Source organism: Astatotilapia calliptera, chromosome 15 (assembly GCF_964374335.1).
Source record: "Astatotilapia calliptera chromosome 15, fAstCal68.1, whole genome shotgun sequence".
Lineage (NCBI taxonomy): Eukaryota > Metazoa > Chordata > Actinopteri > Cichliformes > Cichlidae > Astatotilapia > Astatotilapia calliptera.
Window position 1 is genome coordinate 17,252,698 of NC_137436.1, and position 53,513 is coordinate 17,306,210.

The 53,513-nt window shown below is 42.7% G+C and overlaps 2 protein-coding genes across 10 annotated transcripts; one reads left to right on the forward strand and one right to left on the reverse strand.

The window, feature by feature from the left end:
- Nucleotides 1-2,090: 2,090 nt before the first annotated feature.
- Nucleotides 2,091-19,046, reverse strand: max (myc associated factor X). Of its 8 annotated transcripts, none has more exons than XM_026194916.2 (5): nt 18,845-19,040; nt 18,525-18,551; nt 10,911-11,018; nt 5,524-5,647; nt 2,091-3,702 (listed from the first exon to the last, which is right to left on the reverse strand). In XM_026194916.2, exons 1-5 carry the CDS (start codon nt 18,878-18,880, stop codon nt 3,515-3,517), a joined length of 483 nt encoding a protein of 160 aa, XP_026050701.1. In that variant the 5' UTR covers nt 18,881-19,040; the 3' UTR covers nt 2,091-3,514. The 8 variants fall into 8 exon arrangements, with proteins under 8 accessions (XP_026050701.1, XP_026050698.1, XP_026050696.1 ...); XM_026194913.2 differs by having other exon boundaries at nt 10,893-11,018; nt 18,845-19,030; XM_026194911.2 differs by having other exon boundaries at nt 5,524-5,662; nt 10,893-11,018; nt 18,845-19,030.
- A 10,089-nt stretch (nt 19,047-29,135) lies between these two features.
- On the forward strand, nt 29,136-37,180 carry slc10a1 (solute carrier family 10 member 1). Of its 2 annotated transcripts, none has more exons than XM_026194748.2 (8): nt 29,136-29,249; nt 31,472-31,678; nt 31,767-31,853; nt 32,237-32,349; nt 34,608-34,812; nt 35,517-35,695; nt 35,816-36,015; nt 36,900-37,180. In XM_026194748.2, the coding sequence occupies exons 2-8, from the start codon at nt 31,490-31,492 to the stop codon at nt 36,959-36,961; spliced, it is 1,035 nt and encodes a 344-aa protein (XP_026050533.1). In that variant the 5' UTR covers nt 29,136-29,249; nt 31,472-31,489; the 3' UTR covers nt 36,962-37,180. The 2 variants fall into 2 exon arrangements, with proteins under 2 accessions (XP_026050533.1, XP_080146148.1); XM_080290022.1 differs by lacking the exon at nt 29,136-29,249 and adding an exon at nt 29,540-29,647.
- The last annotated feature ends 16,333 nt before the right edge of the window (nt 37,181-53,513 follow it).

A 53,513-nucleotide genomic window follows, 5' to 3' on the forward strand; every position in this document is an offset into this window, starting at 1 on the left:
TCACACATCCGAAATCATCCCGAACTGGTTTCGTGAATGTAACGGGTTCACTGTACTCAAATGGCGTCCGCAGAGCTCAATCCAGCAGAGCACCTTTGGGATGTGTTTGAACAAGCGATTTGCATCGTAGATGTGCGGCCAACCAATGTGCAGCACCTGTTTGATGCTATCATGTCAATATGGGCAAGAGTCACATGTTAGATGTTTCCACCAACTTGTTAGAGGAAGATCTAACTTGGTACTAGTGTACTTAACAAAGTGGCTGGCGAGTGTATAATCGCACTCTGTGTAATTTCCCTTTAACTTGAAGCTCAGCAAAACAGGATGCAGTAGATCCTCACCAGGTGTTTGTGTTGCTAAATTAAAAGGTAGCAAACTGTGTCGAGTCCATGATTACAGGACAAATGGGGACAAAGTACTAAGACAGCTACTTAACTCTTTCCCCCATAAAGATCACATTTTATGACCTCCTTTGTACCCTTAATGATGACTTGACACCTCAGTGTGTAACAATAAAGATGCGGTTTGATGACCATTAGGATATTTTCCAGGTTTTCAGATGACAGCTAGATGATGCAGACCCAGTCATTTTGTCCTATAAGCAGGCCTGAAGTATGAAAGACGCTCAGTTCAGGGAAGAGCATCAAGGGTTACTGCTAGTAGGCTTTCAAAAGGGTAAAGCGTTATTGTAGATCTTAAAAGGTTTACGTTTGAGGTCATTTTAGACTTTACAAAAGACAGAATAAATCTATACAAAATCCGATTTAGTTTTTCTCATCTCAGTAGTTGCACCCTCCTATTTTAGAAACTGGAGCTTTTGGACATTTGCCAAATGATTTATTGCATCAGCTTCATAAAGGCAGCGTGTCTAGGCTCATTCCATGCAAACATGTTATTTACAGTAATGGGAATGGCAGTTACAGGTGGATACTGGGGAAGGGAGACTCGGCGCTTGAATAGGTCATCAAATTGGTACATGTGTGCAACTCAGGGCAAAGAACATGACATATTAAAGCAATTAAAATATTTCCGATGCTTGTAGACTTTTCTAAAATCCAGAGAGTGGTTAAACCGGAGAGCAGGAAACACACACAAAAGTATCCTCTAAATAAGAAGGGAATGACCGTGAACAGACAAGAGTCGGCTGGGGTTGGCCGCTGCTCAGCCACCTGGTTAAAAAACGACTCTCGTGTAAAAATGGGAAATTATAACACATCAGGTAGACAAACAAAACCAGAAAAACCTGACTTCACTACACCTGCACAATAAATCAGTTAAATTCAGTTTGAGTCTTTAATGTTCCCACGTACAGCTTCGTTAAGCCGCCGCCACACATTTTTTCGATCACGCCATGTGGCTGCATTGTTCAGTTCGATTGCACATTTTCAGACTTCTAGAAACTGTTAACGGTGAAATGCATTTTAAAATTTGAAAAACAAAACATGGAAACCATAAGGATGATGACACAGGTCATTAATGACCAAATAAGATTTCATCTATGATGGGTATTTCCATTTCCAGTTTGGTCTTAAATTTGATTTAGAGGCATAGCTTTGGGCCAACAAGTGAATCCCAAAGAGCTGGAAATGTGCCGTATATGTGCGCAGTGAGTCCTTAAAAAATTGAGGAAATTCAACAGGTGGAGGAGGAAAGAAGTTCCAAGGCTCTTTCTTTTCAGTTGAAAATTTCAAATGTTTTTATTCTTATGGCACTGTCATGTTTAACTTAAAAAACAAAAACCTTCCAACATATTTTGGCACACAAGCCTTCATCAGGGGAGTCAGTAGATCAATTCTGGGTCCCCGTGTATGATTTATTGTAGATTTCTTTAACATTTTGTGCACATTTTTTTGAAAAGAAAAGCCTTTGAGTTTTTCGATGTTTAGTGCCTCAAATAGCAGCTAAACAGTTGACATTTAGCATTTCAGTTGATCAGGTTTGATAAGGTCTCGTCCTAAATGGTCTCATTGGAAAGGCAGCTGTCAAGAAGCCATTCTTAAAAAAAAGAAAAAAGAAATTGAGCAGAGTCCAATATTTTAGCACTTTCACACACCGAAGGAAATGCTGATCAGTGACCACAGACAGACAGCTAAAGGATAAAATAGTTTATTTTATAGTCTCATAGTAAAGGTAGGCCTCAACTTGCAAGACAATTGTTGGCAGTATGTACAACATACTTGTAATTTCCATGGAATGGAACTGGACAAAGACCTACTACACTAATAATATCCTTCTAAATAGAAATTAAATGGAAACAATATACATACACACACATTTCCTAGACACGAAAATGCTTCCTTTTTTTTTTTTTCCTTGGAGGGGGGGGGGGATTCAGCAACATTGATTTTTACTGTGTAAAGCACAACACACTGACATGGACTTCTTTTGCTTCCCTGTACTGCAGGAGACGGGGGCTACTTTTTCAGATTCAAAACCTAGTTCATAACCTTGAAGAAAACTACATGTGACAAAATCAGCATCATCTCATGACTTGTGTGATCACTAAAGAAATGCATAACATACTGTTTGAACTTGAAAACATCCAATTAATGCTTTTTTGAAATATATAAAACGAGATGCCTAATGTATTCAGCCACCTAAAGTCATCCACTACTTCAAGCTAAAGGACAAAATACGATATAAGTTCAGGAATATTCTCCTTCAAAACATCAATTTCAACAGAACAGGTTTCTCTCTCTCTTTTCTTTTTTTAATCATCTTGTGTTGACAAGTGTGTGCTGCAGGAAACGTCTGCAATCCAGTGGGGCTGAGGTGGGTTATCACTTTTAACATTTGCTCCGAGCATCTTCACATTCTTTACTGGAAAAAAAAAGAAAGCTACAAATGTTTTATTCATTTTTAAAAAGGTAAATCTTTCCAAAACTTTTTTTTTTTATCTAGGTGTGTGTGTAAATTCTAAACAAAAACAAAAAAAATACATAACATAGCAGTGCTTGAAAGAGTACACCTGGCTCATCCTTCCTCCCAAAGGAAAAAAAGATAACTTGGGGGAGGAGGAGGAGCTTTACTGAGGGTACACACACACACAAGAAAGCCTCGAGTCCTTACATAGCCAAGCTGCCTCTTTTTAGGATTTGGATTGATGTTGCTAAAGAAGGGGAGGATACCAATGATGGAGAACAAAAATCAACAGAGAAAGAGGGGTGGAGGAGGAGGGGAACCTGAAGCTCTCTAGGTGGATTGAAGCAGTTGTCTTTCACCCTGCTTACAACCTCTCTCCCGTGGGTGGAGACTGGCTGGAGAGAGACGATTGTGGCGGCTGTTGTGAGGAGATTTGATGGCGACGAGTCTCCAGTGCGAGCCCATCCAGAGATGGAGGAGAGAGGATGACGAGGGAGGCCGAGGTGGTCGTTGGCATGAAGGTAGGAGAGGTCGGTGAGCCTCGAGAGCTTTGAAGGCCGTCTCCCCTCTCGCCCTCCGCTGTGCTCTGCTGCCTCGACCGCACCTATTTTTTTTCCTTTTTTTATTTTTTCGTTTTAAGACGCTCGGCTCTCTAGCTTGCCTCCACGCGCACCTTCTTCCTGGTGGGTGGCTCTTCTGCCTCCGACTCCGAGCTGGAGTCGGAGCCGCCGTCGAAAGCCGACACGGCGCTGCCTTTGGGGTTGGTGTACAGGCTGCTGTCAGACGAGGAATAGTTGGCCTGGAGCTGAGCTGAGCCCTTCACTTTCTCCAGAGCGCGGACTGCGTGGACACAAAGGAACAGAGAACTCAAATTTACTGAAGAAACGATTGGTCTGAGGAAACACTGCTGATCATAATTCTCTGCTTTTATAAGCTGGACAGAAACCTGATTAGGATGCATTCAAAGCACTAACAGATTACTTTCAGCGCGAGATCTTGAAGTAATTAAACAGATTTCAAACAGTCAAACTTAAGAGTGAATCTGAATCCTGGGGCCAGAATCGCCCCAGCAAAGATACCAATCTGGATGGCATTAGAAATTGTGAAGGAGGGCATTTACTTTGGACTCTTACCTGCAGTTTCATGAGTTTAACAACTTCTCTTATTGGCAAATAGCTCTCCCGTGGCTATTCATACTACACCAAAGTAAAAAAGTAGTAAATCAACTATTAAATGACAAAAAAGTTACAGCACCAATTTCTGTAGTTAAACTTCTTTAGACCGACAGAAAGGGCAGCTTCTTTGGGCCGGCCCACTCAACATTAAATTGGGTTGTTTGTCGCCCACAATGTCACATGAGCTCAATCAAACTGCTTCAAAGCCTGAAACTGGACTGTTTATTGAGCCTTCTAACAAACAAACAAACAAACAAACAAACAAAACCCTTAATTTTACATATATTATCTTATTTCTATCAGTTTTGCTACAGCTGGCATTTTTGTGCAATCTAATGCTTAAAAGGGGGGAAGGGAAAAAATCAGAGTGATGACGCAGGGGTCTCACAAAATTTTAGCCTCCTGAGACCATGCATCCTTATGTGGGAACACTGCACTCAGGATTTTCTGTATCCTACACTTAACTCTGCTCAATGAAGCGTATTATACTTTGTTAAAAGATGGTGACTTATTGTATTATAGTGTAAAATAAAGCAAATGCAACCATTTTCGGCTCAGTTATCAGGAGGGTTTAAGACTTTAAGAAACAAACGTGATTCATATACATATGGAAAACATCCTCATTTTGCACAAGAGTATATTAATGCACCATGTCTAAGCTACACCTTTCATTGAGTTTTGGAGGATTTTAGGTACATCAGAGAGCAGAACATGATGGTCCAAATTTGCTCAAGGTCTAAACAATGACAATATTTAGACCTTTGTCTCTCCAAAGTCTCTGAGAAAGCTTCCTGTGCTCAACAGTTAAAACCATTTTTGTCTCTTGGATTCTCCAGTAATGCTTGGTACGAAATGCACATTTATAGGTCCTTTTGCTTTTTATGTCGAAAATCAATCTTGTTTCCATCATTCTGAGCTTTGCCAGGTTTGTCTAATCCTTCACTCTGGTTTTAGTAACCACCATCTTCGTTTACATGACTGTTATGAGCTTACTGAAGAAAGCCGATTGTAACCTGGTTACTGAGAAGCGTGGAAATATTAGCCTTAGAGCAACCTCGGCCCTGGACGTAAAAATAGACAAGCACATCTCATACATAAACTTTAGAAACATGAGGGAGAGACGTTAGAGGGGCCATTCTCTTTTAGGTGATTACATGGAGGTACAAGGAGGCATGTTATTAAACGCTCAAACATAATGATAAAATGTTGTATTTCCCCCATGTAGTTGCAGATGATCCTATAGTAAATTTAGAACAGAAAAGGGGGCAGACTTGTTCTTTTTCTAAAAAAAACTAAATAAATCTGTTTATGCGTAAAGAGCAGTGTGTTCTGAAACTATTCACACACACACACTCCTTTATCGCCAAAACATTCAAACAAACATTTATTGTTCGGCCGTCCACGCTTGCACCTATCGGGTGGAAAACCTCACAGCCGACCCAAACCAGCATTAATCAGCCCGCCTCTCCCCGATAAGAAGTGTTACCTTGTTGCTCAAGCAGTGCGTTCTGCCTCTTCAGGTCGTCGATGTCCTGCTGGTGTGTGTGGTTTTTCCGCCTCATGTACTGAATGTACTCTGTGGCTTTGTCTAGGATTTGAGCTCGAGACGCCTGTTTGGTAGACTGCTGTTAGTGACACATGCAAAAATTGAAGCAATGACGCAAGTATACAGAGTCTTTATCACATTTCTAACACAGTAACGCTAACCCCTGCCATGATGCTACGCAGACTGGCCCCAGAGAGCAGCACACTGCAGACTCAAACCACTGCAGGACACTACAGGGTATCTGAGACAGCAGTGCATTTCTCTACCTAGCTTGCCTTCTTTTAACCCCCTGAAATCTGCTAGCACTTCAGTCTGACATGCATAAGCTTTGTCATACCCCTGACAAGTTACGGTCAGAGGCCTCTCCTCGATTACAGCAGACAACAAACACTGCAGCAGCAACCAGCTCAGATTACAGCTTTGCCATCATGCCTACCTGGTGTCTGTCAGCTACTTGACCTGTACAAATTATGGCTGGGTATCACTGATTTTAAAAAAAATCATTTAAAGGCTCCAACTTACCTTCTGTTTAAGAAAAACAAGTCTAATTTAAATTAAAGTGACAGTGACAGCAAGAGGTGTCCACCATAGAGAATGTGATACAATCCCCCGTTTCTAGGGAAAAGTGAAAAGTGCCAGATGTGTATGAGTGTCAAAGAAGGTGCCGAACCAAAGTTGCCTGCAGGTTTTTCTTGTGCAAACACTCGCTAACCAGTAGCTCAGGACAACTGGAGAAAGTGCTACACTCACTGGAAATGAGAACGCTTCCCTTAGAAGTAAAAGCTGTGCTGCAGAGCTGAAGCAAACATGAGTTTCATTGAATGCCAATGATCTGTTTCCTGCTTGTGACGCAACAGCTCGGAGAGTAGCTGGACCATATTTGTAGACAACTCCACCACTTCCATTCAAACAACTGCAGCAATATGCTAGCGATCAAAGCAATCACAAGGCCAAATGGTCAGGGAACAACCTAGCAACAGGTGAGTCACTGGCCGGTCTGTAGGCCTGCGTGCCTGTGTCTTTAGCAATTATTTTCCTAGCAACTGCAATCAAACCTCCAGCAACCAGTTGGGGATTATGTATCCTTCACAACAGGCAGTTACCAGGTGGTCACTAACCACTCTAAGCCCAAGGCCTTATTCAGTTGATCTTTTATTGCCACACATCCAAAATTGGCAATAAGTTAATTTCACATGGCTAGCAATGGCACGTTTACAAAACTTCAATTAAGGTCATGCGTTGCAAAGAACACGCCACTGGAAATAAATTTAAGTATATTTGGGATTTAAGCTTTATTTAACTGTCTATACTGAGGCCACTATGTAGTTTATTCGAGTTGGCATATCTGCACTGCAATTTTGCTACTCGAATAGCACTTGTGAGTGGAACTTATCTCTTCAAGTTGAGCTGCTCTCTTCCCGTCAGTTTGGCAGATAGAGGCACAAGAAGTGCTCGTCAGAAATGCACAGATGGAAACGGCACCAATCGCAGTCATTGCAATGAAATGCAGTTACCTTTGTAGGGCGATGCATGTCTGGTCACGAGGTTTCATAGGATTTTGCAGTTACAACGTACCCACAGCATAAATTTAATGCAAACATTTAAACTCTACATCACTCTTATTGATAAAGGTAAGCCAAGTAGTATGGATAAATATATGTGGACATTTTCCTCTGCCTCAGAAGGTTAACACTGCTAACTGGACCTTCACCCCATCCACAGATGTGTTGCTGCCAGAGGAGGCAAAAAATGTCCATCAGATATATCCTACAGATGATATGGATGTCCCCAACTACTAATTTCATAACCGCTTTAATGCCTTTGCAGGTTAAACACTGCGTTAAAGGGGATACGAGTTGATTTCAGCTCCTTACCCTGCAACAAAACACATTTGGGCAGAAACACAACCCAAATATCTCCAAGTCTGATGGCAGTAAAGCTGCTCTTGGGTAGCGCTTTAGCAGCTCTACTGCTGAATTACAGCTCACCCCAAGAAACTCAGAAGGCTTTAAACCTTACTTCAACTCAAAGGCAGAAGCGGACTGACATTTAAGGAACAGACGTGTTTCTTCTTTCCCAAAAAGCAGTTAATCAATGGAAAATTAGAATTTAGACTGAGGATCAAGTCTAACAGTCAGGAAACAATAAGTGTGGCACCACCAGCCTTCCTTCCTTCTAGATTATAGGCTCAACATGCTTGCACTGAATGCACTTTCCAACGCTCAACTATTTAACACGTCCACATATTCTAAAGCAGCCAACATACTAGTGTTCATTATCTTGATCAAAACACTGCTTGAAAGAATTTTCCAAGATGCAATCTATCACATTTTTTTACTCTGCTTGTTTACGACATACATTACGGCCATTAGTGCAGGGGAAGGGGAGCTGTTGGGTAAGAAAAAACCAAACACTACTCAAGCCAAAATACCAACAAAAAACAGAAAAAAGATCAGAATTACAGTCAAACCACTGCAATCTTCTGTTTAACACTAGAAGGCCAGAACCACTAGGAACGTGAAAAAGATGCTCAATCATTAAAAAGGTTTGTTTATTTTGTAATTCGTCCTATATTTAAAGAGTTAAGCCTTCTGGTTAATCTGCCTGTTTATGATCAGCACATTGGTGCAAGTGATATGCCATAAACCAGCGGTCCCCGACTTTTGCGCCACGGACCAGCCTTTAAGGTGTCGCGTATAAATACAACAAAATAAAACTAGTACCGGTACCAAAAAAAAAAAAGATTTATTCATAACACACGTGAAAAGACTCAGGAAAACCGAGTTAACGATAAAAACGATAAAAACGATAACAAAATAACGCTGAAAACCGATAAAAACCTTGAAAACCATACATTTCACACCTGAGCCTCAACTCTCGCGGCCCGGTACCAAATGACACACGGACCGGTACCGGTCCGAGGCCCGGGGACCGCTGCCATAAACAGCCTCATAACCATTTATGCTAGTGTGGCTCGATCAGCCACACTCATCTCAAAGAAGGTTCACAACTCCCAATCCGTAACTGAACAGGGGAAGTCCATATTCCTATTTTTTACGTTAATGCAAGTTTAAGGTCTAAAAATTGGCAAAATGTTTATTATTGGGAACTGTGACCAAAGACTGTGAACCTGCCCAAACCACAACAGACTGCCACTTGGTAATCTTTGAAACACATACTCAGAAGCACAAAAGTACACTGATTTGATACCCAGCCATAACTTGTTTTGTTGTTTTACAGTGGGGCAAAAAAGTATTTAGTCAGCCACCGATTGTGCAAGTTCCCCCACCTAAAATGATGACAGAGGTCAGTAATTTGCACCAGAGGTACACTTCAACTGTGAGAGACAGAATGTGAAAAAAAAAATCCATGAATCCACATGGTAGGATTTGTAAAGAATTTATTCGTAAATTAGGGTGGAAAATAAGTATTTGGTCATCTCAAACAAGGAAAATCTCTGGCTCTCACAGACCTGTAACGTCTTCTGTAAGAAGCTTTTCTGTCCCCCACTCGTTACCTGTATGAATGGCACCTGTTTGAACTCATCATCTGTATAAAAGACACCTGTCCACAGCCTCAAACCGTCAGACTCCAAACTCCGCCATGGCCAAGACCAAAGAGCTTTCGAAGGACACCAGGAAAAGTATTGTAGACCTGCACCAGACTGGGAAGAGTGAATCTACAATAGACAAGCAGCTTGGTGTGAAAAAATCAACTGTGGGAGCAATCATCAGAAAATGGAAGACGTACAAGACCACTGATAATCTCCCTCGATCTGGGGCTCCACGCAAGATCTCATCCCGTGGGGTCAAAATGATCATGAGAACGGTGAGCAAAGATCCCAGAACCACACGGGGGGACCTGGTGAATGACCTGCAGAGAGCTGGGACCAAAGTAACAAAGGTCCCCATCAGTAACACACTACAACGGCAGGGAATCAAATCCCGCAGTGCCAGACGTGTTCCGCTGCTGAAGCCAGTGCATGTCCAGGCCTGTCTGAAGTTTGCCAGAGAGCACATGGATGATACAGCAGAGGATTGGGAGAATGTCATGTGGTCAGATGAAACCAAAGTAGAACTTTTTGGTAAACTCAACTCGTCGTGTTTGGAGGAAGACGAATACTGAGTTGCATCCCAAGAACACCATACCTACTGTGAAGCATGGGGGTGGAAACATCATGCTATGGGGCTGTTTTTCTGCCAAGGGGACAGGACGACTGATCCGTGTTAACGATAGAATGAATGGGGCCATGTATCGTGAGATTTTGAGCCAAAACCTCCTTCCATCAGTGAGAACTTTGAAGATGAAACGAGGCTGGGTCTTCCAACATGACAATGATCCAAAACACACCACCCGGGCAACAAAGGAGTGGCTCCGTAAGAAGCATTTGAAAGTCCTGGAGTGGCCTAGCCAGTCTCCAGACCTCAACCCCATAGAAAATCTGTGGCGGGAGTTGAAAGTCCGTGTTGCTCGGCGACAGCCCCAAAACATCACTGCTCTCGAGAAGATCTGCATGGAGGAATGGGCCAAAATACCAGCTACTGTGTGTGCAAACCTGGTAAAGACCTATAGTAAACGTTTGACCTCTGTTATTGCCAACAAAGGTTATGTTACAAAGTATTGAGTTGTATTTTTGTTATTGACCAAATACTTATTTTCCACCCTGATTTACGAATAAATTCTTTACAAATCCTACCATGTGGATTCATGGATGTTTTTTTCACATTCTGTCTCTCACAGTTGAAGTGTACCTCTGGTGCAAATTACTGACCTCTGTCATCATTTTAGGTGGGGGAACTTGCACAATCGGTGGCTGACTAAATACTTTTTTGCCCCACTGTAATCGATAGCTAAACAGCGATGTCCATGTGGTGATTCGGACTGAGATAAATCAAGCCATTTTGCACTGTGTGTTTCCTGAACTGAAATAAAACCCTTGTGCAGCCAGTTGCTGAACCCACTCTAAAAATTCTCTACGTCAATGATGTCAAAACAGGAAGAGAGCAACAAAATGTCCTCATAATAACTTCCCAATGCTGCTCCAAGTACTTAGACTGCATCACTGCCTTCCTGTTGCCAGTCTGCACCCTTCTACCATTTACCCTCCACTAATCAGCTGCCCAATCAATGCCCTCCACATGAAGCAACAAGACATCTGCATCTCTGAACATCTACATGCTGTTTTCTAAACATCATAAACAGTAAAATTCACATTTTAGCATAGACATGACACAATAACAATTCATTCAAATTCAAATATTTTTCATACATGAGTGTGTAGTTGGCATTTGTGTGGTAGGCAGACTTACAGGCTGAGTGTTACCAACCTTTTCTCCCTGCAGGGCGGGTACCGAGTCTCGGAGGCTGTGAAAGCTGTCTTTGATGTGGTCCCTACGCTTGCGCTCCAGCGCATTGTGGTGTGCCCGTTTGTCTGCCTGCAATGACAAGAGTCACAGGGCCTTAAGCCAGGCAGCAGAGCAGCGTGGGTAGAGGGACAGCGGGTGTCCAGCCGTCCCAGTCAAACGTTCACAAGCCGCTCTGCTGCCAAGTCGCACTCTGAAGTAAAACACTGCTTTGTGCTTTTAATTCAGTGCAGCCATCATTATTATTAACCAACCATTACAGAGGAGGAGGACTCATTTAAGATGTAGTTAATATCCCCAGTAAGGCATCAAAATTAGTTTGTCTTCAATCTATAATAAAACACTGAGAATGATAGTCACACATTTTTAAGGCCATCTTTAAACTGCTCAACAGCCTCAACCTGTAAAAATTCATTTTACTATTAAAGATGTAAATCCTTTCCTTTTCACCAACTTCAAAATTTGTGAAACATAACCCTCCTTTCTTCTTTTTTAATATCAACACACTTATCTTGTCATTTTAAAGAAATTCATATTAAAACAGGGACTGCAGTTCACTGAAACTCATGCAAATATTATTGCTCTGTAATCCACAAGATAAAAGGTTTAACCTCACAGTCCTCAACGGATTTCAATATCAGCAGCCGATATGACAGATTCTACATAGAAGGCCAGATCTTAGTGTAGACCGTCATTACTCTGATATTTTACCCAAATTTAAATATGACCAAAGGTGAGAAAACTTTTCTTTTTAACTAAACATAAGGAAGATATAACATATTTAAACACAAAATGCTTAAATTTATTAGACCAATAGTCATAAAAACAATCAAGCTAATATTTTAGAAATAGTCCAAAACTTGTTTAAATCTAAAAAATTATATTGGTATTTATTAGACAAACTGCATTTGTGTTTTTTAATACCTGCATTTATGCCGGCACACTGTACTCATCTGAGAAGTCCGAATTTAAGAACATCAGTCAACCATAGAAATCTAAATAAATAACTTTAAATTTTGCAAATTAAAGAGCATAAAGTGCATATTGGTGGATTAACAATCACAGAAACGTGAAAAATTATTTTGGTAATCACCAATAGTGTTAATCTAGTGTGACATAAACCTTACATTGGATAGTGGTCTAATAAATTTGCCAAGCACTGTAGATGCATTATTACATCTTAACATGCTAACAATGAAATGCTACTTCCAGCTCCCTCTTCATTTGCTGCAAAACTCTATTGTCTAAAATAGACCAAAATACGGAGAAATCTCTAAATTTGAACATGAAAACTAGTCACTGCAAACATGATGACAAATAATAGTGTCAGCTAACTCCCTGATGAGAAAGTAAACAGTTCAGCAGTCATGAACAGAGGTTGTTTTGCTCTCCAACCTTTATGGGGTTCGGCTTTTCACCGTAAATTTGAGGTTAATTTTAGGCTGTTGTATGAACTAAAATACAACATTTTTCATGTCTTTTGTCAAATCAAATAACTAGCTTAACTATAACAACCCAACACTATTAACAAACACCAACTAAAAACAGGCACATAACTAGCTGTTAATTCAAAACCACACATCTGAACTCCAATTATTAAACTCGAGGCATAAAACAGCTGCCATTAGCACATGACCAGAGCACTGATCAGCATGTAGTTCGGCCTGTTTTTAGGCCAAACAATTACAGCCTTCAATCAAATCTGACTCCTGACTAATCCATGCTGTCACCAGGCTGAGCCCAACTCCCAATAAGAGCCTCCAAAATCATCTGTACATCCACCATCACACAGCTTCAGCAAAGCACGAGATGTGACTAAAATATTAGCAATGAAAACAGAACAATATTTGTGGTCACGCCACAGTTTCAGGCAAAGAGAAGAGGAGACAGAAGTCAGGTGACCTTGTGTCATCTGACTCATTTTGTCCATGGATTACAACAAAAGCCAAAGTGGCCACGAGTGAGATGAAGAGCAGGTTAAGACAAGCCTTTCGCTGTGATCTCGGTGGGCGTAAAGCGTGACTCAAGTAATACTTTAAGCAAGTAAACATCCTGCTGAAGGTCTTAGCAAGAAGATAAATGCTGCAGAGCATGAACACATCCTAGACACCCTGAGTGTCACTGAAACTGAAACTTTAATTAAAAAAAAAAAAAAAAAACCCCACATATATACCCTTAAAGCTACCCACAATGCATATCATGTGACTCAGTGGCAGCTGCTCCTACAGTGTGTTGCATAAAACAGAGACCAACCAGAAGGGAGAAAAAACCACCAGGACCATGTGCCTCATTGTGCCAAGCACTCCCTCCATTAATCCTTGCATGAACAAACATGACTGCTATTGATGGCATGTGCAATTACCAGTCTGGTGGCTGTATCTATGGATGCTTCAGCGACGAGACAATAGATACAGAAAGTGCACGTGGTTGACTTTCTTGTTCAACGGCAATGAGGGGAAGACTATTATGTTCAGTATATTAACAGGAGTAAAGCCCAGAGTATGTTAGCATTCATTTATTATAGAATTCCTGCTTGTTAAAAGCAAGTGGTGACTTACAGACAAGCTATTTAAAACACTGGAACTGCTTTAAATACAGTTACCAATCAACGCTGGCCATTAGGTTTACTTTCCCTTTTGTAAATGTACAGTTTATTTGGCTAAACTCAGAGCTGGACGATAAAAATGACAAAAGAAATGCCCATGAATAAAGTTTTGCTCAATATAAATATAAGATATGGTCACCATAAAGCTGACAAACCTTATTCCAGCATGTTTTGACAGATAAGACAAAAGACCAATGATAATGAGAACACAGAGCCACGTCAGCATAGGCTGATATAGGAGGTGTAGCCAGTAGCACCACATATGCTAGTGTTTGGGCTGCAGCAGTACAAGTGAGTGTGATTGAGATAAAACAAAATAAAAAGTTTAACGACGACTCGCGGCACAAGACTCAAGCTACGAGAACTTTGCTGAATGGAACTGTCCGATAACAAGACACGATGCCAGTAAGCACAGTCGATAATGTTGAATTAAAGGAACTGACCATTAACATTTCTCGTACTTTCAAAGCTGTACATGGACTGTAGAGCGACGGCTGGACAGCTGTGTCATTCTTCGCCACCACACTGGCTTTGTGGTCAAGTTGCACATCTGATCCATATGAGCGTCACTGCCCACTTTGTTGAGACGGCACTTTGCTTCTTATTCGAAAAAGAAAGTGTACTTTACTGATCCCCGTGGGGAAATTCCTCTCTGCATTTAACCCATTCACTCAGTGAAGCAGTGGGCAGCCATTGGGCGCCCGGGGAGCAGTGTGTAGGGACGGTACCTTGCTCAGGGGTACCTCAGGGTAGCTGTTCAGGGGAATACAACCCGTTCCTCTGCTTCAGGGAACAGACGTTATAGACATAACTGTTCGCTTGTGCCTTGGAGCACAAGTGGCCCTAAACTATCTGAATGTTCTCCTTTGCCTGCATTTGAAAGGTTCTTGAATTTGTACAGACAGTCTGAATCTATATTAAAAAAAAATATATATCATTTTTTTTAATATCGGATTAATATCTAGGTTATACTTATTTGGAACAGACCAAAGATTTCAGTTTTCCATTTGTGTTTGTGTTCTTGATTGTATATCTTGGTATGAAAAAGAACCTCTAAGCTTGACCGAAATTGTGAGTCCATTTACAGCACGATTTATATTTCAGACTGATAAGAAAGAAATTATTGTTTTATGACTTTCTTTCCCATATCAGCCAGCCCTAGTTAAACCTCACAATAAACTCCAATCCAATAATTCCATAAAGCTGCTTTTGTTTCCTCATTTCTTTCCATTTGTTTAAAATTAGCAAAAATAAGCTTCACAGGCGGATTTTGACAGGCCTTTCACGCTTCTTCAAAGTCTTCGTTCACTATTAAGTGCTGATTTGAACAAAGTTCCACCACAGATATATATTTTAGTGCCTTTAAGTTACTCTTTGGCAATGTAAGTCGCACTCTCAAGAGGATGTTGAATATTTACAAAAACCATCAGAATTTGAATTTATAATAAATGTTTTAAAAGCATATAAATGTTAAATGTTCATGCAAAGTTTCATTGCACCAGTTAAAGAGGAGACAGGGTACATAAAGACATTTAAAACCACTGCAGTTTAAAACAGTTTCAAGGTCTGCAGTAGTGACTTATAAGTATAAAATGTAAGTACTTTTTTTTAAGGGGAAAAGTGGTTCTGTTCGGACAGTAAATATCACATTAGTAAAGATAAGGTTAGTCATTTCATGAAAAATTTGATTTATTTAATACCACCCACCTCATGACCTCAGAGGTAAATCATTTTTAGTGGTACACCAACTTCAGTCTGTTTAATTGAGGCAAGATTTTACCTTCAGCCTATGAATATTTTATATAATTTAATATTTTTACAAGCCCGAAAGCAAAAAAACAAAACAACTGTATCTGAGAAGGTCTAGAGGAAACGCAATTATTTAGATTTATATGAAATGACCCAGCTGTCTGCACTATACATGCTCTAACCTACATAATTATAATTTATATTGAACACTAATCTAATAACGATTAGCGGTTAATATGAAACTGCTTTTTTACATTACAAAATTTTATTAATCTGAGTACCAGTGAGGGTACTTTTTACTACTGTTAAATGTGTCTTTGGGAAAAGAAAACATCTCAAATTCTGTTTGTTCTTGTTGTTTCTTTTGAAGGCAAAAAAAAGAGTGAAAATAAGCTGACAGAAAACCTTGTTTTGGGAAAATTAAACAATATAATTGCCCCCAAATATCAAGATGTGACCCCATAGTACCGACAGAAAAATAAGGAATCATGCCTCTTTCTGAGAGCAGATTAAAGGACAGACACCACACCCTTTACATAAAATAGCCACAAGATCTCCACGTATGTACTGTCACGTAACCTGACATACCTTTCAACAAGTCTGTTCCTTCAGAGAGCCAGGACTGCAGCAATGTTTTCTTTATTTCTGACTTGTGTAGGAAATTTTAATTCCAAGTGAATCCACTTTAAAGGTTACATCATGCACATAATTACATTTAACTAGGTCGCCAACACTAAACAGCTGCTATAAACACAGCAGTATCTGCATCGTCAAGCTACCTTGTTGAGCACATCAGGCTCCACAAAAAGCAGGTGTCCTATTACCTGCTTGCAACCATTATCACTTCACTGTAAAGCTGATACGTTCTGCTGGCGGCCTACGCCAGCTGAGCTTCTCCTCCGTTCTATTCATACCTGATCATGAGACATTACATAACACCACCAGGTGCCTAGCTGCTGCTTCCTGGCCATTCCTTGACCAACTCACCTTCCCCGCACGAAAGCCTACGCTGCTGTCAAAACTTTTTCCACCAGTAACCATGGAAACGCCACTAAAACAGATTCGCCAGCAAGTGAAGCAAAGTTGACGATTTTAAAAAAATGTCCTCATTAGGACATATTTAAGATCTTACAATGACTGGTTTCACTGTTCATTAGTTTATACATTTCTGTTCTTGGAGCTACAAAACAAATCATATTTTGCCCCTTGTACATTTTCTAACCATTACACACTGCATACCATACATACATTAAGTGCTTAGCAGCCCCTTTGCTCCATGACTAGACAGCGTTCAGTCTCTTATCTCACCTTCCAAGACATATCTACAGACAACAGGCCCACTTTCCACATCACTATTCAAGTTTTGAGAACTATTCAATGTCTGCCACACCAAAACCATCATTACATTTTATTCCTATCTCTGTTTGCACAGCTAAAGTGGTGAATTTAGCTTTTTGGAAACAGAAATTGCAATCTGGGAAGTGCAATCCTGAGAAAATACGAGCCACAATCTAATTAAAAAATAAATAAATAACTGAGAGCATCTGAACAAGCTGACAAAAGTATTCTTGGTGGTAAATTTACTTGTCTGTAGATAATTAAACCACGAAGAGACACCATTCTGTTCTATTACTGCTGTTTGGCAAAACAAGAAGAAGGAAACTTCTTTTTATCCTTTATAAAATAATGATATTTCTCCACGCATCTGTGAGCACATCTGCCAATGTTGCAACATTTTTTTATACACTTGAGACCACTTTTTTTTTAAGCCATCTGACAAACATCCAAAATTATGACTAAGGTAACACTTCAATAATTGTGCAAAGCACTGGTGATTTTTTTCTAAAAGCAACTTGCCAGGTTTTGCTCTAAAGCTAGCTTTTCTCTAACTGTCTGAAGCAGTAAGTCGGGGTTTTCCTGCAAATAAAATTAACTGTGTTAAATATATTTACTCTTTTTTTTTTAATGGGGTTTAATCTAGTTTAAATTCACCCCCCAGAAACAGAAAAATGCATAAACTTCTTGTAAGTAAGGCAACCATAAGCAGACCAATGGGACTTGCTTGCATAATCAACCCCGAAAGGCCCATTTTAAGCAAGAAGAAAAATGCTCCTACTGTTCAGCAGAAAACGAAATATTTTCGGTATGCATGTATAAACTAGACAACACAAGCAGAACATTAAAGTCAGTATTGATCAAAAAATAAAGAGAGAATTGCCTCAGGTCTGTTGGGGGGGAACCAGCAAAAAGGCTATTTTCTAATCTTTATATCACTTCATGTTAACATGTTAACACTAATATTTCCTAAACAGCTCTTCCGCATTTTAATTCTAGTTATTTGACAGGCGGGGAAACATGGTGTTTTTGTGTGCACCAACCAAATCGTGCAGGGTGTTTTTTTTCCCCCTAGCTTGTATGCATGCAGCTATACGTCATTCATTTAGGCTGCCAGCCTTTTCGCTGCCTGTAGAGAGAAGATGGCTCTAATCACCGTCTGCAATACAGGAAAACATCCCGCTGCACCCTTTCCTGACACCAAGCCCTGTCCGAGGAGATGCAGCAGCCTCTCTACCCGTTACGCCCCCCTCTGCATCTGCATCATGGATGCAGAACAAAATGTAAACGCGCTCTCTTTACTAAGATGACCTACATGTATGATATGCAAACCTGATTGTGAGCGGAATCCCCGCGGAGGGGAGCAAAAAAGCCTGGGGTGGAAGAGGGGGGGAGACGACTCAGGCCACTAACCTGCTGCTACGGAGCACAGAAGGCTTTGTGTTAACCGGAAAAAAACAACAAACACGCGCACACACACAAAAAAAGCCTCTGTAGGGATAAAGCTTTGGTCTAAATATAGATTTCGTGTTACAGTCTCCCTATGGTCGGGTATACACAGGATGGGGGATACCCTGCAATACACTGAAGCCGAGGATTATCGCTTCACTTGCAGAGATGCATGAACAACTACACGCAAAGCAAAAAATACCGTCCACACACACATATATAAATAAATTTAAAACATACACGTGTTATCATCGAGATAACCGCACTATCACATTCTCTCTCATGACTAGCCCCCACCACCCAAATAGTGCAATCTGACTAATACACCATAATAAATAAATAAAAATTAAATAAGCAAAGTGGTGATGAATAAGTTAACTTAGCAATAATCAGAGACACATTTTTTTGTGTCGACAGTGGACAAATCCAGCATTACGCACCACAGAGTGATATCTCGGTGATTCTTCCTGCAAAGAAACAGAACAAAAAGTACAATTGTAGCCACAATTCTTCGTAAAGCTCCACAATCTCACTGTTTTCGCTGAAGAAAAGTAAGATAATTAATCAGGTCAACAATGAGCTGATGCAAGAAAGCCTACTGTTTCTTATCATTTAGCTGGAATCCCGATAAAATTACTCAGAAGATCAGAGCTAGCCAGCTTACTGCCAGCTAGCGCTTAGCCGACGAGCTAGTTGAGCTAAAACAAATTTCCAGCTGGCGGAATAACATCCTTAAAAAGCAAAAAGCAGCCATACTTACGTCACTATCGACTTCGATGTCATCGTTATCACTCATTCTTCGATTAAATAGGCTAGTTTAAACGGACGGGTGGCTAAAAAAACAACATGAATCAGCTTAGCACCGAGCGGCGCTCCTATACACGGACAGCTAACAGCTCACGTTCTGTTTGGACGGAGCCGAGGTGGACTCTACGGGCTCCACGTGACTGCACTCCACACACGCAGCTGCCACACCGCTGTACACATGCGCAGAAGCAAGAGGGCTTTTGGGAAGTGTAGTCGATAGGATTGTTTTTCTTAATTTCTCATATGCAAATTAATATTTGTGGAGCATTTTACTACAGGTAGTATTTATAAAATATATAATTTCCCCTGGATGAGTAAAGAAAGCATTATACAGAAAGTCTGAATACCGTTGTAAATGTAAGCAGTTGTTATTTCTAAACTACAATATCCAGGAGGGATTTCGCTTGTATACTACGTCACAGCGTCTTTATTTTTCTGATTTGCATTCTGGGAATTGTGGTTGGAGTCGTATTTGTATGCCAGAAGAGCTAAACGGGCCATGGCTGAGACACGTGGATTTTAAGAACATACTGAAGAAACATAAACTCTCACATGCTCAGGCCCAGCTACAGCAGCCTACAAATATACACCAATCAGGCGATTCATTCCTAGTATGCCTCTCCTTCTTTTCTGTTTTTCTTTTTATTTCTTTTCATCTTGTTTGTGTTTTATGTGATTCGTTTTCTTTTTAGGGATCAAGAGTATGAAATTAAGATTGACTGAGTCCTGTCCAAAAACTATAACTTGTGTTGTTTTCTTAGTTTTTTTAAAAAAAAAATGATAAAAACAATAAAATATCCTTGGGTTATTATTTGGGATACACAAAATAATGTTAATGATTCAATTGATAAACTAAAATTTAAGAAAACAAACAAACAGACCTTTCTGTAATGCCAGTGGAATAAATGCAAATAGGAGCTGGTCTCTGCACAAATAATAGCAAGAGTAAGAGCAATAATCTGCTCTGGGGCTTCCTTTTTTCACTAAATTGTGCTGTAGATAAGGAGCTTACACTGTGGATTATTCTGCACTGCAACAGTGAATCAGTAATTGTTTTTTTTTATGGCTGGGAGAAGCCTCCTCCATTCCCCCACCAGCAGGTCAAGAGACCACATCAGCTGCAGGCAACATCCTGTTTGCTTTCCCTGCTGCTTTACACCTGCACTGACCTTCATCCTTCTGTCAAGCCAGTCTAGATCATCTGCCTCTTCTATTTCTTGTATACTCCGCCAGTTTTGGGCCCCATCTACAATTTTCTTGAATCTTATTGTATGTCCTGCAGCAGGATGGCCCAACAGGGTCACCTAGAAATATGGTCAGTAACAGCATACCTGTTTTTAATAGAAGACAACACAATAAGGCCAGGCTTTAATAATGCATCTGCTGCAGTGAAGCCTCTCCGTCTTCATGCATGACAGCAAGAAGCCATCAAGCTGTGTATGTGCACCAAAATTGAATTTAAATTACCTCGAGGGATGGGTTATGTTATAGAATAATAAGATGATGAAGTAGATATAGCAAAAGTCAAAATTTTCTGCTGTCTCACCACACCCTTAATACTGTTTCTCACAGGCCTGAGCTGAGTTATGAAGTGTGGAGCACCATTACAGTTCACAGTGTTCAGGCTGCAGGAAGGTAGAGACACTGATTAACTATAGAAGAAGAAAAAACTATTAAAATCCAGGTATAAAGAAGACTTGGCTGTAATTACAGCTAGAAAAGATGATCTGTCCAGACTGAACCACCTTCCCCTCCCCCCCGTGTCCTTACAAGATTGGCCTGCTAAACCATTAAAATGCCCTCCTTTTGTCCCCTTGCAGCGTACTGGCATACTGGAAGAGCCCCAGTATGCAGACACCATTAGAGATTTTTTTTGTCCTTCTTGCCATTGTTGTTGGTGCATCACTTATGAAAAGGAGGAAGGGGGGGGGCGGGGGGGGAAGCACTGCAGTGCCAGATAAATGCTAGAAAAGTTTCACTACATCCTTAAACTGTCTTAGATGATATTACTGTAGATTATTCTTGTAAACTTTTATCAATAAATCAGTTAACTATACATTATCAGTGTTAATCTAAATGGAGCAAATGAAATACAGTATACTAATGTAATATGAAGCGTGACTGTACTTAAAAATAATCCAAACTCATTTCCTGAACCCCCCCCCCCCTCAAAAGAAAAAAGATAAAAGTAAATAAATAAGAGTAAGTAATGTCATCCACAGAGAGATAAGCATGTTTATCTCAACTGCGCAGCACTAATTAGTATATCAAAGTGCGTGGGTTATCAATTTTTATGATAAATACAAACTGGAAGAGAGTGCTGTCAATTGCAATGCCCAGCACTGTTGGATGAGCACATGGAAGGAAAAAGTAGGATTGTAATTAAATCATCAACAGCTGCAGCAATAAAGTGTGAAATAATAATTATGATCCAATGATTCAGTTACGAGCCCCTTAGTACTTCTCTGACCTGCTGCACCCATATACACAGTCTCACATGCTATGGTCCTCAGCTATGGGGCTGTTTCTGTCCCTCCAGCCCTATTTTCTTTATGTATTTTTGTTTATTTGAACTATTTTTCAATAGATATACAAATATAAGTTATTATTACAATAATATGATGTTAAGATTAAATATATTGTGTGCTATTGAAATAATTGAGATACTCAGGACTGCACAAGAGCATTCATCTCATGTTCAATGTTTTCTCCATGTTTTCTACCTAAATGTTATTTATGATTGCATATTCTGATTTTCTGTTTCCAATTCCAATTTCATAGGCATTAATGTACCCCCATACCATCAGAGATACGGGCTCTTGAACTGAGCACTGATAACAAATTAGATGGTCTTTCTTCTCTTTAGTTGAGAGGACATGGTGTCCACGTTTTTTTATTTGGAAAACATTTTTGCATCATATTCACACATTCATAGCCGTTAGTCTTGTACTTTTTTGGGTAAACATTGGCAATGTTGTTTTTGGATTCTTGTAGTACACATCCAAACATTTTTGAGATGCTTTGCTGCCATCAAATTTAAAATGTGGTAGTATTTTTCATGAAATAATAAAATGTCTCAGTTTAAATGTGATATATTTTCCATGTCGTGTTGTGAATAAAATATCGGTTTATGGGTTTTTGCAGATTATTGTATTCTGGGTTTCTTTGCATTTTATACAGCGTCCCAACTCTTTTTGGAATTCAGGCTGTAGTACCACCAGTGTAAATTTAATAGGAACATTGTGTTCGCCATTTCGAAAAAGGACAGTTATTTCACATTATCACAGTTTCCCTCATTATGTAGAAAGCCTTTGATCAATAATTAGCATTGCAATTATTTATAAGAATTTGCTGTTTTTGCGGTCCTCATTATTGGATAACAACATGCTTTGGAAATGTGGCAAATGATTAAAATTACATGATATTAAAAAAAGTTTGTACCATGTTAGGCTCTAGTGCCACAATTTATTATATATTTTTATTTGGCTGGATGTCGACATACTTTTCAAATATTCAAATTACAATTAAATTTAATGCTGTGCATCATGTTATAGTAGCGAGATAGGACTTGTGTGCTGCAAAAAACAGAATAAAGATAATTATTCTGTTTTTTGCAACAGTAACCAAAACAGAGGCCGTTTCTTCAGTGATACTAATTAGCATTTTTATCTTTCAAGCAGGTACGTTATGACTCACTGTGCCTGTCTCACAACAGAATGCAGTCTGTGCTGTATGTCAGCTGTAGATCCCTTCAAGTGATTTACAGTAAATGGTGTTGACTTTTTTGGAAATGCCAATCTCTGCTCTTTCTGCGTCATACTGGGACATCTTGCCAATTTGCTTCAATGGAGTATTACTGTTCTCCAGACTTTCTTTTTTATTTGCACGACATCCAGTACCTTGGATTACTGTGTCTAAAGAAGCACCTGTATATACAGTATCTCACGGGGTCCACGTGTTTTACTTAAACATCATTATATATATGAAATTTGTTCTATATACATATTTGAAAAATTTTATTAGTGTCTTGACTCAGATTGAATGTATCTCTATTCTATCTACATTTTAAATGCTTTTGTTATGATTTTTCTGTTTTCTTCATAAACAACTGGTCATGCAGGGTTAAGGGAAGGACGTGATTCTCACAGCGTAAAAGCTGACACAATTGACACAATAGGCCTGTAGTGTTTGGCCTGTTGATCTGTTGTAGTTGTTGCTGTTTAGAAGTTATTTTGATAATAAATGCAAATGCCATCCACCCATTCTCTTCCGCTTATCCGGTTCAAGGTCATGGGGAGTGGGAGTCTATTCTAGCTTCCATAAAGCAGGAGGCCGGATACACCCGAATGTATCCCGCCAGACACAGGGCTAATGCTATATAAAAATACACTAAATGAACTAAATAAGCTAAATGTTAATGTATTATACCAAAATCTCAGCCCACACCACTTTATAAGCTACTTTTGTGTTTATGTGTGTATCTTCTTCTTTTCAAATAAATAGAGCTACTCCACATGCTTCCCACAAGTCCATCGGCAACAGTGGAAACTCATCTTTTTTTTATTTTATTTATTTTATTTTTTTATTTTTTTGTGGTTGTCACAGTTACTCCTAGTAGTGTTTTATTTATTTTAAATCAGAGGAGACATTAATGGTTTCTGTAAATTTATGTTCAATTTATGACTCCAAAGGGACACAAGTGTGTTTGAAAGAGTTCTACTAGATGAAAAAATTTTCAGGGTCATATATCTGGTATTGTCTTTTTTTTTTTTTTTTTTTTTTTTTGGCCTGTCCCGTTTGGCTCCCCCGCCCTCAGAACTGCCGTCCAAAGGCAAAGAAAGATGCCCAACGGATCCACCCCACCAAACCGACCATCCCAGCCTTGCCGCAATGGTCCACCCGATTCACCCTTTATCGTTCACTCTATTTTCACTTACTGAATACGGGACAGACTTGACTGGGGGAAAGAAGGGGAGAAAGAAAGAGGGAAAGAGAAACAGCTGAGAAGAGGGACGGGGGAGAAGGGCAAAAGACAAAAACCAACAGAACGGGCAGAGAAAAAAAAATGCATATATCAATCACCTGGGTCACCTGCTGAGAAAGAAAAAAGAAAGCAAGCAGAAGAGAACAAGAGTAATAGAATAAACAACATCACAATGATATATGGGAATATGACAGTAAATACTAAATGTTAAACATTATTGTGCAGCACATAAGATCAACAGAACACAGTGTGCTTTGAGGTAGGAGCCAAAAAGGGTGTAGTTTGTGGGTGTGATCACCCGTGTGTACACCTGTGAGCATGGACGCGCTTGTTTTTTGTTTTTTAAAAGGTTCCTTCATGTAATAATCTGCTAGAGGGTGTGGGGGGGCCACAGCCCCGTCCTCCAGGGCATGAAGCAGGTGTGGAGGAGCTCAAAACTCCAGACATCCAGAGGCCCCCAGAACACAAGAGACCAAGGAAGACCAACAGAGGGGCAGCTGCGCCACTGTCCCGGAAAGAGCTGAGGAGAGTCCCAGATGAGGGCTCACTCAGCAGCCGCGGAGCAGAAGCCAGGGGGAGTTGCAGTGACGCGCCCGTGAGCTCCGCCGGCAGCCAGCTGCGCCTGAGTGACCGAGCCCCAGGCCGAGAGGCCGGGGGCATCCCACCTCCGAAGTGCCCCGAGCGAGCCCCAGGCTCCAGGCCCCGATAAGCGGCCGCCAAGGAGTGAGCCGGTGTGTACCTGGACGCCCATCCCCGGACACAAAGAAGCACCAACGCACCGATGTCTGAGGGGGTCCGCCACTGGCAGGGGAAGTGGTGGTAGGGGGAGATAGGCCTCCAAACCTTGGAGGGCCTAAGATGTCCCCAGAGAGGTGGCGCCTGACACCCAACCTGACATATAGACACAGACATACAGGCACACACAGATACAAACATCCATTCCCACCCTCATGCTCTCATATGCACTTACTCCACACTCAACCAACGTGGAGACAGACATAAAGAGACGTTGTACACACGATCACACTCCCCAAGCGTACTCTACAAACCGGGTCTAGGTGCCCCCGCCCCTGGAGGGGGGAACTGCACCCAGACCCAGGTGGTGTTTCCCTTTTCCCTGCGGTGGGGGGAGGCAGACCGCCCCGACTCCGCAGCAGCAGGAAGGCTCCACACTCCAGACCGCAGTCGGACGGCCAACTCCTCCTCCTAGTCCTAGCCCCCCTGCTCCAGCAGGTCGCAGAGAACGGGGGTGAGAGAAGACTCCGAACCTCCCTCCACCCGCTCATTGTAATGTTGATGCATGTGTGTTCTAAGGTGCATTTAAAACCCAGGAGGGCTTGGAGCTACCTGCCAAGGAGCAGCAGGTAAGCGCATGGTCCCTCCTGCTAGCCCTCAATGTCTACGTGTATTTAAAATTGAGAGGTGGGCAACGACGCCAGGGGTGGGGTGTACACCCTGATGGTACTTTGGACTCCGTGTATCGTGCCCACCCCCAAGATCCTATATGTATGTGTAATGAGAGTGTGAGTAATGTGAATGTCTAAGTTGTGGGATAAAATTGAGGCAGAGGCAGCCAGAAGGGGACAGAGGGGGGGGTAGCCTCCTCTGCACCCTGGTGACATACCCCTACTCCAAGACCCTGCATGTGTGGGTGGTTGTGGTGGAGCGGGAAGAGGGAGGCAGCTGGAGATGGGGAGGGAAGGAAGGGAGGGGCAAGTGACCCCTCCCTGGGGCCAGCTCCCCCGCTGACCCCAGTAGGCACCCCCACACTCCGCGACCCACCAGGGAAAGGGGGCCCAGGCCCATCCAGACCGGGGCCCAGTGCAGCAGCGCCGCCCGGCCCCACAGAGCCCGGGACAGTCCACCCAACCCCACCACAGAGAAAACTGCACCCACCCCACCATCCACTCATCTTCCAGACTACATAAGACAATAAACACCCAGGCTGAGATCTTCCTCCACCTCTCCTGTATCTCCCCCTCCTGCAGAGGGAGCTCCTGAGGAGAGGAAAGCTCCTGCAAGATGTGACAATCTCCCCCACCAGTTGAAGAGCCCCCCAGGTGGCTCGATGCACCGGCGGCACCCTGCTCCAGGGCTGGGCCCCCATGCACCCACCCGCCCACAACCCCGGCAACACACCAACCAGGACCCAAGCCCCGGAGGCCCGGTCCGGGTCCCAGCCCAGAGACGGAGCGCCCCCAGAACCTCACGCCCATCTGGAAACTCATCTTTATCACAACTATAACCAAAAAACATCTTAAAGCATAAAGCAGGATGTACTGTTGTCATTTCAGAGCTACTTCTATCATTTTTGGCATGGAATTATGAGCTCTTGAAAGCCAGTGAGGAACTTGGCATCAGTATTCAGGTAACAATCTGTCAGCTGTACATAACTTGTGATCATGTGTGGAGTTTGTACCTGGCAGATGCTAATCTGCTGGCAAACCAGCAGGCAAAAAGGTATCATTGCAAGTATTTTTAGCAATAAAGCAAGACTGCAGACTCCTAATGACTGAATCATCTGTTTGTATTTTTAATGTTCTACTTTTGATAAATTCTGACATTTTAAGCATTAAAAGCCCATTTCGGGTGCATCATTCCTCATCTAAAAGCAGAGACCTCTTCTTTCTGTATGTTTGTTCAGCCACTCGTCATCTGTTGAAATTTGTTTTTAAATATGCAACCCCCTGGATATGTTAAGATGGTGTTTCTGTGATTACAGCATTGTGTTCAGACAAAGGGCTGCAAATTCTTTTTTTTATTTATACTCTGTGACTCATTGTGGTCCATAACCAACGGGGCAAACAGAAAACATCTTTGGGAATCTTCCTCAGGGATTTCCACAATGTCAACTCTTTCACAGATGTTCATCTTCAAAGACACAATGCCTCTTGCTTTAAAGGGCTAAGCCAGCAAGGACACACAAAAAAAAAACAAAGACACTTTTTGACTTCATAAAGTTAGAGGAAGTTATTAGTTACCAGTTCATTCAGATTTATTTTTTATTTTTTACATTTCCATTGCAGAAGCTCCTGGATGAGCTTCACCTCTTGAGGTGCTGAAGTCAGTTGTGCACTAGATAATAATAATGGATTGGATTTATATAGCGCTTTTTAAGGCACCCAAAGCGCTTTACAATGCCACTATTCATTCACTCTCACATTCACACACTGGTGGAGGCAGCTACGGTTGTAGCCGCAGCTGCCCTGGGGCAGACTGACAGAAGCGAGGCTGCCATATCGCGCCATCGGCCCCTCTGGCCAACACCAGTAGGCGGTAGGGTAACGTGTCTTGCCCAAGGCAAGACACCACCTGATGAAGCCAGCTCGCACTTGAGAGGTTCAAAGCGCTGGGAATGAGAATCAGCACCTCCAAGTCTGAAGCCACGGTCCTCATCTGGAAAAGGGTGGAGTGCCCACTTCAGGTCAGGGATGAGTTACTGCTCCAAGTGGAGGAGTTTAAGTATCTCGGGGTCTTGCTCACGGGTGAGGTGAGAGGGGAGCGGGAGATCAACAGACGGAGTGGTGCTGTGACTGCAGTGATGTGGACACTATAGTTGTGTCCAAATTCATGGGCTGCATCCTCCTGAGGACCCGGCTCTCACGGTCTACGTGGGCCGGGTCCTCAGATGGTCGGGTAGGCCGGAAGTAAACGGCTGTGAAATTGGACAGTCTAACCTTCAGATTTGTGTCACCGCTGTCTTGGTGGAGTTTAATCAACTCAGCCGTCTGCTCTTTGCTATCTAAAATATAACAGGACACTGGTGTAAATTCTCGACTGTCTCACACTTCTGTTTAATCAGTTTTCTATTTGATGTTTATTCAGCTGTGTGAAAACCACCCGAGGGATAATTAAGTTTTATTTTATCTAATCTAATCTAACAACTTTAATCTCAGCCAAACTGATTCACTCATGAACAAATAAAACACTGAAAAAAGCCAAACAATAACATTTTTAGGTTGTCTAAGTTTACGTTTAACCTGAGTAGCGGAAGTCTGCGGTGATCTGAAAATGATGTGCCGGGAGTTGTGCCGTTCTCGGCAGCTCTAGTGACCCTCGAGCTCCCGGCTAGCTATCGAGCTGGCGGATAACAGACGTCTCCGAAAATGTCAGAGCACTTTTGCAAATATGCGATATCTTCATAAACTGAGCAGATATTTGAAGTTTACACAGCTACATTCTCGCCTGAAAATATGTTAAAAGTTTATTTTGTGACCCAGAAAGAGTAATAAGAGTAATATTAAAAACTTAGTAGCAGCCGCATTGTTCAAAACTGGAATTGGCTGGGCCGCGCTATGAGTTCTGGGATATGGTGGGCCATGAAGGATACACCCGACCCATCCTTCAAATTCTGGGAAAAGGAGGACGCATTTTTCGGCTGCATTCGGAGGAGTCTACGAATTTGGACAGCCGTCGTCGCGTTGCTGTGGCATAATCGGCCTACAAATGCAGCCTCAGGAGGATGCAGCCCATGAATTTGGACACGACCTATACCAGTCTGTCCTGGTGACGAGAGAGCTTAAAAGTAGCTGGTAGCTGACAGGGATGCCTACTGGGTGAGGCATGTCCCCCCAGGTGGAGGTCCCTGAGCAGGCCCAGAAGAGAGAGATTACATGTCTCGGCTCTCATCTCTGAATGTCTTGGTGTTGGGCTTTCCTTCAACAACAACAACTACAACAGCTCAACAGGCCAAACCCTACAAACCACTGCCCCATCCCTTTCTGCCTCAAATATTTGTCAGTAATTCTAAAATTTTAAGCACTAAATGACCATTTTTGGTGCATTATTTTTCATCTACAAGCAAAGCCTCACACAGGCATGTCTTTTTCTGGATATTTGTTCAAAATGCAACCCCCTTGTTCCTTCAATTACAGCTAATCAACAGGATACGCAGAAAACATCTTTGGGGACTCTTCGAGGAATTCCACAGTGCTGACTTCTTCACAGATGTTCACTGTCAAAGACACAATGCGTTCTTATCGGATTCATTCTTTGAATCAGATAAGATTCAAAGAATCTCATCAAAGAATATTATCTTGCTGATCTGATTCATTCAAAGAATGAATCAGATCAGCAAGGACCCACAAAAACAATACATGGACACCTTTTGATTTTCTAAAGTTAGAGAAAGTTATTCGTTAATAGTTCAGTCTTTTTTTGTTTGTTTGTTTCTTATCGTTTTTCATTACAGAAACTCCCAGAGGAGATTGTTTTCTCTTAAAGTGCTGTAGTCAGCTGTGCACTAGATGGCACCTCTGCGCAAACAGAAGCCTCCATGTGTCATTTGTTACAGATAACAGGAGTGTCAACACAAAAGAGTTGATTTAATGACAAAGAGACGAGAGACGAGGAAAGGAAGAATCTGTCCCAGAAGGTAAAGAAAGCACTGAATACAGCAATATATATATATATATATATATATATATATATATATATATATGTATATTCAATTTAAAACTGCAGCTGTTCATTTCTTGGAAATCATCTTGAGAATTTTCCTAATTTCTTCTTTTTCCTACTTTCTGCAGACTGACCTCTATATTTAGGTGTGCAATTTTCACCTTCAGCACAGTCAAAAAGTAATGCTTGACACCTTTATGGAGCTTTGCTGTGCTGTAGGGTTTTTTTTTCCCCAAACATGTTCTTGTTTATATGAGCAGAAAACAGAGATGTGCAATCTTGTGAAAGTAATTTGTGTGCACACAGCATGTGAGCATGCCAGCAGGGAGGATGTGGTTGTCACATGGAGATGGAGGCATGCTGGAGTTTGAGGTTTGAAACAAGCAAATGCTGCATGTTGTTGTGCATTAATGCACAGATTAACTAGATTTAAGTGACTTTCAGCGAGACATATGCTTTGTTTAGCTAACTATGCCATGTTAAACACGTTTTATCCAAGTGTTTTTGGTTAAATGTCAAGCACTGTACTTTTAAATGACTTTAAACTCCTTCATCTTCTTGTAAACACAAAATAAGTCATTTTATATCACTGTGTATGCAGCACTGTGTGTGCTATAAAAACAGGATGGTATAAGGTGTGTAGGCTGCAGCAGCATTACCTCAAACACAGTAAGGGAATTCAAAGGAGTTTCAAAGTCTGAACATCTACAGCACATGTAATGATTACATTAAATGGTCTCAGGCCCATATAATGTGTACTATGACCTGTACAACTACTATCTCAAAACAGGGAACTTATCTCAGGTCCACACAACATCGAGCTTTCTGGGAAAGTAAACAAAGTAGAAACCGTTAAGAGCGATTCAGTGAGGAATGAGACCCCTTTATTTGACTCTCTGATCTAGTTTTATAATTTATTTTCATATATTTTATTTAAGTGAACAAAACTAACTGATATTAAACACCTTTTTCAAGAGGAGTGCACCATAAAGCAGCTTCAACCTATCGAGGATTTCTCTGCATTAACTAGCTCAATAAAACTTAAAATTATCCAATTAGAGAACTTGAATTCCATCGTAATTATTAAGGTTTGTTTTTGCTTCAATCTCTGTGTATGCTCACATACAACAGAGTGTTTGATGGACAAAGGATACTCCTTTAAAGATGACAGTGTTCATATTCAGGGCTGAAAGCATCAATGGTTTCTAAGAGGAGTAATGGAGGCTGTTTACATCCACTGTGACTGACCATCGCTGAACAGAGACATTGTCTTATGACAACAGCTATCAGCCATCTACGATACAATCTTGCGAACCTTTTCCACTCACACCTAGCCTCTAGTGATCTCAAGAAGTCACATGATAGGGTGGGGCAAAGTCTGGTTTCACCCTTAACCCTCTAGCATTTTAATGAGCCATGCCTTGTTTCACACCTTGGCTCATGTGATGATCCACATGATCACTAGTAGGTCAATGACCACCCCTAAATAGGAAAACCTACATTAGGAGATTAATACCTGGGCCTATCCTCCTTTGGGCTTTAGAACTGAAGAAGCCTCTTGGATGAGAAGTGAAACATCCTCACAAACTTAAAGAAGGCCGGTTACCGCTTATTTTAAGCTCTCAAGGTTATAATGACCTGGATGACTGAGACCACACAGATGTGTTTAATGCTTCATTTCACTCTTCTGTCACTGAAATTGAACAGAATGAATGCTAAACAGAACAAACCTTTCATGGAAAAACATTGAAAATAAAAATGCAGGTCCTGCAAATAAGGCAGTTGTTAATCTTGGTAATAAATATGCCAATATACATATCATTAGCAATCTGACACGTTCAACTTGTTAAACCTTAACCTCCATACATTTGGAGGTTAAAGTTGCTCATTCATTGACCTGACTTTATTTTGCTTCACAGTGCATCACTCTGGCCTAATGAGCAGCAAACATAGTACCAACTGCAAAACCTGCAAAAAGCCAAAGTTAACTGTCACGGACTGCATTGCACACAACACCAAATCCATTGTGCAAGACTCACGGTTAAAACAGCTACAATTCCAACCAAATGCACCATAAATATTAGAACAGTCACACTGACTGAAATTTAATGCACCTCTTCTGTCCTCAGGATACAAAATTCTTTGAATGAGCCTGCAAAAGTCAGCCTGCTCTATCATTTGATTTTCCACTCACAGCTCTGATTTGAAGGCACCATGGACCACACAGTGGATATTATCTCCGATCCAGATCCGTGGCTCAACAACACAAATGCAAACAGCACCTCCAGTTACATGCCTACCATGTCACCAGTAATGGACAAAACCATCAACATAATTATGATAATTGTCTTATTTGTGACCATGGTTTCACTGGGATGCACCATGGAGGTGTCCAAGATCAAGGTGACTACAGCAAGTTCAGTTTCATATGTGAGCTAAATGTAAGGAGACAATCTTATGCTAATGTGAACTTTTCTTCTTCTGTTTCCAGCATCATATGAGAAAACCTAAGGGGGTGGCTATCGCAGTCGTGGCTCAGTATGGCATAATGCCTCTCACAGCTTTTTTCTTAGCTAAGGTTGGTACTGATGCAAAGTGAAATAAGAGTATAAACACTACAGTAAGAAAGGCAGTAGGCATAATATGTTTGTACTGGAAAATATTTGTGTTCCTGTTTTTTCTTTACTTCATTTTTAATTGTCATTTCTAATGTTAGTAGCGCTAAAACAGTAAAATAAAGTATTTTCTGTTTTTTTCTGAATATATAAAATGGTCATTTAATCTGTTCACTGATTAAGAATTTATTCATGAACTATGACATTAACTGCAGAGGAACTATCAGTAATTAAAAAAAGTAATTAAAGAAAATGCTAAAGGTATTCTTAGTGCACATTTGTGTCATTATGAGATCTTGCTTTTGTTGCTTTTGCATATGAGGTTACTATGATTATTGCGTTACAGCTGTTTAAGTTGGCTGAAATAGCAGCTGTGGTGATTCTGATCTGTGGCTGCTGTCCCGGAGGAGCTCTCTCCAACATCCTGGCTTTGGCTCTTCAGGGCGACATGAACCTCAGGTACACAAACAGAAAATATTTAGCTACAAAACTGTTAATGCATTGGGTTTTTTCTTAAACGATCAAACGCACAAAGACATAAATCCTTAGAGATTATTAGTCTTTATTTTATTTGTAAAATTCAAAACCCCTTACTGCGGGAGGAAGTGCATTCCTAAATGGTTTGCTGTTAAAATCTCACATTTTTTAGGTATCTTCTTCTGACACCTCCGAATCCAGATGGTTTAATTTTCTTTGAAACAACTTTAAATATCACACAAGTTAAAGACACAAACCTGAAACCGTTTGTGTTTATTTAAATTCAGTTCTGGGAAAAGATATGCAATAAACTGTTTTTTTTTTAAGTTAAGCAACCTCATCCGTCTTGTTATCGTACCGCTGATAATCATAATACACCTTGCAGTCTGAAAAGCAGTGATACACGTTATTAGAAATGAATGTCTTACAGATCATCAACATTTTATCATAACAGAGCGACACCTAGGCGTTATACTTTCACTCGGCTAGCCTTTCACCTCGTCTCTTATCTCTCCCTTATGAAGCAACAGGTGGTTACTTTAGGCTTCGAGACAGTCCTCCTTTATCTGATATGTGAGGACCTCGTTTGGCCTGTTGCTCTTAAACATGATCAGTGAGGACAGACTGTGGGCAATGAGGGCAAAGAATGCAGATTGTTTCAGTCACTACAAGCTTGTTATCTTGTTATATAACCAAGTGCCTGGAAGAACATCGTTATCTCACACAACCCCACTAATGTTTTATGAATTAGAATTTTTGTTTTTGTTTCATTTGGGAACAAGAAAATGACCACTGACAAAACAGGAACTCTGATCAACAAAGGAATGTTAACAAGAGCGTAATGGCATGTACTAGAGTTGCATAACACAGTGTAGCAGCCAACCTTGTAACAATTAGTTGGCAAGCATGTCATGGGCTCCCAAACCAGCAAAAATAACACAAGCAATGTTTCGGCAGGATATGAGGAATTTCCAGTTAGGCAGGGTTTTGGAAGTAATGCATGAGGCTCCCAAACGGTGAGCTGCTCACAAGAGGAAAAGTGGGAAAACTGGACTGTGCTTTTGATAGCATGTAGAAATAAGAGGAACATCCACTCTGCGATCTTAACAATTAACATAAGGACTGCTCTTGGCTTCTAGAGACCTTGCTGCTTAATTTAGACATGATATTCAATTCAATTCAATTCTATTTATGTGCCAAATCACAACAACAGTCACGTCAAGGTGCTTTATATTGTAAGGTAGACTGTACAATAACACATACAGAGAAAAACCCAAGAATCATTTGATCCCTATGAGAAAGCACTTTGGTGACAGTGGGAAGGAAAAACTCCCTTTTAACAGGAAGAAACCTCCAGCAGAACCAGGCTCAGGGAGGGGGGACATCTGCTGGGACCAATTGGGGTGAGAGAAGGAAGACAGGATAAGACATGTTCTGGAAGAGAGCCAAAGATTAATAATAAGTATGATTCAGTGCAGAGAGGTATATTAACACATAATGAGTGAGAAATGTGACTGAAGAAACACTCAGTATGATATGAAGTCTTTCCACTGGGCTCTTGCTTGCTATTTGTAAAAACTGCTTTTCTTCAGTCAAATTTTACCTCATCTAGATTATAATATTTTCAATTTTCAATTCACTTTTTGTAAAGGGGAATTAAAGTCCAGAGCATTCAATTTCTGGTAAAACGGGAATGTTTCGCAGTGGATTTTTGTTGCCTTTTTGCCTTGAAACCCTAAGTAATGTACACATGGCTGCACAAATATTCTTCTTCTACTATTTCTTGTTGTTGTTCATATTAATTATTTTTTTCTTCTCATTGCTTGGCTTAACCTCAGAATACTGATACTGAATACACATTATTTATGTTGTATGTAAACACATCTGAGACAGAAATATAGTCTTTCTGCAGTTTAGAAAGAGACAGTATATTTCTTCCACATTGGTTTCTCTTCATTGGCTCATAGGGGGTCATCTGATTGCAGGGTCTTTACCTTGCAAAATAAAGCACCTTGAGGTAACTGTTGTTGTGATTTGGCACTATATAAACAGAATGTATTTAACCTCTGGAACAGTCAGAATTTGTGCAACCTGTTCGTGTTGTGTTTATGAAGTGTTTCACACTATGATAAATTTTGAATGCATTTTGTCAACATAATGCTGAGAAGGAAATTTTGAGCATTATGGTGCTACAAAAAGATAAAAGCTGTCATGGTCTCACGCTTATCTTTTTCCTTCAGCATCGTGATGACCTCTTGCTCAACGTTGCTGGCTCTTGGTATGATGCCTCTCCTGCTCTACCTCTACTGTCAGGGTTTCTCCGACCTGCAGAACGCTGTCCCTTATGTTGAAATTATCGTATCACTGGTCATGATCCTGGTGCCGTGCGGCATTGGCATCATCATCAATACCTACAGGCCGCAGTACTCAAAGATCATCACAAAGGTCTGTGCATACTCACAAGAGTCTGAAGGTTGGACAGATCACTAGAACTGATAAACAGTGTTGATTAACTGGCACAGAGATGTTTATCAGTACATCATCAGTCAAAACTTTCTTACATCAATCAAGTGTTTGATTTTGTGTGTCACATGTTTTAAATGAATCTTTCTCATTTTTCTCACATCACATGACTACCCAGTGAGTCCTAAAGAGTTCTTTGGACCAGGGTGGTATATAGGTAACTAGGTCAATGTGAACCAGTACATGGTTTAGAGAATGGTGTTCTGGTTTTTGGATGGTAAAGGATCTCTGTATCACTTCGAAATCAGAAATCAGGCTTCACTATTTGTTACTGGATCGGCTTATTTTTGGTTTTGATCTTTTTATTGGATCTGTTGACAACAGAGTCAGGTCCTTAAGTTTTTCAACAGTCATTTTTTGTAGTTTTGCATCTGTACACAATCATGGTGGGTTTTAAATCAAGCAATCAAGTTGTGACTCAAGTCAGACTTTCAGCTTTAATTTAAAAAAAGTAATTACCTTAACTGTTTACTACTGTGGTCAAATACAAGTTCAGCTCACAATGTTTTATCTGCCACATTTGTTATGAAGTAAAAGGGAATACGCCTCATTTTGCCTTAAAATGCTTGTCAGTCAACTGTCAAATTGCTATGGAGTTGATTTGTTTCGTGTCCTGCTGTTTGCAGGTAGGCCTAATTATAATGATGATTTTTATTGTGGTGATCGTCACCTTAACCAACATTGGAATCGGAAGAGTCATGCTGACTGTGCTGTCTCCTCCGCTCTTGGCCATCGCTGCTCTCATGCCTTTGATAGGCTACTCCTTTGGATATGTCCTCTCTGCGATCTTCAGACTCAGCCAGTCGTAGGTTCTTTGGCTTAATTCAGTCATCGAGTCAAGTCAAGGCAGTCACATCAAAGATGAAAGAATTATGAGCCTTTCTGTTTATATTCATGACTCATGAACATGTGTGTCTGTCACCAGGGAGCGGAGGACCGTTTCTGTGGAAACAGGCTGTCAGAACATCCAGCTGTGCATCACCATATTGAAGATAGCTTTCCCCCAGGAAGTGATAGGCCCTCTGTTTCTGTTCCCAATGATCTATGGGTCTTTTCAGGTGACGGAGGCATTGGTGCTCGTCGTGCTGTTCAGGTGCTACCGAAGGTTCACGAAAAAGGAGAAAGGTACATCAGGTTATCTAAGGCCTTTTATGACACAAGAAAAAACATGGGGAACAAACAGGGAGAGTAAACAAGAATAAGTTCAGCCTTGACCCTTTATAGTGTTGATGATTAATAACAGTTGTTAGTGGGCATTAATCTAAGCAAGGCAGCTTTGATGTAAGCTTTTATTTTGTAGGTTATAGAGACCAATCTTGAACCTCTAATGACATACCCTCATTTGTTTCCTCATTTAATAGCATCAAAACTGACCTTTTATAAAGGTACATAGAACATAGAGGGGTGTTTATTCTACTGTATATAATTTCCTTGTTATTCATCTGAACTAAAGATATTAAATATAAAACAGACTGGAGTCTGAATTACAAGTATGAGATCTTAGAATAACTTTTGTTAGTTTTTAAAACAAAGGCTGTTGTAAATGTTGGGAAGGACCAGTTTATACTTTAGTCATGCTGAAACACTGAAACAAGACTTTTCACCTTAAAAAAAAACAAAAAAACAATGTCACTAAAAATATAAGGTATGAAGGCTCTAATACAAACAGTAAAGCCTTGCATTTGTGTTTTTTAAAAATTGGAAGAATAGTGTTAAAAATACTTTTTGATGTGTAGCGCAAGGGAAAGCTGGACTTTTTTCCACAACATACTTTTTGACTTCTCATTACAGTAAAGCACAAATATAATTTTTCTGTCCTGTCAGCCAGCATGAAGTAGCTCTCTTAAACACTGTTGGTGCTTTTTTCTGCTTCCATGTGTCAAAATTGGCCTATTTTTTATGTAGATGAATATCCAGACCACAGAGTTTCATATTTCACCACAAGTTGATCAACTTTTGTGCAAGATCTCGGTTTGTGTTTATAATGGATCTGCTTATTTGACTCACAGAGACTTACCAGCCTGCGGTCACTGAAGAGGAGCTGAAAGAGACGACTGAGGGGACTGTGTGACCTCAATCACCACCCATGTATTGTACAGCCTACAGCTGACTAAACAAACAGAAAAATGCACAGCCGTATAGCTGGTCTTGATTTTTATACTGTATTGTGATCTGAAACCTCTAAGTGCATTAGAAACTTCAGTTTTTTATTGGTTAAGTCTATTGTCTTTCTACACCATGCAAACATCATCATAGTTTTGACTGAAAATAAAATCTTCATGTACAAAAATGTATTTTTACAAACTCATTTGAAGACTACATTTAAAAGTCTGCAATCTACACATGAATCCCAAATAAAAGCACAGCCACGCAATATAATGCAAGAAGGAACAGCATCCTTTAGTCAGTCGTAACTATGGCCATAAAAAGCATGAACATATGTGATTGCAACATTATAATTGCAAACATGTGCTGCTGCTAGTCCATTCAGAGCTTTTATTGTCACCAAGAGGGCCGTCTTCGTAAGCTGGAAAACAAAAAACAACTTGGACTTCTTACAGTGGAAGAATCTCTTTCTTTAGATCCTTGGAAAAAGCTCAACAAGTTCAACAAGAAATAATCAGTTATCATCAGTAAACTAACACATGTTTTTCCATTGCATAATGTGATTGCAATTTGATGATTGATGATTTTGCAGAGTGGTTTGTGATGAATCATCTGCTGAATGTAAATAAGACCAGAGAGATTGTGATCAGCTTCAGAAGGAAGAGGACAGCTACAGAACCCATCACTGTCCTTGGACAGGATGATGCTGTGGTGTGACACAGGTATCATAGAGTATGTGTATAAGGAAGGCAAGGAAACGAATTTCTTAATTTAGAGGAGCTTATTGGGTAATAGTTGAGTAAAGGTCTCACTGATGTTAAACACGTTTTCAAGAGAGACCTGAGAGCTGCACCATGAAGCAGGTTCAGGTTAAAATCCCCAGTTATCAACTTCTTATTACTTGTTATCACTGGCTTCATGCTTCACATAAAACAGGGTGGCCTGTCGTTGGACTGTCATGTCTGCAACTTAAAAGAAACGGTGATAGAAGAATATGAGAGACATCAAGACAGCAAAACTGGATGCAGGACTGCTTTTTCTGGCCTGCTGGAGGGGAGGTGATTCAAGGTGACTCATTTTCTACATTGAATATTCACTATAATACCTCAAGTGTATGAGTTTTATTAACTGTAATACCAGCAATGTACAAAATATTTGTCAGAAATCTTTGGCAAATTAAAAAAAAAAAGTGGAGGACAAGAGAAAACTGCAGCGGATGGTGAGGGCGGCAGAGTGGGCAACTGCCACTTCACTAACCCCCCTCAGAGTAGGGCTGTGCGATATGACCAAAATCTCATATCCCGATATAAAACATCTATCGTCCAATAACGATATAAATCACAAAAATGTAACATTTTCTGTAAATTCGGTGAATCTCGGGTAGCTGAAGTGTTTCCAGCTGGGCATCGTGCACTGTAAAATGTAATATTGTGTTTAATTAAAAATATTAAAAAGGCTGAACTTAGTTTTTATCAATTTGTTATTAGAACTCGATTTAAATAAGTTACCAGTACTTTTTATGCAAACACGCTGATAAACTCAATTTATTTGAGTTGTCTAACTTAGAAAAACTAAGTAAGATGGAAGTTTTGCTTCTCAGTGCAGAAGGATGAAAGATGTGTTTTGAAAATGCCACGTGACTACCGTCCTCCTCCCTCTCGGATCAGTTCGCATGTTCATGGTGCCAGCATTTGTTATGGAATATGTTGAGCAAACCTGGAAAAGCGTCAGCTCAAGATATTATTGTTGTCATTGCTGTGGATCTTTACCTGATACACTGACTTGGCGAGTAAATGTTTACTCTTATTCAAACTGATTTTGGGGCTTCTCTTAGTTTAGCACCAGGTTTATAATCTTGTTAGCTAGTTAGTGTTAGCCTACACTGTTCCAAAAATAGTAATGTCAAATGATTTTACTGTGTATTTTACAGATGTGTACTGTTTTTCTAGAATATCATTACATTTACATAAGTAGACTGTGATCTGACACGTCAAATGTAAAATAACATAACATCACTGTAAATGTAATAAAACACAATTTACTTGTTTGTTAAATATATTTTGTTGTACATATGCATATTTAGATTGTAAAAATACATCCAGAAATGTCTCCCATCATGCCTTGGGACATGTGCTGCTGTTTAGATGTTCTTGTTTTATTGTTTATGGTTACGTTACTTTAAACCGTTATCTTGAATGTTGTGTTTACGCCGTGGTGCAGAGTCACTGACAGTTGTTGTTTTGTAGAGAGAGTGCTGTACCATGAGTGACTTCTGTTGTGCTGTTGTTGAACATTGAGGCACATTGTAGCACCGTAAGTGTTTTATTAAGGAGCTCCCCCTACCAGCTTGGAGTTAAATAACAAGCTCAAGCTCTCTCTTTGAGCTTCTTTGTTAAGATTTCTCTGCATGCCACAATGTAAAACATTGCATGGCCACGCTGTGCTAATTATATGTATTGAAAAAGAAATGTAGAGGTAGGAATTGCAATTAATATAAATAACATGACGCTAAGCATCGGCCAGTGAATGTGAACTAACAACAAGGTTGCGGGTAACGCTGCGACCGTAGGAAAAAACCCTAATATGAAGGTATTTTTCTGTGCATTTTACAGTAATGTTCTGTTCTTCTAGAATATCATTAAAGTTACGTAAATAGACTTTGACTTCACATTTTGAATGTAAATTAACACTAAATCACTGTAATGTAATACAACATAATTGTCATGATTATTAAATGTATCTGTCTGTACATATGCATATTTAGAATGTTAAAATACATTCACAAATGTATCATGATCTCACAAATATCTGTCCGTTATTTGAAAGATCGAATTCAAATGTAATGCTATGGAAAAGTATATAACATGATCCCTATAAGCTTGTGTTACATCACATAAGTATTATTATCGTTGCGAATTAGGCCGTTCGTGGCTCAAGAGTTGGCAGTTCGCCTTGTGATCAGAAGATTGCCGGTTCGCGCCCCGGCTCGGACACTCTCCGTCGTTGTGTCCGTGGTCAAGACTCTTCCCCTACCGCCTACTAGTGATAACCAAAGGGGCCGATGGTGCGATATGGCAGCCTCGCCTCTGTCAGTCTGTCCCAGGGCATGCAATCAATTATTACTTAAACCAGCTGTTAACTGTATATTTCTGTACATTTACGTATTATGATTCATATTTCCACATTCAGTCACCTTGTTTATAGATAATTTCATTGTTTGATCTTCGGGAGGTGCAGCTGTAACAGGGTCATAAATCACATCTTGTTATAATTACACAAAATGTGTTCTAAACCCCCAAACCGTTCCTTTTATACCTGACTTTTAGGACCTCCAAGCCTGTAGTTATGTTCATTATCAGTTAGAGCCCCTCCTCATTCTTTTCTTCTTCTTCTTTGGTGCACTCCTATAAATACAGTGTACCCCTTTTGCCTCTCCCCTTTTCTACAATTCCCCTGTGGGAGAGGTGGGTGTCATTTCTTTCCAACACCTTAAAACACACATATAATTCATATTTAGCCACCCTGATGTTTCTGATTGTGATTTTAGTTCAATTATTGCCATTATTAAGCCTGTTTTTGTTAGATGTTATAAGTGTGTAGTGTATCATAAATGTGTTTTAGGCGCCATAAATGCTAGCATGAATATATACTCCTTGCTAGCTTGGAAGTTGTGGTGGGTTGAGCTAACCCTCTTCCCCACTGTTTGTATTTGGTCGTAGGAGCTGGAGTGGGCAAATTATTTACTTGGAGGTCTTTCTTTCTTTTACCTTTTTTTATCAGACACAACGCAGAACCACACTGGTTACACTTGGTGCCGTGACCCCTCACATCGCCAATCCTCCTCCTCCTTCTGCTGCCGCTATTTTCCCGCCTCCTCTCTGCAGCTGTGCGCTGTATGCCAGGGTCCTGTGCCCTGCGCTTTGACTCACAGGTTTTTATATTGTGCCTGTGTGACCAATGCCCCGCAATTTGGCTTGCAGGCATCTCTGTCACGTGTGAACTTAAACGGCAAATTCGTAGATGATCATTTCTGTCACTGTTTCATATTGTTGCCTCAAATTATACAGGCACGGATTGTAATTAATTAATAAATTTTTTTCTATTGGTATTGGCTTTTACAGTCTGTTTTAATTGAGAGGAGAAAACAACATTTGATTTTATTTTGTATGGTGTTTTGATTCTTTGATGTTTTTTCCCCCCCACATTTCATTGTTTTGTGAAGTTTTACATAATTGTGTGTGGGGGTTAGGCTCATTTTTTTCTTCTTTTTGCTGTTAAACAGTGATATCCCACCTGGGCCAACTTGTTAGGTGAGGAAACTGCGGATAGCGCTATGCCTGATCTGTTCTTTGCAGGGAGTAATGTGACCTTTGGTTTGGGAAGGGGTCATCAGATTGCTCCAAAGTGTTTTGGGAGGGGTAGGCCAGTAGTCCTGGGTATTGGTACCCACACTGTAGACCAGTCAGTGATGCACTCACCATTAATGCCAGCTAGCTCCACACCAGCTGCTTGCGAACGCCAAACACACACCCAGGCTGTCACTAGTGACATGTTGAGCAGCTTGATTACTGACTTAGCAAAACAAATTGGGGAAAATATCACATCCTCTCTTAACTCTATGCACCAGCCAGCCCCCACCCAGCCACAGTCTCCCCAGAATGTGCCCTCGAGCTGCAATGACCAGTCCCAGCTGAAGGTTGTTGTTCAGTCAGACACCAAAGCTCCACCATACTTCAAGGGTGACAACACAGATCTATTTCCCATCGGTGAATGGGAGGACATGATAAGATGTTAGCTGCACAGAATCAGCTGTGACACAGATGAAGAAATGTTTGCCATATTAATGTCTAGACTGACTGGCAAAGCCAGAGATGTGGTCAAGGTGTCACTTCATTGCCGCCCTGAGTTGAATCGGAATGATCTTATTACTGCTGTGTTTGACATACTGAGGTCAAACTTCAGCGACTTGACATATTCCAGCCTGCCCATGAAAGATTTCTACAGTACTGTGCCACGTCCAGGTGAGAATGCCATGGATTACTGGATCCGGTTGAACAAGTCTATTGAGGCTGCTGATGAGTGTCTCCGCAGGCGCGGCAAGCTGGTAGAGGACCCCAGTAGTGAGGTTGTTTTGATGTTCATTAATCACTGTCCTGACCACAGTCTTGCCTTGTCTTTTCAACTGAAGGCCCCTGAGGAGTGGACTGCAGCTGAGGTTCAGAGCCGTCTGGACAACTATGTGAGGAAAATGAGACAGTCTAGTGTTTCGTCTCATAATACAGCATGTCTGTCCATCCCACATCAGAGCCCTGTTGCTGTTAACAGCCAGCCCCACTCCAGCGGTGCTCAAGCAGTCCCAGTAACACATGAGCCAGCCTCGTATCTTATGCCCTTTGTTCCCTCTGCAGCCACATGTCAGCCTCTCTCTTCTGGTGACATGGTAAGTGTTCAGCAGCCCTCTGCTTGTCCTCCCTTGACTCCTCATGTCATGCCCCCATCTTTGCCAGTTTCCGGCCCTCCTCCAGCTGAGCCAGGTGTTCAACAGATGGTAGCACTGTTTGACAAGGTTCTGTCCATGTGCACTGCATCACTAGCCACTGGTCCTAGGTGCCCACAACCCACAGGTCATTCCCATGGGCACCGCAGTGCTCATCGTGCTTCGTGCAGAGTGTGTGGCTCACAGGAACACACAACCCATGTGCATTGTAGGCTGTACAAGCTATGCCACAGCTGCTTTGACCCTGGACACATGAGGCGTGAATTCCCACAGTTGCACCAGAAACCAAGCATTTCAGTCCCTCCTCCCACCAATGCTGCTTTAAACTAGCCAGCCCATGTAACGAGAGGGGTAGCATGGGCAGTGTTGATGAAACCCCCAGAAATGCAACAGACCCAGAAGCCATATATGTTAACTGCTGTAGTAGCCTCTCTGATGAGAAGACTGTTATTATGGGTTCACAAAGAGTTGGCAGGGCTAGTGAGTTGTTTTACACTTCAGTGTCCGTCAGTGGCCGGTGCTCCTTAACAGGCATGCTTGATTCAGGAAGTATGTCATGCACACTAAGTGAAGATGCTGATAGCAAGCTAAGAGCTGCTGGTGTTGCTCTGATTCCGCAGCAGGTCTCTGAAAATGTGGTGCTGGTTGGTTGCGGTGGCCTTCTCACACAACCCAAATGCATCTATGATTTGGACATTGAAGTATATGGGTCGAGGTTTCTTGTGCCAATGTTTGTGGTTCCTGGGCAAAAAGATGAACTCATTGTGGGGAGCAATGTGATCCGGCCCATCATTCAGAAGATGAAGGCTGATACAAAGTATTGGGAGCTTATTAACTCCAATTACACTGGCACTGATTGTGAAGACTTCCTGCAGTTGCTGAGCTGTATCTCGGTGGTCTGCTCCTGTGTTGCCAGATAAAGTAGGTACAGTCAGGTTGCGGAAGAGTGTCACCCTCCTGCCACAAAAAGAATATGTAGTTTGGGGAAAGCTGCCACCTTCTGCCCTTGTGTCTCCAGGAAGTACTGTCGTTGTGGAACCCACGTCAGCCCGTTCCACTCCAAAGAACATAATGGTGGGGCGCATTATAACACCCATGTGGGGAGATCGTTGGGTCCCCATGAAAGTCCTTAACCCAACAGAGAGCCCTGTGACACTTCGTCGCAATGCTAAGATTGCGGATGTCTTTCCTTGTATTGCTGTAGAGGACCTGCCCATCACTCAAGGTCTCTGCGAGACTCTGACTGACCAGCATACCAGTTTTCCTCCCTCATCAAACTCTGTGCCTGACTCTGCACAGCTACTCAAAGACGCTGGGTTGGCTGATATTGACATTGAGGGCTGCAAAGTGTCAGATGGGTGGAAGAGGAAATTGGTGAAGCTTGTGTTGACTTACCAAGATGTGTTCTCTTGAGACAAACTGGATTGTGGTGAGGCGAAAGACTTTGTCCATCATATCCACCTCACTGACGACCACCCTTTCAGGCTTCCCTATCGCAGAGTACCCCCGGCTCACTATCATAAGTTGCGAGAGGTGCTGTCAGACATGGAGATGAAAGGCATCATCAGTAAGTCCACCAGCGAATACGCCTCGCCACTGGTAATGGGTTGGAAGAAGACAGGTGACTTGAGGATATGCACTGACTTCCGCTGGCTCAAAGCCAAAACCGTTAAGGATGCTCACCCACTGCCCCATCAGGCTGACTGTCTTGCTGCCCTTGGTGGGAATGCTTTCTTCAGCACCATGGACCTCACATCCGGGTTCTACAACGTTCCCCTCCATGAGTCTGACAGACGGTACACGGCTTTCACTACACCTCTTGGCCTGTATGAGTACAGCAGACTTCCCCAGGGTCTATACAACAGCCCAGCATCTTTCATGCAGATGATGCTCAGCATCTTTGGTGACTTGAACTTTTCCAGCCTCCTGGGTTATCTTGATGACCTGCTGGTGTTTGCACCTTCAGAAGAGGAGGCCCTAAAACGTCTTGAGATTGTTTTCTCTAGCCTGAGGACCAGCAATCTGAAGCTGGCACAGAAAAAATGTCACTTTCTCAGACGCTCTGTGAGGTTTTTGGGTCATGTCGTGGATGCTGATGGTGTCTCGGTTGATCAGGATAAAGTGAGGGTTATCGCCAGTTTTCAAAAGACTGACCTTATGGATGGTGACGGTTGCACCCCTTCTCAGAAGAAAGTGAGATCCTTCCTTGGCATGGTGATGTTTTACCAGCATTTCATTCCAGGGTGCTCTCGAATTGCGAAGCCACTCTTTGCTCTAACTGCCGGTCAGAAGAGGACTAAAGGCTGCCATGGGAGTCGGAAACCTGGAACCTTTCGCAAGCTCACCCCTCAAGACTGGACTCCTGCTTGCGAGAAGGCATTTGAGGGACATCCTGATTTTGAGAGGCCATTCATCCTTTCAACTGACACTTCCATGGATGGGCTGGGTGCTGTCTTATCCCAGGTGCCAGCTGGTGAGGAGAGAGCAAGACCTATAGTCTTTGCTAGTAAGTCTCTCAGCCACAGTCAGGCCAAATACCCTGCACACCGGCTTGAATTTTTTGGCTCTGAAGTGGGCTGTGTGTGATAAGTTCAGCCACTGGCTCAAGGGTCACCGGTTCACTGTCTGGACTGATAACAATCCTCTCACATACATTCTGACTAAGCCAAAGCTGGATGCCTGTGAACAGCGTTGGGTCTCTAAGCTTGCACCATACTGCTTTGAGATCAAATATGTTCCTGGGAAGCTGAACATCGTAGCAGACACCCTGAGCAGGGAACCGTTTGTGAGGCCTTTGGCCCAGCGCCTCCTGTCGGAGCCCTACCTTGAGCTGCTAGGGCAAGTCAGTGATGTGAAAGATGCCAGTGTCCAAGATGCCTTCCGTTTGACCTGTCAACCTCAATCGATATGCAGTGCTCCACCCTCTGCTGTACTTGATGTGTCTCTGTCAACTGATGACGTGTCTTCTCTCATGTCTTCCCTCTGTGAGTGGGAGTCTGCTTCTCGCCAGCGTGCAACATCCCTCGCTGGTCATCTGACCTCCATTAGTCCACCTGACTGTGATGTCTCTCATGCGCTATCCCATGTTGATCTCCTGTCTCATCAAACAGGGGATCCTGTGATCTCCAGAGTAGCCTGCTATTTTGAGCGTAAGCACAGACCCTCCAGACGTGAGTGCTGTCATGAGAACCAACAAACGTTGCGGCTCCTGAAACAATGGGATAAGCTCACATTCCTCAATGGTGTCCTCTACAGAGTTGTGATGGACCCACTGACCAAACACAAGAGATTCCAGTTTGTGGTACCTGACTCCCTAAAACAAGTGGTGCTGTCTGGCATACACGACAATGCTGGTCATCAAGGTCAACCTCGCACACTCTCCTTGGCTCGTCAACGTTTCTTCTGATATGATATGGAGAAGGATGTGCGCGATCATGAGGGAAATTGCCACAAGTGTGTTCTCAGCAAGATCCCAGAGCCAGCAGCTAGGGCCCCGTTGGAAAGCATTAAGACCTGTGCTCCACTGGAACTTGAGTGCATTGACTTCTGGTCAGCTGAGGACAGCAACAAGTCAGTGGATGTCCTTGTGATTACTGACCACTTCACAAAATTAGCACATGTATTCCAATGCCCGGATCAGACAGCTAAGAGAGTTGCTAAAAAGCTCTGGGATGGATTCTTCTGTGTGTATGGCTTCCCTCAGCGCATTCACTCTGACCAGGGAGCTAGTTTTGAGAGTGAGCTGCTTGCAGAGCTTTGGGTGGCATTACCAAATCCCACACTTCACCATACCACCCCATGGGTAATGGTACCACAGAGAGATTTAATCGCACCCTTGGAAACATGTTACGGTCCCTCCCCCCCAGATGTAAGCAGAAATGGCCGCAGATGATACAGTCCATGACGGTTGTGTATAACTGTACGGCACACGAGACCACCGGCTTTGCGCCATTCTACCTGATGTTTGGGAGGGTCCCAAGGTTGCCAGTTGACCTCATGTTTCGGGATGTCCTTCATGATGACACCATTTGTGACTATGATACCTATGTCAAGTCACTGATGGATGACCTGCGCTCTGCCATGCTCCAAGCCCAGGAGCACAGCACGATGGAGCAGAGACACCAGTCTGACCAGTACAACAGAAAGGTGAAGGGTCTGCCTATTTCACTAGGGGACCAGGTGTTGTTGGCAAACAAGGGAGTCAGAGGAAAAAGGAAGCTCTCTGACAAATGGGAACCTGTTGTGTACACAGTAGTCGACTTGGATCCTGGTCTTCACATCTGCCATATCAGAGACAAAGAAGGTCATGAGCGTGTGGTGCATCACAACCTGCTCCTTCAGAATCAGAATCAGAATGGGGTTTATTGCCAAATGTTGAGCAGGTTTACAACATTAGGAAATTGCTGCGGTGCTTCAGTGCAAACATGGTGTCATAAATAACACTTAAATAGACATGGAAAAAATAAAAGTAGGGATAAGAATTAAAAGTGCTACGTGGAAAGATATGTGCATGAGATATACATGAGATATATACATGAGAGTAAGAATTAAGAGTGCTACGTTGAAAGATATATACATGAGTGCAGGTGGTGATCAGTGCCAAACATGGAATGATACAGTGAACACAGCGTAGGGTCATGTGTTAGTGGCGGGGACAGTCATATGGTTATTGTTCATGTGTCCAACAGCAGAGGGGAAGAAACTGTTCTTATGGCGAGAGGTTCTGGTGCGGATGGACCGGAGCCTCCTGCCTGAGGGGAGCAGGTCAAACAGACTGTGTCCAGGGTGAGAAGGGTCAGCTGAGATCCGAGCTGCACGCCGCAATGTCCTGGAGGTGTACAGGTCCTGCAAAGATGGGAGTCTGCAGCCAATCACCTTCTCAGCAGAGCGCACAACACGCTGCAGTCTCTGTTTGTCCCTGATAGTGGCTCCAGCGTACCACACGGTGATGGAGGAGGTGAGGATGGACTCAATGATTGCAGTGTAGAACTGCATCATCGTCCGTGTTGGCAGGTTGAATTTCTTCAGCTGCCTCAGGAAGTACATCCTCTGCTGGGCTTTCTTGATGACGGAGGTGATGGTGGGCTCCCACTTCAGGTCCTGGGTGATGGTGGTACCCAGGAAGCGGAATGAGTCCACAGAGGTGATGGGGGTGTCAGTCAGGATGATGGGGGGGGAGTGGGGCTGTGTGCTTCCTGAAGTCCACAATAATCTCCACTGTCTTCTGGGCATTCAGCACCAGGTTGTTGTGGCTGCACCAGGACACCAGACGTTCAACCTCCCTCCTGTAGGCAGACTCGTCCCCGTCCGAGATGAGTCCAATAACGGTGGTGTCATCTGCAAACTTGATTAGCTTGACAGACTGGTGGGTGGAGGTGCAGCAGTTGGTGTACAGGGAGAAGAGCAGAGGAGAAAGAACACAGCCCTGAGGGGAGCCGGTGCTGATGGTCCGGGAGTCCGAGACATTCTTTCCCAGCCTCACGTGCTGCTTCCTGTCCGTCAGGAAGTCAGTGATCCACCGGCAGATGGGATCAGGCACATTCATCTGGGAAAGCTTGTCTCGGAGATGGTCTGGAAGGATGGTGTTGAAGGCAGAGCTGAAGTCCACAAACAGGATCCTGGCGTAGGTTCCTGGGGAGTCCAGATGCTGCAGGATGAAGTGTAGGGCCATGTTGATGGCGTCGTCTACAGACCTGTTGGCTCTATATGCAAACTGCAGGGGGTCCAGGAGGGGGGCCGTGAGGGTCCTGAGATGGGAGAGAACTAGGCGCTCAAAGGACTTCATGACCACAGATGTCAGAGCCACGGGTCTGTAGTCATTTAGTCCAGTGATCCTAGGTTTCTTGGGGACAGGGATTATGGTGGAGGACTTGAAGCAGGCAGGCACATGACATGCCTGCAGTGAGGAGTTGAAAATGCCAGAAAACACTGGGGCCAGCTCGTTTGCAGTGTCTGAGGGTGGCAGGAGACACGCCGTCTGGGCCGGGAGCTTTCCGAGCATTCAGGTTCTTAAACTGCTTCCTCACATCTGCTTCATGAATATGAAGAGTTGTGGTGGGAGGAGGTGGTGTGAAATCCTCTTTTGTGTGGGGTGAGGAGGGGGGTGTTGTAGGTGAACGGTTTGAAGGTGGTGATGGCTCTATGGAGGGGGGAGAGGTGGGGGAATTAGTGTCCAAAGTGTCTCTATTGTTGGGGCCGTTGGAGGTGTGAAGGCTGCCTGATGGCTCGTCAAAACGACAGTAGAAGTCATTAAGGGTGTTGGCCAAGAGCAAGTCATCAGTGGAGTGGGGGGTTTTAGGCTTGTAGTTTGTGATATTCCTAAAACCTTTCCACACAGAGGCCGAGTCATTCTCTGAGATCTGCTGCTGCATCTTCTCAGAGTGCTGATGTTTAGCAATGTCCACTTCTTTAGTGAACCTGTACTTGGCCTCTCTGTAGCAGTCCCTGTCTCCGCTTCTGAACGCCTTTCTCTTTTCCAGCCACAGCTTTTTGAGTTTAGGAGTAAACCAGGGTTTGTCATTGTTATAACTCACCCTGGTGCGTGATGGCACAATGCTGTCCTCACAGAAGTGGATATAGGAGGTGACAGTGTCTGTAAACTCGTCCAAGCTGTTAGAAGCAGCCTTCATTGTGTCCCAGTCTGTAGACTCCAAACACGTGCGAAGCTCCTCCACAGCCTCGTTGCTCCACAGTTTTTTAGTCCTCACGACAGGTTTGGAGAGCTTCAGCCTCTGTCTGTACGCGGGGATTAGGTGGATCATGACGTGGTCAGAAAGTCCGAGTGAAGCGCGGGGCACCGCGCGATAGGCCCCGCTGATCGTGCTGTAACAGTGGTCCAATGTCCTCTCCTCTCTGGTCGGGCATTTAATATACTGCTTGTATTTTGGAAGCTCATGCTCAGATTGGCTTTGTTAAAGTCCCCAAGAGCAATGATGAGAGAGTCCGGGAATGTCCGCTCCGTGTGGAGAATCTGCTCCGCGAGTGCGCACTGAGCTGCCTGCGCATCTGCGTCTGGCGAGATGTAAACAGCGGCCAGGATGAATGAAGCAAACTCCCGCGGAGAATAAAACGGTTTGCAGTGGATAAAAAGATATTCCAGAGAGGAAGAGCAGTGCTGAGCAATCACTGTCACATCTGTGCACCAGCCACTATTGATGTAGAATGTTACACCCCGGCCTAGGCAACCGGGGTGCAACGTAGAAAAACAAAGATAAGGAAAATAAAACCACGAAGGCTCTCCACCAAAATCCCAAAATGAAAATATCCCATGACGAAAGTATTAACAAACCCATTCACAACTATTTACAACAGACTATTTATTTACAACAAAAACACCAAACTATTTACAACACGGGGGAGATCGCGACCATGACACACTGAAACACAGGGTTTAAATACATAGAGGGAGCAATCAGGAAATGGACCACAGGAGGGAAACACAGCTGGGGCAAATTAGAACTGACGAGACAGGGAAAATGTAAACTGAACACACTAAGATAACACAGACTTTCAAAGTAAAGCAGGAAATACATAAGTCATGCAAAAACAAAACACTGACACACCGAAACGTAACATTTCCCCCTACCCAAAAATCAAACATGTAACCCCAAGTGAAAAGTTTGATTCAGACAAACGAAGGCTGAAACGAAGGCAGACGAAGCTGATGGAGGCTGGAGCGGTCCCACTGACCCTCCAGCAGACGACGAAGGCTGGAGCGGTCCCTCGGACCCTCCAGCGAAGGCGGATGAAGGCTGGAGCGGTCCCATGGACCCTCCAGCGACGACAAAGGCTGGGGCGGTCCCACGGACCCTCCCCCCAGCGAAGGCGGATGAAGGCAGACGAAGCTGATGGAGGCTGGAGCGGTCCCACGGACCCTCCAGCAGACGACGAAGGCTGGTGCGGTCCCCCGGACCCTCCAGCAGAGGCGGATGAAGGCTGGAGCGGTCCCTCGGACGCTCCAGCGAAGGCGGATGAGCAGCTCACTAGCTGCACACATGGACACGCAGCCCACCAGCTGCACACACGGACACGCAGCCCACCAGCTGCACACACGGACACGCAGCCCACCAGCTGCAGAAGGCTGGAGCGGTCCCTCGGATCCTCCCTCGAAGGCGGATGAAGGCTGGAGCGGTCCCTCGGATCCTCCAGCGAAGACAGATGAGCAGCTCACTAGCTGCACACATAGACACGCAGCCCACCAGCTGCACACACGGACACGCAGCCCACCAGCTGCACACACGGACACGCAGCCCACCAGCTGCACACACGGACATGCAGCCCACCAGCTGCAGAAGGCTGGAGCGGTCCCTCGGATCCTCCAGCGAAGGCGGATGAAGGCTGGAGCGGTCCCTCGGATCCTCCAGCGAAGACAGACGGAGGCTGAAGCGGTCCTCGGACCCTCCAGCGAAGACAGAAGGCCGAATCTGCCCCTCCTTCGGACCCTCCACCGATCCCGGACCCGGGACCTCTCATCCCGGACGAGCCCCCATATGTTACACCCCAGCCTAGGCAACCGGGGTGCAACGTAGAAAAACAAAGATAAGGAAAATAAAACCACGAAGGCTCTCCACCAAAATCCCAAAACGAAAATATCCCATGACGAAAGTATTAACAAACCCATTCACAACTATTTACAACAGACTATTTATTTACAACAAAAACACCAAACTATTTACAACACGGGGGAGATCGCGACCATGACACACTGAAACACAGGGTTTAAATACATAGAGGGAGCAATCAGGAAATGGACCACAGGAGGGAAACACAGCTGGGGCAAATTAGAACTGACGAGACAGGGAAAATGTAAACTGAACACACTAAGATAACACAGACTTTCAAAGTAAAGCAGGAAATACATAAGTCATGCAAAAACAAAACACTGACACACCGAAACGTAACAAGAAGCAGAGACCTCCACCTTTGGACTTACCGGAGAGAGCGGCCTGCCGGTCCGCGCGCAGCAGATGGAAGCCCTCCAGTTTGAGCGCGCAGTCTGGGATGTTCTCACTGAGCCACGACTCCGTAAAACATAAGACACAGGAGGAGGCAAAGTCTCTGTTCATGCTTCTCATCAGGGCCAGTTCGTCAATCTTATTCCCGAGTGAGCGTACATTAGAAAGGAAGATCCCAGGAAGAGCGGTTCGCAGTCCGCGTCTCCTCAAACGCACGAGTGCGCCGGCTCGCTTCCCTCTCTTTCGGCGTCTCGCTTTCCTGGTCAGAGTCAGCAGTAAATCTGCCGCAGATGCGACAAATATTGGAAATAAATCCACAGGCGTTGTAGTCCTGTAGTTAAGGAGCTCTTCTCTGGTGTACGAATATCCAGAGGAGTGCCCAGACACAGAAGAAATGCACAAAAACAAAACAAAAGTAACGCACTGAAGCACCAGAGCGACCATCCGTGGCGCCATCTTGGTTAACTTTTTGCCCTTGGACACAACATTGAATGACAATGCTGCACATCCTGCTGTGAGCATTGTCAGTGGCCCCCCTGAGTCTGACCTGGATGGGTCTGTGACATCTTTTGGGGACACAGGAGCTGCACCTCCTGCCACCTGTACTGTGGATTCCATCTCCAGCATTGGCGAGTGTGATGACCGCACACTATCATGGATCCATCAGCAACCTGCCGCTGACCCAGTCGAAGATGGCGTTCATGAGACCCCTCCTATGATGGGTGCTCCTGATCTTGGTGGGCTGGCTGGTGATGGAGCCTCCCCAGGCTCCTCTGCTGACTCCCATAGTTTTCATTCTCTTGAACCCGAAGATGTGAACTTGGATTAGGGACTTACCACACGTTTTGGTAGAATCATTAAACCAGTTCGGCGCTTGATCGAATCAATGGCTCAACTCGAAACACTCCTTGGTGTTGAACCTGTTCAAGCAGCGGTTATCGATGTGTGAATTTGTTTATTGCTGTATGTTGTCCATTGCTATTGTTTTTGGTAAAGAATAATAAGAGGCACAGAGTCGATTGTATTTTGTCAGTTGTGCAGTCTGATGGTGATGCCCATAGATATTATGGCCTGTTTTGTGTGGTGTAAATGGCACCTCATTTTGTCTATTGTGTGTCCTGGGATCTTTCTAGGCGCCGAGCGGGTCTCAGGTGTCTTATCCTCCTTGGAGGAAGCTATGTTGCTGATCTAATTCATTGGATATGTGATGTGAATTTGTTTGAGGCCACTGTATCTGTTGTTGTGGGTGTATTTATACATTTCATTATTTTTTTTGTGTGTACTTTTTAGGATTTTGTGTAATTCTTGGGGGGTGAATGTAACAGTGTCATAAATCACATCTTGTTATAATTACACAAAATGTGTTCTAAACCCCCAAACCGTTCCTTTTATACCTGACTTTTAGGACCTCCAAGCCTGTAGTTATGTTCATTATCAGTTAGAGCCCCTCCTCATTCTTTTCTTCCTCTTCTTTGATGCAATCCTATAAATACAGTGTACCCCTTTTGCCTCTCCCCTTTTCTACAATTCTCTGGTGGGAGAGGTGGGTGTCATTTCTTTCCAACACCTTAAAACTAGGGCTGCTCAATTAATCGAATTTTAATCACGATTACGATCTGGGCTTTCAACGATCATTAAAAATGACTGAGCCGATTATTAGCCCCTCCCTCATTTATCCGCGACACCTTAAAGGCCGGTCCGTAAAAATATTGTCGGGCATAAACCGGTCCGTGGCGCAAAAAAGGTTGGAGACCGCTGATTAAGAGGACCTGAGGGAAGCTCGGAAAGCTAAGCAGAAGTTATTTGGAGAGGAGAGTGACTGCCGTTGGTTGAAAAGAGGTTATAAAAAAAACTTCAGTGGTGTTGCACACTATTTTAAAATATTTTTTAAAGTCATTGTTAACCCTTTAAATCCGGTCAGAGCAGCACGCTCCGTTTTGTGTAACTATTTTTAAATCCCTGTAGAACCTGAACCGTGTAAGCTAGCGCAATAATTTGTTTTGTATATGAAACCGGAGGAGTTGTACTTACATCTTACGCCATCAGCTTGTCCTCGGTCACGGTTT

Bases quoted from the DNA above. Each gene is read 5' to 3' on its own strand.
- slc10a1 (XM_026194748.2), top strand. From the start codon at position 31,490: ATGGACCACACAGTGGATATTATCTCCGATCCAGATCCGTGGCTCAAC. The intron at 31,854-32,236 runs GTTGGTACTGAT...ATTGCGTTACAG, and splicing joins CAGCTTTTTTCTTAGCTAAG to CTGTTTAAGTTGGCTGAAAT. The intron at 36,016-36,899 runs GTACATCAGGTT...TTTGACTCACAG, and splicing joins GTTCACGAAAAAGGAGAAAG to AGACTTACCAGCCTGCGGTC.
- max (XM_026194911.2), bottom strand. From the start codon at position 18,880: ATGAGTGATAACGATGACATCGAAGTCGATAGTGAC. The intron at 11,019-18,524 runs GTGCGTAATGCT...TTGTCATTGCAG, and splicing joins CACCGAGATATCACTCTGTG to GCAGACAAACGGGCACACCA. The intron at 5,663-10,892 runs GTAAGTCTGCCT...TGTCACTAACAG, and splicing joins AGGTTGGTAACACTCAGCCT to CAGTCTACCAAACAGGCGTC.